This window comes from Paramisgurnus dabryanus, chromosome 12 (genome assembly GCF_030506205.2).
Source record: "Paramisgurnus dabryanus chromosome 12, PD_genome_1.1, whole genome shotgun sequence".
Classification (NCBI taxonomy): Eukaryota; Metazoa; Chordata; class Actinopteri; order Cypriniformes; family Cobitidae; genus Paramisgurnus; species Paramisgurnus dabryanus.
Window position 1 is genome coordinate 12,918,077 of NC_133348.1, and position 72,089 is coordinate 12,990,165.

The 72,089-nt window shown below is 39.9% G+C and overlaps 2 protein-coding genes across 2 annotated transcripts; both read left to right on the plus strand.

The window, feature by feature from the left end:
* The first annotated feature begins 27,358 nt into the window (after nucleotides 1–27,358).
* Nucleotides 27,359–28,378, plus strand: LOC135737944 (trace amine-associated receptor 4-like). Its single transcript, XM_065255794.1, has one exon. The coding sequence runs from the start codon at nucleotides 27,359–27,361 to the stop codon at nucleotides 28,376–28,378; it is 1,020 nt and encodes a 339-aa protein (XP_065111866.1).
* Nucleotides 28,379–62,195: 33,817 nt separating this feature from the next.
* On the plus strand, nucleotides 62,196–63,215 carry LOC135737915 (trace amine-associated receptor 4-like). The gene has a single exon (XM_065255769.1). It carries the CDS (start codon nucleotides 62,196–62,198, stop codon nucleotides 63,213–63,215), a length of 1,020 nt encoding a protein of 339 aa, XP_065111841.1.
* The last annotated feature ends 8,874 nt before the right edge of the window (nucleotides 63,216–72,089 follow it).

Sequence of the window (72,089 nt, forward strand, 5' to 3'; positions counted from 1 at the left end):
GGATCTTTTCATTTGTGTACAGCTTTTCTGTTTTTTTTTCAGGGGTGAGTGCTGTTGGTCTTGAAGCTTTAATATTACAGATGTCTTGTTTTGGTGGCTGTGTTGTGTTTTTAAACAAAGAATGGGGACTAACTAGTGTAATCTTGACATTTATTGTTTCAGGAACTATAATGAGCTCTCTGTATATTATCATATTTAATGTTGTGAGAAAACACGCAAAGGTTTTGTCAGAGAAAGTGTCTGTGACCACCACAGGTGTTAACAGTCAAAGCTCTGCACACAGAGAAAGAAAAGCAGCTAAAACTCTGGCTCTTGTTATGGGCGTTTTCTTTCTCTGCTGGCTGCCTTTAGCTATTGCCACTGCTATCGACCCTTTCCTTAATTTTGTGGTCCCAGCTGATGTTTATGAGGCTTTAGTTTGGTTTGCATATTTTAACTCAGCTTGTGATCCTTTGATATATGGATTTTTCTATCCTTGCTTTCAAAAGGCCTTTAAGACTCTCATATTAACTTATATCTGTGGATTCAATCATTCAGATACTATGATATTTGAATGAATAGTTTCTGTAGATAAATAATAACCAGTGACTGAATAAATGTTGTGAAGCTGGTAGTGTTGATTTCAGAGATATTTAATTCCTTTAACATTGTTTATAATAATGTTTATTATTCTCTTAATGTAGCGTCACATTCTATAGTTTATGTATTATTAAATATTTTTCTTATTTGACGTTATAGAGAACACAGTAAATTTTTGAGTCCTAAAAACTCAAGGCCTGTAATGATCATCATTATACATATGAGACCGGCCATTATAATAAACAGCAGAAGTTAAACAAGACAAACAGACAGTTTTAAATCTGAGATGTATATGGCAGATCTTTTTAACTTGTCTTTTAATGTCCTGACCTCAACAGTCTGTATGTTTTGTTTTATGAGACAAAGATGATGTTTAATACAAAAGTATTCAGAGGAAATGACAACTGTTTAATCATACATGAATAAAATCATGATTTAAATATTATATGTTTCTGAATTATAAACGGAGTGAAGGTAACTTACTGGTAGAAAGTTTTCAAGATATTTTTTTCAAGTATTTCTATTAGTGACTGTTAAAAGGTAAATAACCTAGAATAAGACCAGATGAAAGTTAAGCTATGATTATAGTCTATTCAGTGTACATATCAGGTCATAAATCCCCTCTATGATCCTGTGGTCTGCTGACTGAACCATAAAAAAGGCACTGTAACACCAGTTTACAAGGAAAAAACTGTCAAATGTGCATTTCAAGTGATTAAAGATCCATCCAATGCAAAGTCAGAGGAGTAGTAAACAAGAATTGACTTAATATGAGATATGACAGCAAATTTATGACACCTGGATAAGTGACTGTCAACTGTGAGAGATTAAAGTTGTTAAAAGTAAAAAATTTATAAGACTGTGTGTTTGTCTGATTATTATATCATAACTAAGAATAACTAAGTGTGTTTGTGTGTGTTTGCCTGCGTGTATCTGGTAATTATCATGTTGTGGGGAGGTTATATCCCCTATAAACTAGCTTATAAATCAAACAGAATGATGTTTATTAAGGTAGCTGAAAGTTTTCTGTGATGGTTTGGGTTAGGGGAAGGGAATAAAATATACAGTTTGTACAATATAAAAACCATTAGGTCTATGGAATGTCCCCACAAAACATGGAACCCAGAATGTGTGTGTGTGTGTGTGTGTGTGTGTGTGTGTGTGTGTGAATGTGGGTTGGTCTATGTGGTTTACTAGGACATGAATAGTGTATAATAACATGTTTATTATGCTATAAAGGTGGTTTACGGGGGACACAGAGAGTGTACAGATGATATATGACACAATGATGGGGTGGTTTCCAGGACAGGGTTTAGATTAAGACAGGACCAGGCATTAATTATTTTAAGGGGTGGTTTCACAGACAGAGATTAACTTAAACCAAGATTAGGCCTTAGTTTAATTATGAAATGTAACTAGTTAACAAACATGCATTACTAAAAACATTACTTGTGTGCATTTTGAGGCAAAACACTGATGTATTTTAAGATATGTCATGGAGAGTTGTTTTCAGTTTGGACAGCTCTTACATTTATTTTAGTCTAGGACTAGTCTAATCCCTGCCTGGGAAACTGCCCCCAAGACGTTTTACGTAGTTTTTACAAACATCCTTTACAAATAAACAATACTGGTGTGCATCTTGAGACAAAACAACTCAGCACTGATATATTTTAAGATATGTCAGTTTAAGACAGCTCAAACAAGCATTTTAGTCTTGGACTAAACTTTAGCCCTGTCCGGGAAACCTCCCCTTTATGTTTAACAGTCTGTGTAAAATTGGTTTAATCGGCTGGATCAACTGAGACTAACTTAAAAAAAGGTGAAGAAAAAAATTCTAGTCTAAGGTCATGAGAGATTTTAGAAATGAAAGGGGCTGTGGCATTCTTCTCACGCAGAACTCCCTCCAATCTCCTGAATAATCTGAATAATCTGAATAACCTCCACTCCAATGGGCTTCCAGATGGGTACGGTGCGACACACACTAGTTCCTGAGGGCACAGGTAAGTAACAAAGGTAAGTGAAGGTTTAACTGGGTTCACAGAGAGACGAGTCGTCGTGGGTAGCAGGCGAAGCGCGTCCAGAACGGGTGGCTGCAGCCAGGCCGTATTCGAGGTAAGTAGCCCTTACGACGTGCTAACAGGTAGGTATTAGCCAGGCATCTGGATCTTCACTCTGGGCGTACGATGGCATGTTAGAGGTAAGTAGTGTTCGGCTCGTACAGTCAGGTAAGTATTTAGCAAGGTAACTGGGTCTTCACACTTGCGTATACTGGCGATTTCGGGGTAAGGAACTTTTAGTTTGTGTAAACAGGAAGGTATTTAGCGAGGTGACTAGATCTTGACACTAGGCATACACTGGCGTATTCGAGGCGAATAGCTTTTAGCTCGTGCAAACAGGTAGGTATTCAACGGAAGGCTGAAACTTCACACTGGGCTTACAGGACTTATTCGAGGCAATTAGCTTCTAGCTCGGGCATACAGACTGGAACTTCACACTGGGCTTACAGGGCTTATTCGAGGTAATTAGCTTTTAGCTCGTGCATACTTCGGCTCACCCACTCGTCTCGTCCTCCACGGTGGGGCCGCTAAACACGCTGCTACACACTCCAGCAAAGATTTAGTCATCCATCTCCAGATATAAACAATGAAATGTAAAGCAATCCGATGTACTCACAGTTTTCGTGATACTAATCTTCTCTCCTCTCCGTCTCTCTCCAGCTACTCACAGATACCCGGAAGTGTTGTCGTTATTCCACCCTGGTGTCGTTCTCCCACGGAGCCTTCAAACAACTGCTAAGTATACTTTCTCCCAAAACTTCGTCTGTTCAAACCTGCTCTGGTAGACGGATCTCAATTATCCAGTTCGTTTAGCGAATTCACAAGGTACATCTATCTGCTTCGCCCTGTTCCAGCGCCCAAACACCCGTCTCACTCGTGGCGTTTCTTGAAAAGCAACAACGAACCACTTCCTCAATGCCCTCTTTATACTCCTCTCAGCGTCCGAACGGCCCAATCTGCGATCGCCACGTTATTCGACACACCTGTTGTTGATATCTCTTGATTTAGGATGTCTGGAGTTTCCGGAAGTGAGGGGTTTTTGCACATTTCGGTCCGGGCGGAACTTCTTCTCTCACCTTTGGTTCCGCCCTCGAAGTCACTCCGTGACACTCACACTTACAAAGTGTCGATTTTAACATGGTATTTTGAGCTAAAACTTCACATATGTACTCTGGGGACACCAACGATTTATTTTAGATCTTAAAAAAGTCTTGTGACATGGCCCCTTTAAGGGAATAATTCAGTATTTCAAAATGTATGTGTTCCTTTCCACATATATATTTTGCATAGGTGACGCTATGACAATGACTCGATTTCCTGATTAAAGGAGTCATATGACCCGATTTCATGTTTTCCTTCGGTAACAGATGTCTGTGCCAAGGTTATTTTTGTAAACGAAAACTGAAACTAAGACTAAAACTATTAGCTAAATTTTTTTTCGTTAACTGAAATAAAATTTAAAATTCATAATAAATGAAAAACTATAACTAAACGAAACTAGCAACAGTTATTGCACGAATGCTTTAAACCGGTTCACGGAATGAAAAAAAAAAAAAACTTTTGATGTTTTGCAAGGAACAGAAACAAAATCGAAACTTTCAAAAAATAAATGTTCCAGAACAGAAACGTTTATTTAAAATAATGGTAACCGGTTAATAACATTATTTTTTTCGTTCTTTGACAAGATTTCTATGCAATACTCGATGAAGTTCACTTCCGGTCATCATTGACTCATCAGAGAAATGAGAAGCTTGCCACCAGCAAGTAGCCTACTCAAGCCCAAGTCTCTAATGCTTAATCATAAGAGGTAAATATTGTAGGCTACCAAGTATCTCAAGATGTTTGTTTTAATACTAATTAGTGGTGTAACGGATCACAGTTGATCCAACGTTTCGGCCCACATGCGATTCGCGGATTATTACGCAAATTTAAAAAGTGTGAAAGTTGATCATTTGCACGAGTTTCTAAGGCTCGCAAATGTTAACACTTTAATTGATTTTAAACAATTTAACCACAAAAAGACGCTAAAGTGAGCAATTTTCTGTACGCGCATGTGGTTGAATGTGCCCGGTCCAACCACGCCCTTCAAAGATCAGAACTCTTGATGTGTAAACTTGAGAGAGAGTTGCGCTACTGTGTCTCATACTGTAGTCCATTAAAATACATTTGGTGAATTAAGCACTGAAAAACAACATCATTTTAACTTTATGTGGAGAGACTGTTTATGCTGCATCTTCTTCTCAAAGCGCGGTTTGGAATTCGCTCTCCACCTGTGTGTGTGCATGCGTTTAAGTGCCCTCAGTGGTGCATATACAGAGAGACGCGTTTCAAAAAGTAAGCCAACATAAAATCGTTCTGTTCTTGACAGGGTACGTGCACACAAAATGATTTCACAGTATTCTTTTTCTAATAAAAACATTTGTTTGTCTTAAGTGAATTATTGAGTTGGAAACCAGTCTGTGCTTATTTGTTCTTAAAGAGACCTCAATTAACCTACTGAAGTCTGTGTCATTAATGTTAAACAAACAACCCAAGACAAAGAGAAAATCACTTCTATGGCTAAATTCTAATTTATAAAATTAGATTTTTGTACCTAATGCTAATTTTAGACCTTACTTGGTGTGCAACTTTGTTCTTTTTTTAAAAATGTTTCTAATTTCTTTATTTGTTATTAGATTTTTCCCACCCTTTTTTTTGCTAATCCGAAAAATTATCCGATCCGTGCCTCAAAAACAGTAATGTGATCGGGACTGTGAGTTTTGTGATCCGTCACAGCCCTAGGTTTGGGTTTAAAAACTTCCAAAAAGGTGGGCCAAACAAAAGAAGCGCTCAATGCAAAATATGCAGCCTCAAGATATAAAAGATTCTATCTCAACCACAGCTAATTTTATTAGGCATCTGAAAACGCATCGTGACAGGTCAGTAAACATGTTTAACGTTAGCACAGCATTGACTATCTAACTTTAGCTTGCTTCTTGGTTTAGCTATGAGCTAACGTTACAGGAGGTTAACTCTGACTGTCTTGCTTATGAAATATAAATGAGCGTTTGTTTAACCCTTGTATGGTGTTTTCAAAAAGTGGGGAAAAAGTTTTTTGAAATTTGGAAATTTTAGGTTCTGTACCTTTACTTTGTCCTCATCCTGTCAGGGCCTGCTGTTATTGTGTGTGTGTGTGTGTGTGTGTGTGTGTTCTTGCATATGGTTTATGAGACACAAATGTGTATGACATGGGTACTTGAAACTTGACTTGGACTCTTGCCCAGAGACTTGAGACTTGGCTTGGACTCAAGCTCAAAGACTTGAAACTTGACTTGTCCTAGAGCTCAGAGACTTGTGAGCATCTCTGCCACAATCCAATGGGACATCCTCTGCTTGGTGACAGCTTTCCCTTTCTGGTGACCAGCGTAACAGACAAATAGCTTGTCTGAGGTTTTAAAGCTCGAAATACGATCCACATGAACACATAGTGCACGTACAGGACATGACATAAAGCCATGGCTGGGTCTGCCTCCTCCAAAGGCAGCGCTTGTGAGGTCACCACCTGGTCTCTGAAAGGAGTGGTGGGAACTTTTGGCACGTAGCCGAGCCGGGGTCTCAGTGTTATGCTAGATACAGTGGGCCCGAACTGAAGGCACGAATCGTCGACAGAAAATGCATGAAGATCCCTTATCCCCCTAACAGAAGCCAATGCGAGGAGAGTTAGAGTTTTCATTGTGAGATACTTGATACAGTCTGCAGAGGCTCAAAGGGGGCGTCCTGGAGAGCTTTCAGCACCAAGGACAGATCCCAAGAAGGAATAGAGGGAGGGCGCAAAGGATTAAACCTGCGAGCGCCTCTAAGAAATCTAATGACCAGGTCATGCTGGCCCACTGATCTACTGTTTACGGGTGAGTGGTGGGTGGATATCGCAGTGATATCGACTTTAATAGTAGATGGTGACAGCCTATTCTCCAAACGACACTGGATATATGAAAGCAGGATGCTGATCGGGCATTCTCTTGAAAATTCATGAAATTCATGAAAAGAATAAAAGAGAAATGAAATGAGATTCATGAGGGTTTTCTCGTTGAGGAGAACACCTAACGACGAAGAGGTTCCATTTAAGCATGTAAGCCTGTCTCGTAGACGGCGCCCGCGCTGCAGAAATAGTGTTATATACCTCTTAAGGTAAATCACTTAGAACCTCCACGCCCCATCCAGAGATCATACGTGGAGATCCACAAGTCGGTCGCGGGTGCCATAATGTGCCCCCTTATTGAAAAAGAAGGTCCTTCCTCAGGGGAATCTTCCAGGGAGGGGCTGGAAACCAACTCCTGGTGGTCCAATACGGTGCAACTAAGAGCACGCTCTCCTCGTCCTCTCTGATTTTGCACAGTGTGCGATAAGGCTCACTGGGGGAAATGCATATTTGTGCAGACCACACAGCCAGCTGTGTGCCAGTGCATCCACCCCCAGTGATTTGTTGGCTAGTGAATAAAACAGGTGTCAATGAGTCGTCTCTTGAAAAGCAAACAGGTCTACTTTCGCTTCGCTGAAACATTTCCAAATCAGCTGTACCAACAGGGGATGAAGTTGCCACTTGCCGAGACCTGCAGCTCGAGAGAGCGCATCTGCCGCTGTGTTAAGCGAGCCCCGAATGTGAATGGCACGAAGAGACCTTAAATTCTTCTGACTCCAAAGGTGGAGATGATGGGCGAGATGCGTAAACCCCCTTGGCAATTGATATACGCAACAGTCACAGTGTAACCCCGTAACTCGTTGCTGAAACGGACAAGTGCAAGATATACTGGAGGGACCGGCTCGATCAAGTCCTTCGCCAATAGAACATTGATCTTTGCACAAAGTACTTGCGCATCTGCAGCTTTCACTGTAGTGAAACTAACGCTTTTTGGGGGGGGTGCAGGAAGAAATTAATTGCATAACCGAGACGGATCGTGCGTAAAAGCCAATGCGACAGGCTGGAGAGCTGTTTCCACACCCCCAAATACCGTGCGAGAGAGACTAAAGGCACGACCGGTGTACCCACGGTGAAAAAAGCGTAGGTGATTGCCGACAGCAGTGTTGTGTGTAGTAACACTTAACTGAGTCCGCTGATGGGTGGATGAGTAGGTGGGACTCTGTTGAGGATGTCCCAAGCCGCTCTATGGTGCGTTGGGGAGAGAGGAGGATGATGGGTTACGAGCCTGTACGTGTCTCCAATGCTTCTCTGGAATACTGGATATGGAGGATGGTTTATGAATCCGAGCGTTTCTCTAAAGAGCCGGAGGATGAGAAAGGGTTATGAGCCTTTTTGATGCTCCGGTACTCTTCTGAAGACCTGGGGATGAAGGTGGAATTTGCTGTTTTTGTGTCTGAGTCAGCCGGCAGAACAGAAATGAACTGTAACAAAAGATTCCCCACCCGGCCCTCCTACGGGGGGAGTGGTGCATTCACCGTCTCCTGAAGAGCGATCCTCTCCATCTCTAGGTCGCCTGTCTCAGGGCCGTTTAGACTTACGTTTTCCACCTCTGGTAGCTGGGTGAGCGGGCGGGGCGAGCTGCTGGCAATCGGTTCCTTGCTTCTTTTTAGAAGAGCCCCGGAGAGGAACGGAGGAGGCCGCTACAGGACGCCCTTGGTGAGGGGCAGACTGAGGTGTCGACGTCAATTGGGCAGCAGCGGAGTGCTTCCAACACGGCATGATGTGGGCGATGGCCTGCTTCTGGGCCGCAGAGAACTGCTGGACGAACTCCTCAACTGTCTCGCCGAACAGGCCGGCCTGGAAAACCAGAGCATTCAGGATCTAGGATTTATAGGCGTCCTTCAGGTTGGTAGCTGCACGGAGTTTGGTAAAGTACGCCGAATCATGACCTCCCTCATACAGATCCCTCAGAGCCTTGGCCTGGTGGACCTGCAGCAATGCCATAGCATGCAGGGCTGAAGCTGCCTCCCCCACAAGCCCGGTCAGACTGGATGACTGCTTACAGGTCCGTGAGGGGAGAGTAGGCTGCTCCGCCAGGAGGAAGCAACAACAGCCGGACACAACTGCATCGCAACTGTCCGCTCCATTGACGGGATTCCAGTATACTAGCAGCTTCCCGGAGAAACTACACCCGTCTCAGCAGATCCACCATAGTCATGCTCTCACATATGGGGCACGAGCTATCACGAAACGCCGCCTCTGCATGCTGGAGCCCTAGACACAAAAGACAGCGATCATGGCCATCCCGGGAAGTAGAGCTGCACGATACTGTATAAAATGGGAATCACTATTAATTTGCTTAAAATAAAGATCATGATTCTCTCACGATTCTCAAAAACTTATTTAAAAGACTTACAACCCCTGAATATTAGGTTAACGTTACAGGTGCAAAGAATTCTGCTTCTGAAATATATAAAATATATATATCTATATATCTATATATCTATTTTTCCCTCCTAGGACTTTTTTTACTTCCCCGGCTAAAAAGTCTGGGTTTTTTCTCCTAGGGGGTTTTTCAACCCGGGGAGGCAGCCTTCTTGGGCTTAACTTAGCACCCTCTTCTTTACGTTACATTAGTAATACGCACACTTATAATGTTGATTCATAGCCGCAGCAAATTTAGCTGCTTGTGCTATCGTGTATTATGTAGTGCTTTCTGTCGATTTTCTGTGCTTTTCACTGCTTCCATTAATGTAAAGCTGCTTTGAAACAATCACCAATTGTGAAAAGCGCTATATAAATAAAATTTAATTGAAAGTTTCAGATAAGTGTAGATAAAAGTCAGTTAATGTTAACTGTAGAGTGATTATGTATTCATTTTATTTCAAGAAAAACTTAAAAATGTACATTTTAAGTAGCCTTAATAAAAAAAAAACGTTTTGGTACAAATTGCTGCCACATGGATTGACATTAACTTTATGGTAATGAGCTATGACGTGGTTTGGCGGCAACCAATCGGAAGGCGAAAACGTTCGGCGGCAACCAATCGGAAGGCGGAAACCTCCTCTTGAGAGGATTCCAGATAATGCATTTGAGAGTCAGAGCATCCACTACACTTTGTCTATAGCCGTCGTTGGCAGGGCAACCAGAGCATTTTTTGACGCTCTCCCGGTGGCGTGATTAAATCTACATGCCCGCTTAATCTTCACACACACTAGAACACTTGGGCCAAATACTGGAAAACATCATGTAAGTAGTCAAGTGGTCAAGTAAAAAGACAGCAAGTGTGGTTATTTGGACACAGCCAATGTTTCCCCCTGTGATAAAACCCTTTTGAAAGGGATAAGATCCGGAAAAATATCCTCTTTTTGGTACTTAAACAACGTCAAGATTCTTGTCAGACATACCTGGCATTGTTCTGCCTCAATTATTCTCTTTAGTTTCTGTTTATTTTTGTCTAACTTCTCGGCGAAAGCATCCACTGTACTGGTGGTGGAGCAAACACGAGCGTTACGCCATAATAAATGAGACGTCAAGATATCATCGCGGCCGCTGTAAGTGATTGCGTGTTGCCGTGAAAACTGATTAGACTGCATCTTTCCTCCTTGAAATCCCCTTGGGGGGTTGAATCGAGATCACGATTTTTCAACGATTAATCGTGCAGCTCTACTGGGAAGCAAGAAGACAGCGCATCCAGGAACCGAGCATGGACGGAATGACATCTTTAAAAATACGCAAAATTTTGAAGCAAATAAAGCTGATTTGGTAATGCACCTGCTCTGCATTAAATTCCCTGCGCCTGGGCCGGCGCCAGCAGTTCAAATACCTGCATGCCAAGTTCATTGCCGTTTTGTTAGTTTCTCTAAGTAGATTGGTTTCCGCAAAGCGGTTCCCAATTTGTCTGTCATGACGTGACGTCATAGTGACCGACTGAAAGGGAACTAATAAGTTATATTAAATAGATAGGAGCAGTATAGTAAAAAAGAGAGGATCTAGACTACGAACTAGACGGAGCTCAGAGCTTCGATCATGCAGCAGCGTTAGAGACAAAACAAGGTCACTGATATATTTTAAGAGATGTTAATTCCAGGTGTTTTCAGTTAATACTGCTCAAACAAGCATTTCAGTGTTGGACTAGACTTAAGCCCTCTTTGGGAAACTACCCCTAAATGTTTAGCAGTCTTGCACCTCCTAATATGTAAATAGTTACCATATTATTTATAACCCCTTGATAATACATCCACTGACTTTTAATTCTGGACACACAGTTCAGTTTTTTATTGTAATCTCATGAGTCACAATGTTTGTGTATCAGTTAGTTACGTATACAGCTGGGGAGGTTGAGACCTGACCTGAACTGTATATATGAACACATCTGAGCTATATCACATTCATTTAGGAAGTTAGATTGAATATACATAACTGCATTTATGTTCATGTTTCTTTAGATATTTGTCTTAACCATGTTGTATTTCTAAAATGATTTTGTTTAAACTTTGTGTTATAATTGACTGTCTGTTTATAATTACAGTACAAAGGAAGTCCTCTCAGACGCGATGTCTTTCAATGAGACTGAGAATATTCTCCTGTGTTATCCTTCACATCCAGACTCTTGTCCTAGAGCTCATCGTCTCACTGTTGTTAAAGTGGCAATGTACGCTTTCATTTCAATCATAATCCTCATGACAGTTTTTGGGAATCTGCTGATCATCATCTCCATCTCTCACTTCAAACAGCTTCAGTCTCCAACTCATCTGATCGTTCAGTCATTGGCTGTGTGTGACTGTCTGATGGGTTTACTGGTGATGCCCTACAGTATGGTGCGATTTGTCGAGGGATGCTGGTTTTTGGGAGATGTTATTTGTAAAGTTCATTCTAGTTTGGACTTGACCTTCTGTTTTTCTTCTTTAATACATCTTAGTTTAATTTCTATTGATAGATACTGGGCCATCTGTGACCCTCTGAGGTACAAAATGAGGATCACAAACAAAAATGTGACTGTATTTATAACCTTTACATGGATCTTTTCATTTGTGTACAGCTTTTCAGTTTTTTTTTCAGGGGTGAGTGCTGTTGGTCTGGAAGCTTTAATATTACAGGTGTCTTGTTTTGGTGGCTGTGCTGTGTTTTTAAACAAAGAATGGGGACTAACTTGTGTAATATTGGTATTTATTATTCCAGGAACTATAATGAGCTCTCTGTATATCATCATATTCAATGTTGTGAAAAAGCACACAAAGGTTTTGTCAGAGAAAGTGTCTGTGATCACCACAGGTGTTAACAGTCAAAGCTCTGCACACAGAGAAAGAAAAGCAGCTAAAACTCTGGCTCTTGTTATGGGCGTTTTCTTTATCTGCTGGCTGCCTTTATCAATTGCCACTGCTGTCGACCCTTTCCTTAATTTTGTGATCCCAGCTGATGTTTATGAGGCTTTAATTTGGTTTGCATATTTTAACACTGCTTGTGATCCTTTGATCTATGGATTTTTCTATCCTTGCTTTCAGAAGGCCTTTAAGACTCTCATATTAACTTATATCTGTGGATTCAATCATTCACATACTCTGACATTTGAATGAATAGTTTTTGTAGATAAATAATAACCAATGGCTGAATAAATGTTGTGAAGCTGGTAGAGTTGATTTCAGAGATATTTATTTCCTTTAACATTGTTATTAAATATGTTTATTATTCTCTTAATTTAGCTTCACACACTATAGTGCATGTATTATTAAATCTTAGGCTTATTTGATGTAATTAATAACATACAGTAAATTTTTGAGTAAAATTCTAGGCCTGTAATGATCATCATCATACATCATACATATTAGATCAGTCATTTTAATAAACAGCAGAAGTTAAACAACCCAAACAGACAGTTTTAAATCTGAGATGCATATGGCAAATGTTTTTAAGTTATCTTTTAACGTCCTGACCTCAATACTCAATTTTTTGTGACATGAGACAAAGATGATGTTTGGCAACTGTTTAATCATACATGAATAGGGGTGTCACGATTCTCCAAATCCTCGATTCGATTACATTTTCCATTCTAAGGCCACGGCTTGATTCGATTATCGGTTTTTACTTTTTTTAAAGCACAAAAATGTCTATTTGATGTCTGCGTTTACATCTGCAAGATGTAGTATTTTGATTGTTTGCTTATCTGCAATACGTCTCTGACAAGTTTCCTAAAATATGTCATATAGATATATTGAAGTCGTCTACAAGACGTTTTTGATTTAGAATGTATTTAAAGCAGCTCTTTCTAAGACCTTTATTTTACACACCAGATGTATTCCAGATCTCTAGATCTTTATCAGACATCTTACAGATGTACATGTGCTATCTGGGTGGCACCTTAAAAACTTTTATTACCAACAGACAAGATTGTAACACTATATCCCAGTAAGTCATGTTTAAATGCTGTTTTCATAACTCTTAAGCAACTGAAATAAGTTGTTGTGAAACTTAAACAGATCTCAGTTCAGAGAAACGACCAGTCCTCGCACTGTTGTGCATACGTGCGTGCTCTGTTCTGATTGATTGAGTTCAACTAAAGGCAGGAGGCGCTTGCTGTTTTTTTGTTTCTCATGTCAGGGTTTCCCGCAGAAAATTTGTTAGTCAAGGTGGTAGGGATGGGCGGGTGGGCGTGGCCAAGGGCGTGGCAATCAAAGGGGCGGGCGTATGCGTCATGATGAAAATTAAAATATTTTAATAAAATAAATAAATAAAATATTTATTTTTAAAACACTCAAATAAAACTTAATTTTGAAGAAACTATGACAAAAAATGAACACATACTAGATTATTCATGAATTTTAATGTTTTTAACAAATACCTCTAATGGGAATAGCTGCGTTATAAAATGAAACTAAAGTTACCAGCCAATCAGCATTTCCACTATACAAATTTTTTCCGGTGAAAAATAGAAATTATGATTGCTACTGAATGCATATGATAATTTTATTAACATTGTTGGTATGAAAAACACACATAAAGTGAGGCTTCTTCCAGCAAGGCTCTCTTCAATACGACCTGTATTGGCAATTTTAATTAGTGTTAGGCTCTCTGATGACTTCGGGCACTCTCATGGTCCTTTACTGCCTCAAATTTAAAATGATTTGTTCCCTCAACAAAATTGTTCGTTTCTGTTTTTCTTTCGCGTACATGCATATTTTCAACATTATACAATAATAGCAATGATTATTAACTTATTTTATGACTGCTATATTAAAATAATCTCAGTCATAGTTACTGCTAACTGTTTATGTAGTGTTCTAGAGTTAAACATTAGTAAACTAAATATTAATTTCATATCTGAAAATACAGAACAGTATAACACATGTGCTGATTTTCTTAGCAACAATGCAATCCTATAGACTTGACAAAAGATTTTCCTGAGATTTTTCCTCTAATGTTTGAGACCTGACAGGGTGAGGATGTAATTTGTCTTACCTCCCTTAAACTCATCATCTCTTTCTGCTTTCCTTTCCCTGCTTTGCACATAACATTTCTGACGTCCACAGAAGCAAATATGGATTGAGTCAAAATAAGAATATAATTTAGAAACTTACTTTAGTTTCGTCATGTTTTCATAAGCTAACTCAATCGCTCAATGGACTTTTGAATGCGGTTGTTCATGGATGAACGCAAAGACGCGGACATGGATTTGTGCTTGGATGCGTCAGTGCACCTGCTACGTCGGGTAATTGGGTAACTGCATTGCATATAGATCCGTTTTTGCCGCTATTATCTTTGTAAAGGAATACACTAGTTATCTGCTATAATTTTAACTTGAGATTTACACCGGGGCACAAAAGATTTAGACTGGGGCACGTGCCGCCTTCCTTTGGTGGACGCGCTCGGTTCGTTTCCATGGTTTCTCGCGCTGGTTTTAAAGTGAGCAAGAGCGCTCAACAATTATATCTAATCAACAGACACGTGAAACCTTAGCAGGTTGCTCAAACAACAAAATCACCAGCTAACTTACTTTAAAATTAGAAGAACTATAGACTAATACAATAACAGGCTTAAATAACCCCAAAACATAAGTCCACTTACAGTTCCCACGGACACGTGTTTTATCAACTGGCTATCCTCCAGACATGACGGAGCACGTCTTATCTCATTTCGGCCGTGTGGTGTGCGTGCACGCTCGCGGTGTGAAGCACTTCCACGCTATTCTCCGGGATGTTTTATCAACTGGCTAGTTATCCTCCAGACAGTGACGGTCCGGACCACGTCTTTCTCATTTCGGCCGTGTGGCGCGCATCCCTGCATGTGGTGTGATGCGCGTACGCGCTATTCTCCTAGATGAACTTAATGGCCTTTTGTGCAGCAATTTTTATTTTTTTGACAAGTTAGTTAAGGCGGTAGGGTTTCCAAGCTTAGGCTGGCCGCCTTAACTGAAATATGCTGCGGGAAACCCTGCATGTAAAGAGCAGCTTGCGTGGTGTCTTCTGCATCTGCCATGCTATCTTTTAACTGGCTGTAGCTAGCTAAGTTAGAGGAGGTTGACTCGCAGCACCGGACATGACATGAGGGCGTGGCAGCATTGACGATTCCATTTTTTAATTAGAAGTTCTAGGACAGAGCTAGTCAACTGGCGGCCCGCGGGCCAAGTGCGGTCCGCCAATCATCTTTATTCGGCCCGCCGGTCACCTCTGGCCGTTTTTCAATCGGAAGGCTGCAGCCTCCTGAGTTCACATATGCAGACCGCATACGTCATCAAGATTAAGTTAACTGAGCATTACATTCACAAATCATAAGCATATTACAACAATTCACGATTAACTAAGAATAATAGTCAACTTTATAATTGTTAAAATTCTGAAATAAGACTTAATGCCGTATGCAGCCTGGAAATGCGACCTCCGGAAGCTGCAGCCTTATTGAGAAATGACCATAGTCTGATTTAAATTTAGCGTGGTTACTTTTACCTTTCCACTGTACAAGACAACACAGAAAGGGGCTGTGTGGGGTGCCAACCATCTGCGGGTGCGTAATTATCTGATCCAATTCAAGCTTTGGATGCATTAAAGAAAATAAACTTATGTGACTACACCGCATGTGACACGGCGACCGGAAGTGTTGTATTTCAGTGTGTTCCAATCAAAACTGTGTGCAAAGTTAAAATTATTAATTATTTTTTGTTTTACTTTATCAGTAACACTTGAATACTTTAATTACTGGTAAGTAAATTATTAACTATACACACATTCGTAGATTAAAGGTTCTCTCCCATGACCGATTTACGATTAAACTACATTTTCATTACGACTGCCACTAGGGTGCGAACTCCCGACAGTTATATGTACAATAGAAAGGCTGTTTAGCCTATATATCTATAAAATATTTAAAAAGAAACTATACATTGACTATTATTCTTAGTTAATCGTAAATTGTTGTAATATGCTTATGATTTGTGAATGTAATGCTCAGTTAACTTAAACTTGATGACGTATGCGGTTTGCATATGCGACCTCCGGAGGCTGCAGCCTTCCGATTGAGAAACGCCCAAAGGTGACCGGCGGACTGGATAAAGATGATTGGCCCGTGGGCTGCCAGTTGACTAGCCCTGGGAATCTAGGATGTGACTTAATTTCGATCGCTTTCGATTTAGTTTTAAATTCGCTTTTTGGGTGCACGAGCAAGGCGTGTGGACCAACTCTGCTTCACCTCTGTACTCTGTATAAATCCCAGCAATGATCATATGGTCTGGTGACTGAACCAATATAAAGGCACTGTAACACCAGTTTACAAGAAAATAAAAGTCAAATGTGCATTTCAACAGTCAAATGTGCACATCAAGATATAATCAAGACATTTCGACCCCATCCAATGCAAAGTAAGACGAGAAGTAAATAAGGATTGACTTGATATGATATATGACAGCAAATCTATGACTCCTGGATAAGTGACTGTCAACTATGAGAGGAGATGACATTTGAGAGGTAAATCTTGTTAAAAGTAAAAAATTATAAGAAGACAGTGTTTCCCATAGATCTGAAATTTAGTTGTGGTGGTAGCCGGTGAAAGGGCCATAATTGCCCACCGACAAAAAAATGGTCTTACGTTACTATATGACAAAGAACTAATAATGTGTGACACAACACAATACATTAATTTACATTATAGGTCATTAATCTAACCACCCTAAACTATCTTTGCCATGAACAAAGCTGACACTGTTTGTCAAAGCACCACAAAAATACTGTTTTTGCACTGATATATAAAGCAATTATATGACCCCTTTTATCAAACTCTATTAAATACAATAATATAGTATATTAAATATTAATAATAGACAGTGTAGGTCTATAGATTATAAATGTGACTGCTGTTATAATGGTTATCATTTCTATAAGTGCCTCTCTTTCTATTTCTCTCTTGCCGATTAAAAAAAAAGCTTAATCCACTCATAATTTCAGATTCAAAAGTCTACTTGCTGTCCCAGTGACAGGGGACTTTACATTACAGCTTTGCGTTTTGTAAATCTTGAGTCAGCTTGAGCTTTGCTCGTTCAGTGCAATAGGCATAACATTAGCATTGTCTTTTTGCTCCATCTCTGTGCAAACTTTTTAGATTTTAGAAAAGATATGGTTTATTATTAATAATAGTATAAAAAATGGGAGAAAGAAAATCCAACGCGTGGTCGTGACTTTAAAAACAAGAGCCAGTTTTTATCGCCATAGAAACCGGAGGCACGCTGAAACTGCACATGAGCTTTAGCGCGGTAGCGTCACGGCCATTCTCCGATTGACTCAGATTTTACACACAATATTAATCAGACTTGGGACCCGAAGTAATTTAACTATGACTGACCCGGACCCAACTGAACATTTCAAATATAAACCCGGAACCATACCGCTGGTAGCGAAAATGGTTTGAAAATAGGAAAAAGCAGTTGAGTAACCAATCCGTGAGAATCCCACGGAAAAAGACAGTCCGTTGCAGGGCCACGGAAAAATGCGGAGATCCGTGAGAATGCCATGGAAAAATTAGCAAAAAATTCTGTGACTATCCCACGGAACTTTGTGAGATCAGGTTGGAATGAGAACAGCTTTTTACTGCTAACTTTAGAAAAGAAGTGTGTGTCTTGTAGCTTATTTTTCATTATGTATTTTGTACAATGCAGAATGTCTACACTGGCATGCCCTTTAAGGTCTTGTGGTCCAAATCGCTTTAACCCCGGTAATCGCTGCTTGCAGCTATATTTTTTACTTACATTTTAAATTGCTGTTCAAAACAAAAGTGAAAAACAGCAGTAGAACTTAATCCAAGCTCAAACTTTAAAAATATAGCCTATTCAGCTTTAGCAAAACACAATTGTGCAGTACCATGCACATTTATTGTAACTGCTAGAAAATTGTACTGTTGTTTATTTAAGCAAACGTGGCAGGTCTTTTTTTTTAAGAATAAAATATGCTTAGCTTTTTGCATGGAAAGACGATTGCTCTTCTCATTAACAACATGAGATGCTGCACTAATTAGTCTCTCACTGTTGTTGCTGGTGCTGGGGGCAGTTAATACCTGCGTGCAATTCATGCAAGCAGGGTTATGTGAATGTCTGAGCTGCACACGTGACACATCAACTAAGCAATATGACAGGCATGTGAAAGGGCTGTGTGTCATTGCACACCAAACAACTCCAAATAAAAACACAGACTTAACATTACAATGGGTTCTAATGTTAAAGGATTAGTCCATTTTCTTAAATGAAAAATCCAGATAATTTACTCACCACCATGTCATCCAAAATGTTGATGTCTTTCTTTGTTCAGTCGAGAAGAAATTATGTTTTTTGAGGAAAACATTGCAGGATTTTTCTCATTTTAATAGACTTAAAATTAAACAGAGCCCAACATTTAATACTTAACTCACAACACAAAATTTTTTTTGTTCACGGAGTTTCACAGGGCAATAAACAATCCCAAACGAGGAATAAGGGTCTTATCTAGCAAAACGATTGTCATCTTTGACAATAAAAATAACAAATATACACTTTTATTCCACAACTTCTCGTCATGTAGATCCGGTCGTGATTCGACAGCTGACCCCACGAAATACGTCAAGAGGTCACAGAGGACGAACGCGAAACTCCGGCCCAGTGTTTACAAGTGTTGAGAACGAGGACCGTTCCTATGTTGTTGTATGTCAACTGATACTAATTAATGTCTTTGTGGCAGTTTATTGTTTACAATGGTCCGCAAATGTGCGTTTTATATATGTAACACGTGACCTCCCTACGTCACTACGCATTTACGTTAGGTCGCGCTGGACCGGACTTAGACGAAAAGTTGTGGTTTAAAAGTACATATTTTTTATTTTTCTTGTCAAAAATGACAATCGTATTGCTAGATAAGACCCTTACGCCTCGTTTGGGATCGTTTATAGACCTTTGAAACTCTGTTGAAAAAAACTGTTAAGTGTTGAGTTAAGTATTAAATGTTGGGCTCTATTAAAGTCTATTAAAATGAGAATAATCCTGCAATGTTTTCCTCAAAAAACATAATTTCTTCTGGACTGAACAAAGAAAGACATCAACATTTTGGATGACATGGTGGTGAGTAAATTATCTGGATATTTCTTTTAAGAAAATGGAATATTCCTTTAAGAGAGCGCTTTACTTCCTGCTTTGTACAAAACAATCAAATCCTAATGGACGAAGACGCGCACGGGCTCGGATCGCTAAAGTACAATATGAGTGCGTGCTTCTGGGGGAGTAGGGAGGAGGGAAACCTAAGTGCTTGCTCAAAGATTGGGGGCAACATTCATTTTGGCTTGTGTTTTCGGCTTTTTTTTGACCCGCAAACCCATAATACCACTTTTGGCAGAACATTTTCGGCGGCTGAAATTTCGATGGACTCCTAAAATTAATCCTATTAACATGTAGCAAGGGGGAGCAAGAAAGAACGTCGACAAACATATTTTTGATAATTTATTGTCTGTTATCGTTATCGACAAAATCACAGATATTATCTAATTCTTTTCACTCCGACACACACTACACATTTTTTTATGTAGTTCTTAATATGTAATAGCCACCATATTATCTATAACCCCTCCATTGACCTTTAATTCAGGACACACAGTTCAGTGTTTGTTGTAATCTCATGAGTCACAATGTTTGTGTATCAGTTAGTTACGTATACAGCCGGGGAGGGGTTGAGACCTGACCTGAACTGTATATATGAACACATCTGAGCTATATCACGTTCACTTAGGAAGTTAGATTGAATAGACATGTACTGTATTTCTGTTCATGTTTCTTTAGATATTTCCCTTAACCATGTTGTAATTTCTAAAAATGATTTTGTTAAACTTTGTGTCATAATTGTCTGTCTGTTTACAATTACAGTACAAAGTAAGTCCTCTCAGACGCAATGTCTTTCAATGAGACTGAGAATATTCTCCTCTGTTATCCTTTACATCCAGACTCTTGTCCTAGAACTCACCGTCTCACTGGAGTTAAAGTGGCAATGTACGCTGTAATGTTACTCATGATCCTCATGACAGTTTTTGGGAATCTGCTGATCATCGTCTCCATCTCTCACTTCAAACAGCTTCAGTCTCCAACTCATCTGATCGTTCAGTCATTGGCTGTGTGTGACTGTCTGCTGGGTTTACTGGTGATGCCCTACAGTATGGTGCGATCTGTTGAGGGCTGCTGGTTTTGGGAGATGTTATTTGTAAAGTTCATTCTAGTTTGGACTTGACCTTCTGTTTCTCTTCTTTAATACATCTTAGTTTAATATCTATTGATAGATACTGGGCCACCTTGGACCCTCTGAGATACAAAATGAGGATCACAAACAACACTGTGACTGTATTTATCACCTTTACATGGATCTTTTCATTTGTGTACTGCTTTTCTGTTGTGTTTTCAGGGGTGTTTGCTGTTGGTCTGAAAGCTTATGTATTACAGGTGTCTTGTTTTGGTGGCTGTTCTGTGTTTTTTAACAAGGAATGGGAACTAACTTCTGTCATCTTGTTATTTATTATTCCAGGAACTATAATGAGCTCTCTGTATATCATCATATTCAATGTTGTGAAAAAACACGCAAAGGTTTTGTCAGAGAAAGTGTCTGTGACCACCACAGGTGTTAACAGTCAAAGCTCTGCACACAGAGAAAGAAAAGCAGCTAAAACTCTGGCTCTTGTTATGGGCGTTTTCTTTCTCTGCTGGCTGCCTTTATCTATTGCTGCTACTGTTAATCCTTTCTTTAATTTTGGTGCTCGGTGGAGAACGTAACGTGTAATCTGAAAAATATCAGCACAGGACTATAAATACATCCGTCAGCATTTATGCAAACCAATGTAACATTACAAAACAACTAAGCTGACAACACTATTAAAGCAATACAGCCACTCATGGCCTCAGCTGCTGCTCCTCCCTCTGCCTGCACTTCGCCTCATAGATCATCCTATATATATTAAACTTAACTTCATCTCTCATGGCAGGAGAGAGAGACTGAAGCTGTGGCAACAGGCTACGGAGAAAAAGGTCATCAGGGTCACTTGGGGGAGGTGGAGGGGATGTTCGAGGGGAGTTGTCACTATTTTCTATGGCACTAACCAAACATCTTTCAAAGGTGCTAAGACCAACCACCCTGGACCTCTTGCCTGTCGGCTGCATTGTGGGTTGTCCTGGCTGTCGGCGTCCTGGGCTTGGGGCACGACTTGGACCAGGGTCTTCCCTGCTGTTTACAGGCTGTAAAACTGACTGGCTGGCTGGCTGAATGGCACCTCGGGGTGGCTGGCTGACTTCAGCAGGGGGATGCTGGCTGACTTCAGCAGGGGGATGCTGGCTGACTTCAGCAGGGAGAGGCTGTCTGACTGGGACCTGGGAGGGTGTGACTGACTGGCACCTTGGATGGGTTGACTGACTGGCACCGGGGGGTGGCTGGCTGACTGGCATCATGAGATCTCTAGCCCCCTGGGGCATATTGCCACTGGTAGCCCTGTTCTCCATATAAGGGGCTAGGAAGTTCATGATGCCAGTGTATTTCCATGGCCTTGAACTATCTGCTCCTGCACCACTTCTCTGCCTCTCCTTCACCTTCTGAACTTCCCGCCTGTACGCGTCTCTTAAGTTTTTCCATTTTCTTTTACATTCTTCCACTAGAAATTTAGACAACAAACATGTTAAACAGGTCAAATGCTTACTTGATCACTGAAAATCATACAGTTTAGTCAACTGGAACCAATGACCCATAATTACAATATAATGGTAACACTTTACAATAAGGTTCATTAGTTAACAACATTAGTTAGCATGAACTAATCATAAACTGCACTTATACAGCATTTATTAATATTTATTTAGTGTTAATTGCAGCATTTACTAATACATTATTTAAACCTTGTTAACGTTAGTTGTTCATGTTAGTTAATGTATTAACTAATGTTTAATACAACCCTTATTGTAAAGTGTTACCAAAATAAAAAATAGGTCAACTAGGGGTGTAAAGGTACACATATTTCTACCAAAATTGTATAGGTAACGGATATTAATTTTGATACTGATGAGTAACAATACAGTATTTATCAGTCAGGCATTTTTGCTCATTTTAATTCCCACAAAACATATTAAGTGGTGAACTATAGTTCAGACAATTAACATTTAATTAAATAACATTTGGTACCCTTTTGATATACTATTCCTAACATAATGTTGAGTATTAGCAATATTGTCAGTGAATGTAGGCTAGCAGTGCTTGCAAGCTACGGAATTTTTCACAAAAGACACACACAGTATATACTGTATTTACCTGTCATTTCCATCTCTTCTGAAACTCTCCTCCATGCATCGTTTTTAATGTTAATGTCTCTGTATGAATCTAACGTCAAATTGTAAAGAACTGGGTAGGTGGACACAACTAAAATAAGTTTTTCCTCCATTGTCTCACTGATTTGCGGAACTAAAGTTTGATTTATTTGTTTCTGTGAACGTTTGACACAGTGACGCTTCTGTATCGTTATTGGCTAGTATCCAAATGCGGTATCAAAAGTCACTTTAGAGGTATTGTTAAGTTACAAGAACAATGTTTTTGGGTTTTAAAGTATTTATTTCTCGATAAAAGTAACAAAATATATGAGATAAAATGCCAAACTTATCAGATATATACAAAAATACGCAGTTTCCGCCATCTTGAATTATTTTCTTCGAGTCGAGCCACTTGCCTACGTCACGCTGCTCCTTCACTTCGATTGGCAGTCGCTTTGTCGCATCGCTCAGCATTTGCATAAAATAGCCTGCTTGTCTATTCTGCCCTCCAAAGCCTAAGTGCAGTATCTACGCAAACACTGAAACTGAGAAAAATGGCTTTAAAGTTTTTACACTAGCCAGCCAAACATGTTGTAGGTAGATTAGTGGTAATGCATTCATGTAATGCCTTGTTAGGAAGAAATTTTTTATAGATAAAAATCATGACCACCGATGTGACCTTTGACTCCCAAAATGCAGATACTGCACTCTGCCTTTGAAAGACCTTACACAACTAAAACACTATTGCAAAAGCAAAGTGCAGTATCTACGAACTAAATGTGTTCATTCAACTTTTTCTCATGCTTCTTAATACATTTTGATTGTTTTTAATAACTGTAATAGTTTTATTTATGTTTGTGAATGCTAAAAATGCTCCTTTTACCACAAAGAGAGTATTTAACTCACTTTATTAATTTTTATTTATTAAAAAATTACATTAGACGAGGTTTACTTTAAAACAGTAGTTAAAAATTAACATAATTTAAAAATAGAAGAACATGTTTGTCCCAAAGATATTATTGTTTCAAAATAAAAGTGGTAACTAAAAGTGGTAACTAACAGTATGTACATTTTAGTTAATTTTCATCTCAAAGTAGCACAGTTATGTAAACTTAGATATTTTTAAGATTAGCTTAAGAAGTACTAAACTAAATGTTTTAATATTAAGTAGCCTACAAAATTAGTTCGTGGAGAAAGAGCACTTATTATGGAAGTGTACTTTTTCACATAGTGTGCTTTCTGCTGGCCCGGCTGCGCTCGTCAGTTTGACTGGGCTCCGCTATCTTTGCCTAACAATAAAACTTTACCAGACTCTTATCAAACTTTTGTAACCCCTGTCAATACAATTTGATTAGCTGCCTAAAAAGTGGAGAGATGTTCGAATCAACAAACACCAATGCGCTTGAATCGGATTATATCATTATTGTCGGAGGATATTGCCTTCAATGGACGAGCACAGGTAGGTCAAAACTTGCTAGCAGCTGGCTAGTCAATGTTAACTACTTATAAAGCTGTAATTTGCCTTAGCATGAGTTATTATTTAGCTATCTTCCTTACCAGTATTTGTTTTTTTGCGTTTTAACGCGAGTTCAACCATCATTTGGCCGCGGGATTGTGCCATGGTTTGTTGTTTTTGTGTGTTACGATCGGGGGAAACCGCAGTATCTGGGGTATCAAAGCCGGAAAAACAAAGCCAGAACGCAGTAACATCACTTACTGCGGTTTGCCTTGGTATTAGCATGGATTTTGTAGTTACTGCAATTTGACACCCTCATTTCTCTGAAACGGGACAAAATTGAACCAGGAGACTTTGTCACAAGACAGAACAGATGTCATAAAGCTCATTTCAAGCCTTAACTCAATTTCGACCAAGTGTGTAGTTACTGCGCTTTCGCTTTGGACGGCAGTATTTTGGCCCCACCTTGCTCGCGGCAGCGGCAAGCTCGTCACTTGTCGCAGGCAAATGCCCACTTCCATTGAAAATGAATGGTAGCCTGTCGCTCTGTCTCTGTCGCTTGTAGCTAATGTGACTGGGGGGTCAGAATGATTCTGACTAACTAGCAATTGGTTAGGGCTAATCAGTCGTATTATTTGGATTTAAATTAGACCAGTCTACCTTTCTATGTAACATTCCTGCAGGGCTTTCAGCACCATGCACAGGTCTCAAGGAGGAATAGAGGGAGGGCGCGAAGGGTTCAGCCTTCAAGCTCCTCTTAAAAACCTAATAACTAGGTCGTGCTGGCTGACTGATCTGCCGTTTATTAGAGAGTGATGGGCAGATATCGCGGCAACGTCAACTTTAATGGTGGAGGGTGACAGCCTACTCTCCAACCGGTGCTGAAGGTATGAAAGCACGACATTAATGGGGCATTCTCTGGGGTCTTTGCATTAAGAAGAGTACCAAACGACGAACAGGTTCCATTTAAGCGTGTACGCATGTCTAGTAGACGGCGCTCACGCTGCAGCGATGGTGTTAGATACCGCTTGCGATAAATCACCTAAACCTTCCGCGTGCTCAGCGGGATGTGAATGGCAGGAAGGGACCTCAGATGCTTCTGACTCCAAAGGAGGAGATGACGGGCGAGATGCGACAGGTGACGAGAGCGCAAACTGCCTTGACGGTTGATATACGCAACAGTCGCAATGTTGTTGGTGCGAACTAATGCATCCTTCCCTCACAGCTCGCGGCAGTTATTGGACAAACTGATCAATCCAGGTGTGTCTGATTATTGTTGTTGTGACTACTGAGGTCAGGCACACCTGGATTAATCAGTTTGTCCAATAATGGCAGACAGGAAACAAGGAGCTGGCTGAAGTTCAGGAAGTAGTGCAGCTGGGCATAAAGCCTATTCGAGAAGATATCCGGTGTTCTGTCGAAGTCTGTTCCCTCTATGTGTCTCTTATAGGGTTTTATCACGTTACGTTTATAATTTATTTAGAAAGATTAAAGATTTGAATGAGTTCATAATATCAATGATATTATCATTTATTAAAGTTTTCATATTTTTTTTTTCGTTTTCTATTACTTCTTTTTACCTTCTATCTTAGCCTATGTCTTCTTCCTGTTTGTTCTAAATTATGGTGTTTACTAATAAATATATAAACATAGCACACACACACACACACACACACACACACACACACACACACACACACACACACACACACACACACACACACACACACACACACACACACACACACACACACACACACACACACACACACACACACACACACACACACGAGATGTAAAGTGTTAATAATATATAAACAGGCATATACAAATTAATTTGTATGTAAACCTAAAAGATAACTCAGATCATTAGGATCCGGTCAGTTAGAAATACCAAGGGTTCACTCAAAACAAGGTGCGTCAGCATTTAGTTATTATGCCACCTCTAGCTGGAATCAACTTCCAGAAGAGATCAGATGTGCTTCAACAGCAAACACTTTTAAATCTAGATTAAAAACACATCTGTTTAACTCTGCATTTACTGAATGAGCACAGTGCTGCTTCACACTAACTGCACTTTTAACTCAAGTCACTTTTACTCCTGTTTTATTCTTTTTAATATTTTAAACTGTTTAATTAAAATCACATTTATTTTCTTTAATTGTTATTTTAAATTCTCATGTATCTTTGTCTTTATTGTGATCTTATCGTGTATATCTAATTTTTACATTTTCTTTTTCTTTTTTTATATATTGTTTTCTCATCTCTGTGTAAAGCACTTTGAATGACCTCTGTATATGAAATGTGCTATACAAATAAACTTGCCTTGCCTTGCCTAAACATAATAGTTTTAGAACAAACACGTAGGCTAAAAATATAAGGAAGAAATTGAAAACAGGAAATTATGAAATATTTAATAAACTATATTATACAGAATACATGATAGTATTGCTCTTATAAGTACTTCAGCGATTCATACTGTAAAAATAATTGATTTACCAATAAAGAACAATACATATACATTACATACATGCACTTTATTTAAAAAAATAAACGTAACTTGGTGAAAACGTTATAAGAAACATTACACTAAAGAGAAATATAGGGGAAACAGACTTCTACAGAACACCGGATCCATAAAAATCACAGTTTAACGATAAAACACTTCACAACCCTATTGCGGAGCTGTCACTTTCTGACACCAGTTGGGGTCCGCCCACAAAAAACGTCATCTCTGTTTGCAAACACGCAAAAGGTCTATAGGGCCAAGGCGAAGCTGACGGAGGTTTACAAGAAGTTTTGAAACATCTAGTATTGTGTGACGACTTCTAGTGACTCCTATTTTATTTATCAGTAAATAAAAAATAACATGGGTTGGCAAACAAAACTATTGAAAAATATGTTCCTCTAGCATTCCAAATAAACTGTTATGTATTAAAACAATCATCTGCATTGTATCACGTGTTCTGTGATGCCTCTTTTTTTTTGCAATAATTGCAGCCATTTCAAGCACAAAGTAATTCAATACATGCTTTTTTTCTGCGTTAAGTAATGGCGCAAATACCAGTCATAACACACGCCCAAACATTAGTAAATTGCGTTGCGTGAATCATTTAAATAATCACCTTCCAAAAAAAATTTAATCTGAAAGGAAAACTCCTAAAAATGCATACTAAAGGTCAGTCGCAAACAGAACTAGACCACACAGCGCTAATGATCCACTGCGCATATTTGGTAAATCTTGACAGTTGTTATTTAATGCCAAAATTATGATTTTTCTGGTGCAAGCTGTTCTGGCTTATAGTTTAGTTTAGCTTTTTAATTGTAATCTCATGAGTCACAATGTTTGTGTATTAGTTAGTTACGTATACAGCTGGGGAGGGCTTGAGACCTGATCTGATGTGTATATATGCACACATCCGAGCTATATCATGTTCATTTATGAAAGTAGATTGAATGGGCATGTACTGTATTTATGTTCATGTTTCTTTAGATATTTGTCTTAACCATGTTGTAATTTCTAAAATGATTTTTTGTTTAAACTCTAGTTATTAATTGTCTCTCTGTTTACAATTACAAAGTAAGTCCTCTCAGACGCGATGTCTTTCAATGAGACTGAGAATATTGTCCTGTGTTATCCTTCACATCCAGACTCTTGTCCTAGAGCTCATCGTCTCATTGTAGTTAAAGTGGCAATGTACGCTGTAATGCTACTCATAATCCTCATGACAGTTTTTGGGAATCTGCTCATCATCATCTCCATCTCTCACTTCAAACAGCTTCAGTCTCCAACTCATCTGATCGTTCAGTCATTGGCTGTGTGTGACTGTCTGCTGGGTTTACTGGTGATGCCCTACAGTATGGTGCGATCTGTCGAGGGCTGCTGGTTTTTGGGAGATGTTATTTGTAAAGTTCATTCTAGCTTGGACAATACCTTCTGTATCTCTTCTTTATTACATCTTAGTTTAATATCTATTGATAGATACTTGGCCATCTGTGACCCTCTGAGATACAAAATGAGGATCACAAACAACACTGTGACTGTATTTATCACCCTTACATGGATCTTTTCATTTGTGTACAGCTTTTCTATTGTTTTTTCAGGGGTTACTGCTGTTGGTCTGGAAGCTTATGTATTACAGATTTCTTGTATTGGTGGCTGTGTTTTGCTTTTAAACAAAGAATGGGGACTACCTTATGTAATCTTGTTTTTTATTATTCCAGGAACTATAATGAGTTCTCTGTATATTATCATATTTAATGTTGTGAGAAAACACGCAAAGGTTTTGTCAGAGAAAGTGTCTGTGACCACCACAGGTGTTAACAGTCAAAGTTCTGCACACAGAGAAAGAAAAGCAGCTAAAACTCTGGCTCTTGTTATGGGCGTTTTCTTAATCTGCTGGCTGCCTTTAGCTCTTGCCACTGCTGTCGACCCTTTCCTTAATTTTGTGATCCCAGCTATTGTATATGAGGCTTTAGTTTGGTTTTCATATTTTAACACGGCTTGTGATCCTTTGATCTATGGATTTTTCTATCCTTGCTTTCAGAAGGCCTTTAAGACTCTCATATCCACTTATATTTGTGGATTCAATCATTCACATACTCTGACATTTGAATGAATAAAGTTTCTGTAGATAAATAATAACCTGTGACTGAATAAATGTTGTGAAGCTGGTAGTGTTGATTTCAGAGATATTTCATTCCTTTACCATTGTTTATAATAATGTTTATTATTCTGTTTATTAGTTTCACCTGCTATAGTGTATGTATTATTAAATCTTTTGCTTATTTGACATTATAGAAAACATACAGTACATTTTTGAGTCCTAAAAACTCCAGGCCTGTAATGATATTAATGGAAACATCATACATATTTGATCAGTCATTATAATAAACAGCAGAAGTTAAACAACACAAACAGACAGTTTTAGATCTGAGGTATATGGCTTATCTTGACTAAACTTGTCTTTTAATGTCCTGACCTTAATAATCTGTATGTTTTGTGATATGAGACAAAGATGATGTTTAATACAAAAGTATTCAGAGGAAATGATAACTGTTTAATCATACATTAATAAAATCATGATTTAAATAATAAATGTTTCTGAATTATAACCGTGGTGAAGGTAATTTACTGGTAGAAAGTCTTTCAAGATTTTTCAAGTATTTCTATAAGTGACTGTTAAAGGGTAAATAACCTAGAATAAGACCAGATGAAAGTTAAAGAGCACCTATTATGCTAGTAATTAGCACGTTATTGTAATATCCCATAGTACATACATGTTATTAAAACTTAAACTAATGCATTGTGAGTCTTATAAATTGCTTACATACCTCACCGATTTTTTTCCTGTCTATGAAACGCTCGGATTTTTGTTCCTGTCTCCGCCTCCCAAAATGTCTAGTGTACTCGGATTGGTCAGATGACGTACTCAACGGTTATTGGTCAACTGGGTTCAGCGTGTGTTTGAAAGGTTACGCCCCTGACTACGCGTGGGTTTTCCAGTACTGACTGAGATTCACAGGCATGTACATAGACAAGCAGTTATATTTCTCTATAAACGATGGTGTCTGTACTGCCTTACCACTTCGAGCTCGATCCAGAGAGTTCAGACAGCCGTTACGGTATAAACGATGTCCGTCAATAAACGCGATTGGATTTAACTGTTTTAGGTGTCTTTAGCTCTGCCAGAATGCTAACGAAGACGAAGATGTGTTGCAAAGACATCCAAAAGGTAATTATAACGTACTACATTACTTTGCAAACTATATGGAAACACCAAATGTAGCACATAGAAAGTATTCATTGAAATGATTATAAAACTATTTCACTTGTTATTTCTACATTATTTTACTATAGTAAACTTTATTATAAAAGACTGCTTATATACTATATTACTGTGCAAACTATATGGAAACACCAAATGTAGCACATAGAAAGTATTCATTGAAATTAATGTTAGTTCTACATTATTTCACTATGGTAAACTTTATTATGAAAGACTGGGAAAGCACTCCGTTGGGCAGTCTCCATCTGGAATCAAAACGGTCCATTCCTCAACTCCTATTGCACTTTCAGTGAATATTTCCAAGAAGTTTTCGGCTTTCCTGAAGGTGATAGCTCGGTTAGTGATGAACTGTATAACATCAAACGGGAAAGCTTCAGCCTCAGATTACTCTCTCCGTTTCCGCACGCTAGCGGCCGGTAGCGGTTTGGACAAATGGGCCCTTATAACCACGTATCGCAATGGTCTTAATCCAGATCTTCGTTTACAACTGTCTGCATTTGATGACACCATTGGGCTTGAGCATTTCATACAGAGAGCGATTCTTACGGAAAATCGGATGTTAGCATGCCATCATTCCACTGTTGCCCCATGTCGCCCACCAGAGCTGCCCTCTCCAGGACCAGAACCCATGCAGCTGGACTCAACACGAATCCCACTGTCAGAGCGACAACGACGGCTGACCCAGGGTCTGTGTTTATACTGTGCCAGCCAAGGGCATGTCATCGCTGAATGCCCCATCCGTCCACCCAGAGCTTTGGTGAGTACGGTCCAACCAGAGAAACACATGCTGTATATACCCCCTTGAGTAAAAAGGTTAAATTATCATTTCAAAATTTTGCTATTACAGTGTCTGCCCTCCTCGACTCTGGGTCAGCCGGGAATTTCGGGGAAAGCTCCTCTGCCTAAGGCAGAGAGATGCCACACACCTTTTGAAGAGCCCGTAGGCTCTGTTGATCCGGGCTGCGCGGGAAAGCGCGCGGAGAGAGGACAAGAGCCGCAAGAGGCGAAAGAAAGGCGAGTTGTGGATCCTTTAAAGGAGCACCCCGAAGTGCTTAGCTCTGCAGTGGATATGCTGGAGTGATAGAAAACCCTACGGGTGGAAGAAAGATCGGGTTACGTGACACGTTAGAGGAACAAAGGAAGAAGGAAACGTCTCGGTTACGGATGTAACCCTCGTTCCCTGAAGGAGGGAACGGAGACGTCACGTCGTGACCGACGAATTGGGAACTCGCTAAGAGAGACCAATCTGCTTCGAATACTACTAAAACGCCAATGAACTTGGCATTGAGATATTTGCATAATGCTGGCGCCGCCCCGCCAGGTGCGTATATAAGCAGCAGGTGCAAATAGGGAAATTAGCTTCTTTTTCGCTGAGAAAGCCGGAAAGTGTGACCGGCCGTAACAGCAGGTGGCAGCACCTGTGGCGACGGGACGTGACGTCTCCGTTCCCTCCTTCAGGGAACGAGGGTTACATCCATAACCGAGACGTTCCCTTTCAGTCGGTCACTACGACGTCACGTCGTGACCGACGAATTGGGAATCCCTACCAAAACGCCACTAGGGGCTGACCTCTTCCAGTGTCTGCAGAAAATCCTCCAAAATCCCCTCGGGGAAATTGGAGAAATAAGATAGGGCAGAAAGGCCGGGCACTAGATGTTCCTTTAACCCACAGAAGTGCCAGCGACTGGGAAGCGCCCTACCTGAGCGGGATAGGAACGCTGCGGAAGCCACCGCCCGTCTTAAGGGCTAATGGTGGGCGAAGTCAACCGTAGTTGAGGAATAAGGACAGCCGTGGCTGTGTAAGCAAAGCAGTGCTCTGCTAAGGGAAACGTGGGCTGGTAGGATTAACCCCACGGAAAAATACTCACAAAGGAACCCGGTGGGACACAATGTGGAGCCCGAGCCAGACACGTAGGTTCGCGAGGATACAGCTAGTGAAAGGCTGACAGCCAATGCTCCGCAACAAAGGCTGCCAAGGCAGCGGAGGAAGAACAATTCAAACCGTTACGCATTTTTGTTCTGAAGGCCTTCCATACTGACACAGTTATGAAGCATCAGTTGGAGGCTGCAAGCCGACCTGCGAGACTGCTCTCTGTGCTCCCCCTGGTGAGGAAAGAACACGAGAGGATACAGGCTCAATATGAACACTGTAAAATCTAGTGAACGTATTAGGTGTCGCCCAACCAGCAGCTCTACAGATGTCTGTTAGCGAGGAACCACGAGCTAAAGCCCGAGATGAGGCAACACTCCGTGTGGAGTGCGCTCTCAAATTAAAGGGGCAAGGAATACCCTGAAGATTATAAGCCAGGGCGATAGTATCAACTATCCAATGAGACATCCTCTGCTTAGTGACAGCTTTCCCTTTCTGCTGGCCACCATAACAAACAAAGAGCTGGTCTGAGGTCCTGAGGCTTTGCGTGCGATCCACGTAGAGTCGCAGTGCGCGTACGGGGCACAACAAAGCCATGGTTGCGTCTGCGTCCTCCGGGGGCAGCGCTTGCAAGCTCACCACCTTATCTCTGAAGGGAGTGGTGGGAACTTTGGGCACGTAGCCTGGTCTGGGTCTCAGAGAGACAGCAGGACCAAACTAAAAGCACGAATCGTCAACAGAGAATGCATGTAAATCCCCTACTCTCTTCATGGAGGCCAATGCTATCAGGGTCAGAGTTTTCATTGATAAAAACATCAGACTCGTAGACTGCAAAGGCTCAAAAGGGAGACCTGAAGGCTTCAGCACCATGGACAGGTCTCAGGAGGAAAGAGGGAGGGCGCGAGGGGTTTAGCCTGCGAGCGCCTCTTAAAATGTAATAATTAAATCATGCTGGCCAACTGATCTGCCGTTGATAAGAGAGTGATGAGCAGAAATAGCGGCGATATCAACTTTAATGGCGGAGGGACAGCCTACCATCTAACCTATGTTAAAGATATAAAAGCACAATGTTAATGGGCATTCTCTGGGGTCCTCGCGTTGCGAAGAGCACCGGGTGACGAAAAAGGTTTCTTTAAGCGCGTAAGCCCGTCTTGTGGACGGTGCTCGAACCGCGTCGATGGTGTTAGATACCGGCTGCGATAAATCACCTAAACCTTGCGCGCGCTCAACGACCATACATGGAAATCCCACAGGTCGGGGCGCGGGTGCCATAATGTGCCCCTTCCTTGAGAAAGAAAGTCTTTCCTCAGGGGAAATCGTCAGGGAGGGGCTGTCGCGAGGAGCATTAACTCTGAAACCCAATTCCTGGTAGTCCAGTACGGGGCGACTAATAAAAGGCTCTCCTCGTCCTGCCTGACTTTGCACAGTGTCTGCGCAATAAAGCTCACTGGAAGAAATGCGTATTTACGCACCCCCCACGGCCAGCTGTGTGCCAACGCATCCACGCCGAGGCTGCCCTCGGTTAGTGAATAAAATAGGCGACAGTGGGTATCGTCCGGCGACGCAAACAGATCTATCTACGCACAACCGAACTTCTTCCAAATTAGCTGGACCGTCTGGAGGTGGAGTCGCCATTCGCCGGGGGCGCAGCTCGGGAAGCGCGTCTGCCGCTGTATTGAGCGAACCCGGGATGTAAATGGCACGAAGGGACCTCAGATGCTTCTGACTCCAAAGGAGGAGATGACGAGCGAGATGCGACAGGTGACGAGAGCGCAAAACCGCCTTAACGGTAAATAACGCAACAGTCGCAATGTTATTGGTGTCGGCTAATACATCCTTCCCTCGCATCTCCATAGCGGAGCGTACAAGTCCCAGATATACAGCGCACCGCTCGCGGCAGTTGGGGTGCTATGCACACCCCAGACTGCAAGCCCGTCATACGTGGCTGATCATCCCGTGCTGAGGGCATTGCAATATACAGAATGCCAGGAGACCCCTCAGGGGCATATCTTCTATCGGAAATGCCGGGTCTACCACAGGGAAAAATTTAAATGACACGCAGGTGCAATGTTTACACGGTGTATGTCGGTGTGCCACGCTCTCCTCGAGACTCGATCGTAAGCCAATGCTGAAGCGGTCTCATATGAAGCAGCTCGGGCGGCGTCACAGCCGCAGCATGCTGTCATATGTCCAGGAGCTTCTGAAATTGTTTCAGAGGGACCGCGTACTTCCCTCGAATTAAACCGAGGCAAGTCAGAACTGACTGGTTGCGCGCTCTTGTTAAACACGCCAATTAGTCGATCGAGTCTTATTTCCATACTGAGAAAAAGGATCCTCTGCACGGGGCAAAGTTGCTCTTTCCCAGTCGACCTGAAGACTTAAACGCATTAACTCTCTGTGTTCGCGCACATCTGCCAAGAACGGGCTATTATAAGTCGACGTAGAAAAAAGCAGAATGCGAACAACGCTCTCTCTCTGACATTTTAATGCCGTGACTAGCACATGGAGACACGGAGAGAGAGAGACAGCTCGAATGGTGTACTTAGTATTAATATGCCCACCCCACGACGCAGAGCGAAAAACGGCCTAAAGCGAGGGGAGATGGACACATAAAGTACATGTCTTACAGGTCTAAGGCTGCAAACCGATCTGAATATTGAAATACGAGCCTCGGCGTTATCATCCAAAAAGAACACCTTCGTAGAGCCGGTGCGTAAATCAAATCGATCGTAACCCGCCGCGTATTTTGGGTACTATGAGATAAAGGCTGGAAAAACCCTATCATCATCATCATCTCGGTAAGAGGGACCGGCTCGAACATCCTTCGCCAACAGGATATCGACTTTTGCACGCAGTACATGTGCATCGGACGCTTTCACCACAGTGAAACGAAAGCCCGAATTTGGGGTGTGCCGGATTCGTAACCGAGGCGGATCGTGCGTAAAACCCAACGAAACGGGCTGGGAACTGAAGCCAAGCACCCAGGCACCGTACGAGGAGAAATAACGACACTACCGAAGTACCCGCGGTGGGGCAGCGAAGCGAGACAGGTGGAACTGCCGGTGCGTCTGCTGTGACAGCATAAACATCTACAGTATGTGTGTGTGACACTCGTATTGTTGTATTGTGTGAAACGTATTGTTGTTTTGCAACGTGAACGAAAGCGGACAGCTGTGAGTATTAACTCCTGTGTTAAAGTGAAGTAGAAGACTGATTTGTGATCTTACTATACCTCCAGGAGAAGGAGTGCGGCCCTACCCCTGAACTAGTGCAGTAGGTGAGCCGAAGGGACTTTCATTGAGCAGCCACAGCAGCGGAGTAAATAACCAGACCGTATTATCATCGCCCCAACCCGACCAAAACGAAGTGGAGGACGACGGGCGCCTTTGTGTGTACACCTGTAGTGTGGTGGGTGAGCCCTTGTATTTTTAAACCTTTCACGTTGAAGTGGTGCTGTGTATTGCTGTGGGTTGCTGTGCAAGTGCTGTGTGTCTTGTCAGACGTACCCCCGCATCATCCATTTCGTCGAGAGAAGGACGGAGAGGCTAACGGTCTTAGGGAAACTATCTATCATACGCTGTGTGCGGTTCCAAGTGTGAAGTGACGGCGTGGGACTCTGGAAGCGACCCCCCGCCTGAATATCGGGAGGCTTTGGAGAGGGGCGGCGAAGATCTGGAAGTTGGCAGTGTGTGTGAGCACCAGGAAAAAAAACTGTGGAAAATCATGCTTACCAAGTGCTGTAAACAGCGGAGAGGTTAGAATCATCCAAGTTCAAAATAACCGTGTTTTTGTGTCCCAGCTGCTGCCTGTGGAGAGAAATAGAACAAGAGTAAGCACCAAGAGAATGAACTGTGTGGAAACCCAGCCTGTGAGGAAGAACGAGAGCCTGAAGAGGCCGTTATTTTAAGTTTCCCGTTTTCCCTCCCCTATTTTATTATTTTAAGTAAATTAAATAAAGTTTATTTTAATATTATGCTTACCTTGTGTGTTTGGTCATTGGGGTGGCTTTGGGAACCTCCTCGAGGTGGAAAAAGGGGCGTGACTTTATTAACATCTGGGTCCACCCCTACCTGTGACAAGCGCATTCCACAAAAACTAAAAGTTCAATCTGTCACTGGAAAACCCTTGAACCGCTCATCAATCCAGCATCGCACCAATGAAATCACTCTGACAGTGGGCATCCTGCATCAGAAAAAGATCAAACTGCTGGTCCTGGAGAACTCCACCGCAGACGTGATTCTAGGAAGACCATGGTTAATTGAACATCATCCAGAGCTCTCTTGGGACACTGGAGAGGTAAAACGATGGAGTGATCACTGTTTTCCGCAATGTTTTCCTGAGAGGCCAGAACCTCTTCACCCTCCTCCAAAATTAAAGGTATGCAGCACTACAATAGAAAGTCCCTAGGATAATATCTCTGTTTCTATTCCTCCAGAGTATAAAGAATATCACGACATTTTCTGTCCCAAGAGAGCCTCCAAACTACCACCTCATCGGCCATGGGACTGTGCGATTGACCTCCTCTCAGGTGAACCAGTGCCCAACGGTAAAATTATTCACTTACCATCCCTTTACAGGAAACAATGGAGAAGTACATCTCGGAGGTTTAGAGCAAGGGTACATTGATTTACGCAGTGCTTATAATCTCATAATCTCAAAACACACCCTATTCGTTAAAGCTGAGAAATGTGAATTTCACAAAACCACCAAGTTTCCAGTCACAGAGTGAGTATGGACAAGGGAAAAGTCAAGGCAATCCAGAACTGGCCTAAACACATCTGAGTGAAGGAACTTCAAAGATTTCTGGGGTTTGCAAATTTTTATTGTAGGTTCATCAACAACTTCAGTGTCATCGCATCTCCACTGACTTCAACACTAAAAGGTAAACCCAAAAAGTTAATTTGGAATGATGAAGCAGACACAGCATTTAACACGCTGAAGAAAACTTTCTGCCAGGCACCCGTCCTAATTCATCCAAATCCAAATAAACCTTTTACTGTGGAAGTGGATGCTTCTTCTACAGGTGTCGGAGCTGTCCTATCCCAGCAGCAGGGGAATCTGGCTCGCCTTCATCCTTGTGCATACTAATCCTACAAGTTCAGCCCGGCGGAGAAGAACTACGATATCGGACTCCGAGAGTTGCTAGCAATCAAACTGGCCCTGGAGGAGTGGTGCCATTGGCTCGAGGGGGCGCGTCATCCATTCACAGTACTAACAGACCACAAGAACCTCCAATATCTGCGTGAAGCGCAAAGACTGAATCCCCGACAAGCCAGGTGGGCTCTCTTTTTTACTCGTTTTGATTTCACCATCTCATATCGTCCAGGTAACAAGAATTGTAAGGCAGATGCATTATCAAGATTGTCATCTTCAGAGGAAGACACTGTGCCTCCTGAAACCATCCTACCTGTCTGTCCCATCGAATGGAGTGGAGATGATACCATCCCCGATACCCAGAACGCTCCGCCGGGCTGTCCAGCTGGATTAACGCATGTACCCTTGCATAAGCGAACACCACTCATTACAAAGTCTCACGTTTCTCAAGGCACTGGTCACCCCGGCATCCAACAAACCCTCTCGCTGCTAAAACATCGCTTCTGGTGGCCCAACATGGCAGAGGACATCAGAAGGTTCGTGAGGGGGTGTAAAAAGTGTGCAATGGCCAAGACACAAAAACATCTACCACATGGAAAACGTCCTCTACCTGTTCTTTTTTTGCCGCCTCAAGTTTGTTAGGGAATCTTGACGCTTGCGAGAATCTCGCCGCCGGTGTTGTTCAGTTACCCGACAATTAATGTAATTTAATCAAGTAAATTCTTGTAGACAATTAATCGATAATCAATTAACCGTTTACATCCCTAATCCATTGTCATAAGGTGGCAGAAGCAGTTTTAAGTGCAAAGGTAGTGACACCATCACACAGCATGAGTCAAATGTAAACAAAGTACAACCTAGAGATGAAATTGTATAAAAATTGTACATCACTATGACACTACCACAGATTTTACAGATCCCAGTAACTTGAGTCATTAGCTAACAATTTAAAATTTTAATTTTTTAAAATTATTTTACATGTACTTGCACTTTTGTTCGCATAAACATCAAATAAATAACATTAACATTAATCATGGCACATTTGGGGTCGTGAGATAAATTTTAATCCAGTTCAGATGAAACACAAGTAAATAAATCAGATCTTCATATAAACACAGGAGAAATTAGCAAGTCATCTGTCTGTGTCTATTAGGGTGACCCCCTGCTAATAATGGTGCGTTCCAGGCAGGTTTTTAAACCCGTGAGTTACGACTTCAAAACCACGACTCACGACCTTATGCGTTCCAGGCAGCCCGTAACTCGTGTTTTTACAACCTTCTACCGGTGAAAGTGCACTGGAACGGCAGTCAAACCCGTGACTTCCCACCCGTGAACTCGTACTAGATCGATGTACTCCCAGTTCAGAGTCGTGAGGCGTGGTTTTGAACTCGTGAGTTACGGGTTACGGGTTGCCTGGAACGCAGCATAAGCCCAAGGGGGCGGGGTATGTTTCTGAGGGACAATGTGGGACACTCCCTGGCTTGGCGGTGCCCCCAACACACAGGCAGACTTATTGATAGTGGTTTACCCATGTCTAGCACATACAACCTTACATGGTATATTTATAATGCCCTATTCCCCTAAACATGTGTAATTGCTGATGTATGCTCATGAATTGGCCAACCAATGTGTATTTTTTTTTCTAAATAAAGATTCATAATATTTTGAACATTCAATGAATTGACAGATGCACTTACACCTATGATTTACTTTAGCTATTTTAATGTAATTTATTTTTCATTACAATTTATTCACTTTAAATAAATTTGATAAAATTATAGGATTAACAGGAATTGTAGTTGCTCAACAACACAGGAACAGTAAAAAGTCTTAACTCACAACTCCAGAGGTTCACGGAACGAGAAGGGGGAGGAAGGATGGTGAACTTGCATGTTAGTGCGCAGGAAAAAAACTGTTCAGTGTTCTGGGGACACCTTTAGGACTTTCAGCCACATATATTTATTTTCCCAGTCTTGTACCTGTCATGATCTCGGTCTGATCGACCGCTTTGCTTTGGGTTTTGTCTTGTGTCTGTGTGTTTTGTTTTGACAGCTTTCACGTGCGTGTCTGTCACTAGGGCGCTTCTCCTCCCACTTCATTCCTTTCACCTGCGTCCCACACCTGATGCCAATTTACTCTCCCACGATTTGCTATTAAGTTCTCTTCCTCCCTCTGTTCCTGCGAGTTCGTTATGTTATGTGCTTCACCGTTCAAGTCTTGTCCAGTTTTGTTTTTGTTCTTTTTGTTCCGTGCTGCCTGGTGTTCTCTGTGTGTTTTCTCTGCCCTCAAGATTACTTCACCATGGTCTCTCACTGCTTCAGACATTCTCTCCACCTCTTCAGTACTGTCGCTGTCCAGCGGTGTAAGCTGACCTTCCGCGGCGTGTTACAGAACTCTACAGCCTTCATTGCTGTCTTCATCATCACCCTGTCATTGTACAGCGGAATCATCACCCTGTCATCGTACAGCAGAATCATCACCCTGTCTACGTACAGAGGAGCCTCTCTCAGCCTACACTCAGCGGAGGTCACATCTTGTCATCGCATCGCGGAATCTTGTCCCGAGAGAACCTGCGCTCGTAGGGCAGGGACGTCTAAGCTGTAAAATCTGACAAACATAGACGGCGAAGACCAGCCAGCCACGTTGCAGATATCAAGAATAGATATTCCTGTAAACCAAGCCCATGATGAAGCCAACTTCGCGCAGAGTGGGCTCTAACATCATAGCTCATGAGTAATGCGTGAGCCAGTGCGATGGCTTCGACGATCCTTTTAAATAGCCACTGTTAGTAACCGGCATATTTAGTGAGTGATCTGCGAAGCTCACTAATGGCCGATCTGACTATAATATGCGGCAGAACGGTTCGTAGCATGGGATTATATAGATACCACAATAGTGTGAACCCAGGTGAGCCCTCGAGCGCACCGGGGATGCATATACAGTAGGTAATATTGTAGTGAACAGGTCGGTGAGCTTCCCAAGTGCGCCGTAAATGTGTACTGACAATAAATTGCACAGGCACAGGTGAACACTTGAGTACATCGTGAATACATATAGATGAATCAGAGTGTTATAGTGCACAGGCCGACAAGATTCTCGAGCGCGCCGTCATGTGTCCTGATAATAAATTGTGCGCACACAGGTGAACCCTTCAGTGCACCGTGAATGCGTAAAGATAAATCAGTGCACAGAACGCACCGTGAATGTGTACAGATATGATTGATGAACGTAACGTGGGTACCCAACGCACCGTGAACGTACACAGATGAACAACAACAGTGTGTATCTGAATTCCATAATAAAGGTCTGGTCTGATCCTATTTACTGCGGTACAGCATACACAAAAACACATCATTCTTAATAAAATAAGTAGTTAAGGATATTTTTATAAACATATTTCTTAAATCGCTTTGCGTGAATCTTTTAAATAATCTCCTTCCGAAAAAAGTCTTAAAGGAAAACTCCTAGAAATGCAAACTCAAAAAGGTCAGTTGCAAAAAGAACTACAACACCTTTTCAGCACTAATGATCCACTGTGCATCTTTAGTAAATCCTGACAGTCGTTATTTAATGCCAAAATGATGGTTTCTCTGGCGCAAGCTGTTAGACAATCTGGCCCATAGTTTAGTTCAGTTTTTTTAATTGTAATCTCATGAGTCACAATGTTTGTGTATCAGTTAGTTACGTATACAGCTGGGGAGGGGTTGAGACCTGAACCTGAACTGTATATATGAACACATCTGAGCTATATCACGTTCATTTAGGAAGTTAGATTGAATAAGCCTGTATTGTATTTATATTCATGTTTCTTTAGATATTTCCCTTAACCATGTTGTAATTTCTAAATAGATTTTTTGTTTAAACTTTGGTTATTAATTGTCTCTCTGCTTACAAAGAAAGTCCTCTAAGACATGATGTCTTTCAACAAGACTGAGAATATTCTCCTGTGTTATCCTTTACATCCAGACTCTTGTCCTAGAGCTCATCGTCTCACTGGAGTTAAAGTGGCAATGTACGGTGTAATATTACTCATGATCCTCATGACAGTTTTTGGGAATCTGCTGATCATCATCTCCATCTCTCACTTCAAACAGCTTCAGTCTCCAACTCATCTGCTCGTTCAGTCATTGGCTGTGTGTGACTGTCTGCAGGGTTCTCTGGTGATGCCCTACAGTATGGTGCGATTTGTCGAGGGCTGCTGGTTTCTGGGAGATGTTATTTGTAAAGTTCAGTCTAGTTTGGACTTGACCTTCTGTAACTCTTCTTTAATACATCTTTGTTTAATATCTATTGATAGATACTGGGCCATCTGTGACCCTCTAAGGTACAAAATGAGGATCACAAACAACACTGTGACTGTATTTATCACCCTTACATGGATCTTTTCCTTTGTTTACTGCTTTTCTCTTGTGTTTTCAGGGGTGACTGCTATTGGTATGGAAGCTCTTATATTACAGATGTCTTGTTTTGGTGGCTGTGTTCTGTTTTTAAACAAAGAATGGGGACTTACTTCTATTATCGTGTTTTTTATTATTCCAGGAACTATAATGAGCTCTCTGTAGCTGTGTCCCAATTCAGGGGCTGCGACCTTCTAAGCATGCGATCTTAAATATGAGCACTCGGTCTTTCAAGGTGGCAGCCTCAGAAATCCGCGAAGAGAACTGAAATGAGACGGTCTAACCTTCGGACGACCCATAATTGGCGTCACCTGCTGCGCCTGTCAGCAGGACATAGCGGAAACGTTTCTGACTTATTAAAATAAATATGAAATCAGAAAAATATTAATTTAGTTTAGAAAATATGACACGTTGATGTAGATTAAACTATTCAACAGTATATTAAATTAAATTAATCAACCTTAGAAATATATGCATCATAAAAATAATAATATTAACACAAAACATAACTTATAATACTAAAACAGTGACAAACTTTTTTTGATAAATACACACTTTTATTTAATGAAGGTTTTAATTGTTTATTTTAGAATATCCAGCTGCCGTTGCAGGCGCGCAATGAATCTTGGGATATCCTCGGCTGTTAAGGATCCATTCGTTCTATCCTTAACAGCGCGGAGAAATGAGGACGCATTTTGAGGCTTCATTCTAAGCATCCTTCGAATTGGGACGGCCTTTCCAGCCTGAAGTCGCGCTGCTGTGACGCAATCGGTCTTAAAATACGTCCTTAGAAGGTCGCAGCCCCTGAATTGGGACACAGCTTGTATATTATCATATTCAATGTTGTTAAAAAACATGCAAAGGTTTTGTCAGAGAAAGTGTCTGTGATCACCACAGGTGTAAACAGTCAAAGCTCTGCACACAGAGAAAGAAAAGCAGCTAAAACTCTGGCTCTTGTTATGGGCGTTTTCTTAATCTGCTGGCTGCCTTTAGCTCTTGCCACCGCTGTCAACCGTTTCCTTAATTTTGTGATCCCAGCTGTTGTTTATGAGGCTTTAGTTTGGTTTGCATATTTTAACACCGCTTGTGATCCTTTGATCTATGGATTTTTTTATCCTCGCTTTCAGAAGGCCTTTAAGACTCTCATATTCACTTATATCAGTGGATTCAATCATTCACATACTCTGACATTTGAATGAATACAGTTTCTAGAGATAAATAATAACCAATAACTGAATAAATGTTGCGAAGCTGGTAGTGTTGATTTCAGAGATATTTAATTCTTTTAACATTGTTTATAATAATGTTTAATATTCACTTAATGTAGTTTCACATGCTATAGTTTATGTATTAACAGTACATTTTTGAGTCCTAAAAACTCAATAGGCCTGTAGTAATCATCATAATACATATAAGATCAGTCGCTATAATAAACAGCATAAGTTAAACAAGACAAACAGACGGTTTTAAATCTGAGATGTATATGGCAGATCTTTTTTACTTGTTACTGTTTAAATCAGGATTTAAATACGAATTGTTTCTGAATTATAAACATAATGAGGGTAACTTACTGGAAAGTTTTCAAGATATTTTATTTACAAGTATTTCTAATAGTAACTGTTAAAGGGTAAATAACCTAGAATAAGACTAGATGAAAGTTAAGCTGTGGTTATAGTCTATTCAGTCTACATATCAGGTCATAAATCCCGGCTATGATCATATGGTCTGCTGACTGAACCATAATAAAGGCACTGTAACACCAGTTTACAAGAAATAACCAGTCAAATGTGCATTTCAAGTGATTAAAGATATAATCAAGACATTTCGAAGCCATCCAATGCAAAGTCAGATGAGTAGTAAATAAGAATTGACTTGATATGAGTTAAAATTACAACAAATCTATGACACCTGGATAAGTGACTCTCAACTATAAGAGATTAATGTTGTTAAAATAAAAAAATAATAAGACTCCTGGCTGCAGCTGTGTGTTTGTGTGATAAACACAGACATTATATCATAACTATAAGTGTGTATGTGTGTGTTTGCCTGTGCGCGCATGTGTGTGTGTGTGTGTGCACGTGCCGGTATGTGGGTGACCTTTTTGTAGCACAAAGAATTTATCTAAAAGCAAACTATAATTTATATGTACAGGCCTATGAGCAGATGATATATAAAACCATTATGGGGTGGTTTCCAGGACAGGGTTTAGATTAAGCCAGGAGCAGGTATTAATTATATTAAGGGGTGGTTTCCGGACCGCGATTAACCCTCTGAAGAAGTTTTGACATGCACTGACATTTGTGCTTTTTTCAGTAGCTTAAAAACATATAAATGGCAAAAGTCTCATAACACTGCGTTCCACACAAACTGGGCAACAATATTATATGATCAACGTGTATGTACATGTTTGTATTTTTGAGAGAAAAATGTTTATGCGTGGTTTTTGAAAAAGCTAAATTTTTAAGTCACTGATACAAGTCCACAAAACTCATTCTAAACATGTTTTCCAAAGACTTTTCAAAAAAGGATCTAGTAGTCTAGAGTTTTTTCTTCAAAATGATGTGAAAATCATCCGGCCTGCTTATTCACATAAAACAATATATTGATTTACAATTTCTAAGACACATTTGCTTGGGAAAGGCTGTATGCGTAGAGAATAATCTCCTGAATAATCTGTGATTGACAGCTGAGAAACAAAAGAGTTGCATAATGAGCCACATTACTTGAACTGTTTGACGGACGAACAAAGAAAACACTCGCGTCTGGAGATACTGACACACATACGCAAGTAAATAAAGATTTAGATGTCATGTTTGGTGCACTCGGATGAAACAACAAGGAATGTAGAGACTGGATTGTGGATTGCGTATCCATTGACTGCAGGAGACAAGAGTCATGCATATAGATGTTTATGCTCATTCACTTCAATGGCGCGGGGGTGTGGCGATCTCATCTCATTACAGATAAACAGGTAACAGTATAGAGACGGTCCCTCTCCTCCTTCTCATACAGTTTACACCAAATGACAATATCTGTTTTCGATCTAACTTACATCATTTAAAAGCTGACATTCCAAGCATTATGTACACATGTATCTTTTGTTTCTATGACAAGTATTCGTTAAGTTACAGTTAATTCTTCTGACGCGTTTCTGAAAGGACTTCACTGAGGGAGAGAGAACAAAATGCGCATCATGTTTATTTTCTTAATTTTGCGAAAAGCACAACATTCTGTTTTTTTTGGGAGTGGACAGAAAAAAACTAGACACTTTAATGTTTTAAATTATGTATAAATCCTATATGTATGTCCAAAATCAGCAGAGTAAGTTAAGTCTCTTTGCGGAGTGATTGAAAAATAAAGAGTTTGCGGCGCCCGCGCCGCCGTCGACCCCAGAGTGTTAACTTAAACCAAGACTAGGCCTTAGTTCAATTATGAAATGTAACAAGTTTTAATAAACATGCCTTACTAAAAACATTATTTGTGTGCAGTTTGAGGCAAAACAAAAGGCACTGATGTATTTTAAGATATGTCAGTGCAACTTGTTTTCAGTATGGACAGCTCTTCCATTTATTTTAATCTAGGACTAGTCTAATCCCGGTCCGGGAAACCGCCTCTAAGACATTTACGTAGTTTTAACAAACATACCTTACAAATAAACAACACGGGTGTGCATCTTGAGACAAAACAATGGCACTGATATATTTTAAGATATGTCAGTTTAATCTGCTATCAGTTAAGATGGCTCAAACAAGCATTTTAGTCTTGGACTAAATTTAAGCCCTGTCCGGGAAACAGCCCCTATATGTTTAACAGTCTGCAGTGTTTCCCATACATTGATTTACTCGTGGCGCACCCCCACGGAATTAACACTGGCCGCCACAAAGAGATTTTTCAGGATCCCCATTTACATTTATATTTTACTGTTTAAAAACGTCTTAATTCATTGCAAGCAGCCAGCGCGCCCCCTCCCTTTCTCTAATGTTGCCTGCAGCGCGCACCTCTCTCTCCCACATAACAGTGAAAAGGTGGCGCTGTTTTCAATGTCCGTTCCCTTTCAGTCGGTCACTACGACGTCACGTCGTGACCGACGAATTGGGAACCGCTCCGCGGTGACAAATCTACTTCGAGATCTATTAAAAAGGCCAATGAAATTGGCATGCAGATTATTTTGCATATATGCAGTAATCAAATCAGCTTTTCGCTTCGAAGCCGGCAGCAATCTGCTCTTGAGAAGCAAATCTTTCTGGGACCTCTGTGTGTGTCGAAGTTGGTTGGACAGACAGCACCTCAACGGAGACTCGCATCAGTTCCACCTCTTTAATTTCTATTTTTGAATTTTATTTAAGTGTCGTTGCCTCTCACCTGCGTGCTTCATCAACTCACGCATTACATCTAGAGAGTGGATTTCGCTAAAAGATTAACGCACGATTCATCTCTGCTGATTGTATTCGCCCGGCGCCCTCCCAAATTTGTGGGCATTCGGTTTACTACGGTGAAAAACGCCGACGCGCATGTTCTCCGTGCCGAGATCGCTGTCCTATTGGCGAAGGACGCGATCGAGCCGGTCCCTCCAGCCGAGATGAGATCTGGGTATTACAGCCCTTATTTCATTGCACCCAAGAAAAACGGCGGGTTGCAAACGATCCTGGACCTGCGTTTACTGAATCGAGCGCTTCACAAGTTGCCATTCAAAATGCTGACGCACAAGAGCATTTTTCAATGCATTCGTCCAAACGATTGGTTCACAGCCATCGATCTGAAGGACGCGTACTTTCATGTCTCGATACTTCCTCGACACAGGCCGTTTCTCCGCTTTGCGTTCGAGGGGCGTGAACCGACGTGAACGCCCCGTTTGAACCTTTGCAGTCTGTGAGAATCAAATTTCTCACAATGAAAACTCTAACTCTTCTCGCACTGGCTTCGGTTAAGAGGATAGGGGATCTTCATGCATTCTCGGTCAACGATTCGTGCCTTCAGTTCGGGCCCGCCAATACGAGTGAAACACTGAGACCCAGGCCCGGCTACGTGCCCAAAGTTCCCACCACTCCTTTTAAAGATCAGGTGGTGAACTTGCAAGCGCTGCCGCCGGAGGAGGCAGACCCAGCCATGGCTTTGTTATGCCCTGTGCGCTCATTGCGTGTATATGTGGACCGAACTCAAAGCTTTAGAACCTCAGAGCAGCTCTTTGTCTGTTATGGTGGTCAGCAGAAAGGGAAAGCTGTCACCAAGCAGAGGATGTCTCACTGGGTTGTAGACACACTCGCCCTTGCTTACGAAAAGCAGGGCATTCCATGCCCCTTTAATTTGAGAGCCCACTCTACTAGAAGTGTGGCTTCATCTTGGGCATTTGCTCGTTGTTCCTCACTAACAGACATTTGTAGAGCGGCTGGCTGGACGACACCTAACACGTTCACCAGATTTTACAGTGTTCGTATTGAGCCGGTATCCTCTCGTGTTCTCTCCTCAAACCGGTAGAAACACTCAGAGTCTGCTCCTGTGTCGGCTTGCAGCCTCCGTTTTGGTGTTGCACGACTGCGCCAATATGGAAGGCCATAAGGTCAAAACGTCACAAAATAAGGTTTTTGAATTTCCTCCATCGCCTTTACAGTCGATGTTGCGGAAAATATGTTGCGGAGTATCGGCTGTCAGCCTCTCACTAGCTGTATTCTTGAAAACCTGTGTTTGGCTAGGCCCCCATATAGCGCCCCCGTGAGGTGTCCTATGCGCGTATTTTCCGTGGAGCTAATCTACCACGTTTTCCCTTGCAGAGCCTGCTCTGCTCTCTCTAGTATTTGATACAGCTCTGAGAGTCACGTCATAGATCTACGGGCTATTTTTCGCCACCCTTTCGTACAATCTCCTCTGGATTGGCTCCGCAGCGTCTCTTAGTTCCACCCAGGCTGGATTCGCTTCCCAGTTTGCCTAGTTCACTACCGTGGGTTTAGGAACAAGTAGTGACCGGCCTTCTGCTGTAAGCCCAGGTTCCGCCTCTCGTAAAGTGAAGACGGAAGGTTTTACGCAGGCACTGGAAGGGTCAGCTCCAGTGGCGCTTTGGTAGGGATTCCAAACGTGACGTCGTAGTGACCGACTGAAAGGGAACGTCTCGGTTACGTGTGTAACCCTCGTTCCCTGAAGGAAAAGAACGGAGACGTCACGTCCCATCGCCACAAGTTGCTGTTCCACTGCTGAGTCAGCCGGCCCCTTTATTTTGCCAGCTTCTCAGAAAAAAAAGCTGATTTGATTACTGCGGCAGGTGCAAATAATCTGCATGCCAATTTCATTGGCCTTTTTAATAGCTTCTCGAAGTAGATTTGTCACTGCGGAGCGGTTCCCAATTCGTCGGTCACGACGTGACGTCTCCGTTCCCTTCCTTCAGGGAACGAGGGTTACATATAGGTAACCGAGACGTTCCTCCGTATACTTTGTTTATTGCGTAAACGTCAACAGTCAAAGATTTACTGACAGAGAAGACGGCTGAGTTCATCATGACTTGACGAAAGGTTAGCATTAGTGTTTCCCACACACACACACACCCGTTCTCTCCCTCTCTATGATGCGGTATGTCTGTGCACGTGTTTTGTAGTTACTTTGTGTAACAGTTACTGTGTATTCTCTCATATTTCTGAATTTGCACCCAATTGTCTGCACTATACGCGACAATAAAACTCACATTAAAATAAAAAAGGGCACATAACAAGACATTGATGAGAAGAGCAACAGCAGTAAGACTTCAATGTAAATGTATGGTGATTTATAGACTAGCTGTAAATATACACTTTCCTGTTATTTTGCGGGTTTCTTTCAAATATAAAAGCGCTTAAGCATTTACTTGCGTTCTAGGCGAAAAAACAAGTCAGTGGCAAGTCAGTTCCTGATACCACGAAACAAACTTTAAAAAGTCTAATTCACTTCTCAGAGGCACAGAACTGTTCCTGAAACTGACGTTCTCCCCAAACTGAAATTAAACACAGTGTTTCGAGTTTTTCGTCTATGTCATGTTGATATTAGGAAGCAAGGTAACGTGCACATGACGACGAGAGAGGTGACCTGCTGCGCAATCGAGTTACCCCTCCCACTTCTGAATGTTTTACTGACATTTCTAATCCCATCCGAATTGACCATCAATATTACAGACGTCCTGTGGTAAAATTAAATTACGCCATCTACAACCGTAAAACTAACCCCATCCGAATAGAGCTATAGTCCCTCATTTTATGTCTGACAACAGAACTGATATGTAAAAAAATATAGCAATCAGTTGTGTTAAAATGCAATATAACGTGACAGATCAAAGAGTATAAGTGAAACATATTTCAGGTGCCAACACTCGATCAAACACAAACACGTGATGACATATATCACCGCCACAAGTCTCTCAAAATCCTGTGGGAAACACGGAGTCTGTGTAAATTAAAATTGGTTTAATTTGCTGGATCAACTGAGACTAACTTAAAAAAAAAAGAAAATGAAAAAAAAATTCTAGTCTAAGGTCATGAGAGATTTTAGAAATTAAAGGGGCCGTGGCATAGTGTTGGGCGATATGCCCCATTTTGAGATCGTCCTATCGTCAGCCTGTGAGATCGGCGATACACGATAGTATCGGGGGGCGGGGCAGTAGTTTACTCATTTATTTATTTGTTAATTTATGACAAGACTTGATTGGTGGAAAAAAGAACAAGAGCAACACCGTCATGAATGCATCTTTCTTAAAACTAATGCCATTAATCTGAGTGCGTCATTAAAGCCCAGACGCTCTTTGCATGCCAGAGAGCGAGAACAGGACACGCGCTGGTTTTAACCCTCTGCGCGCTAACAACCTCTCTAGTGCAAGGAAATGTCAGAGATAGGGCTGCTCAATTATGGGAAAAATCATAATCCTGATTTTTAACACGATTACTTAATGACTGTAAAAACATGCACCTGCGCAGACACACGCAGCGCACATAAAAATAATTAAATGCATTTGTTTAGTGCTGTTGCAGAAGGTTACACGTGTCAAGCAGTGGTGATCTCAGAGGTGCCTTTTTAAACACACTGGTCCAGCGGAACACAATCATATTTTAAACACGAGGGATGTATTGCTAAAACTCCTTGAAAAGCATATCATAAACAGGATTACTATCTGACTTCAAGTTCAGACAGAGCTCAGCTCTCTGCACGTACGCGAGAGTGGCACCAATATGCAGCGGGTTATATTTTAAACAAAAGGAATAGTTTGCCTCAGCTCGCATGAAACGCATTAAACCGCACAAATACATAAGGATTACTACTTCAGTTTATGTTTAGACTTCGGACAGATGCGAGAGCGCGTGCATGTGAGACAGAGGGAAGCGTAGCTGCTCATCCACGCGCTGGATTTAGGTGCTAGAACGAGTCCGAGACGCGCGCATTAAGTGCATCTGCGTGCAAGAAGGAACTCTCTCTCTACAAGCTCTCCGCGTAAAGTGAAGCACAAACCCTCATGCGAGGAAAAGCATGCAAAACTATGATGATGATGATAATAACAACCATTCGCCAACTATCGTCATGACTATCGCCATGAAAGCCTGCCATTGGCGATATGTCGGACGATCGTCGATACACGATACTATCGTCTATCGGCACAACACTACCGTGGCATGAAAATCTGACTTTTTCCATGTTTAAGTGCTATAATTGGGTCCCCAGCAGTGATGTCCAGTTCGTGAACGAATGGTTCTTTTGAACTGGTTCTTTTCAGTGAACGACTTGAATCAGTACACCTAATCGGACTGAATCGTTTAAAAAGTTTGTGTCTCGAGACAGCAATGATCCACAAGTTACTTTCAGATGTGCTCGACAGTCATTCCAATTCTAATTAAGAGAGAGTAATCCGTATCTTAACTCGTAGAAGCTCTCCCCAACAGTATCACTTACTGAACCCAGATATGGTGAATTTTGTTGATACTGAGCAAGCACAACAAACATACTGGTATTCCAGAGTCACCGATAAAATGAATACCTGAAACAAAACAGTTTTTATCGGACGCATCCGACTTGATGAGCCGTTAATACTGCGCATATGTTACTGAAAAGCACGATACAGCGAACAACAAATAGTTGGACAACTAAATAATAATAAATCAACCATACACGACTTAACTTGAATTGTTTTATGTATTTTACCCTCCTGGATGATAGAATTAGATGCGAATGACCTCATTACGTAAAGCACGTTAAATAACTGGTGAATCAGATTTTTGAACCAGTTCTTTGAAACAAACTGTCCGAAAGAACTGATTCACAAAAAAGAACCATTCTCTGCAAGCACGTGAAAATTTGGTCATTGAAATTTGGCTCCCCTTGATGTCAGAAGGGGATAATACAGCCCCTTAATCTGCACTATACGACCACGACACTGCCATTTGTGCAGAGAGAGAGAGAGAAAATAATTCACACCACAATTGAGTTTCAATTGCAACAAACCACCATCATTGCGATCAGTGTATGAATTTCATCAGCTCATTTGCATCTTAAAGGACACACCCAAAAACGCCACATTTTTGCCAAGTGTCAATTTGAACTTGTCATAATAAATTATCTATATGGTATTTGGAGCTAAAACTTCACATTTGTACTCTGGGGACACCAAAGATTTTCATTTACATCTTAAAAAGTATCTGTTCCCTTTCTTCAGGGAACGAGGGTTACATACAGTACAGGCCAAAAGTTTGGACACACTCATTCTTTAATTATATATTTTTCCACATAACAGAATAATAATAAACTCATCCAAACTATGGCATAACACAAATGCAACTGTGGGAATTATGTTGGTGACTGAAAGCATCCAAAATAAATCAAAACTCTGTTATATTTTATCATCTGAAGTGCAGTTACCCTTTGCCTATAAATTGCAAAACCATACTCGTGTAATTTTATCTAGAAGCTTCTTGAAACTTCACATTTAATCTGGGCTCTTATTGACAGCTTTTTCTGTAATATTCAGTGCAAGTCATCTATTTCAAAATAATATTTTAAAATAAAATATTAGTTTTCTAATAACAGAAATTAATCTGTTTGGGACAGGTATAGTTTTTTCTACAAACGTAATTTCATGCATTTAACCATACACCTTCAGATTAAAAGATTTTTAAAATCATAGTTAACATTTTAATCAAGTGTGTCCAAACTTTTGGCTTGTACTGTACATAACCGAGACATTCCCTTTCAGTCAGTCACTACGACGCCATGTTGTGACCGGCGAATTGGAAATCCCTACCAAAGCGCCACTGCAGCTGGACTCTTCAAGTGCCTTCAGAAGCCCTCCACCGTTCATGTAGGGGGCAGAATCTAAGGCTAACTGCAGAAGGCCCGTCACTACCTGTTCCTTAACCCACAATAGTTTACCAGCAAAATGGGGAAGCGACCTAGACTGGGCGGAACTAGGAACACTGCAGAAGCTATCCCCTAACGAGGTAAACTGGATGACATATAGAGATGAAACAACCGAGAAGTTGCTCATAGAGAGATCTCTGAACAGTACATAGTGTGACAGAGAGACAAAGGGCGGGACAATACAAACATAGGAACCCCACGTAGGGGACACAATGTGGGCATGCAAGCCGACATACGAGCCGACCTTTGGTGTTTTCACTGGTTTGAAGAGAGAACCCGAGAGGATACTGGCTCGATACAAACACCATAAAACCTGGTGAACATATTAGGTGTCGCCCAGCCTGCAGCTCTACAAATGTCTGTTAGCAAGGAACCCCTAGCCAATCAACAGACATCGCTTTAGCTAAGAGCTACGTCAGCCTGCGTCGGTTGACTCTGCAAAAATTTTATGTCAATATCATGTATGTTTTAATATTCCGTATCACCCACAATTAGCAGCTGTCATAGAGAGAACGGATGCGAAAATTAAACAGAGGATAACCAAAGCTGCGTTAGAAACGGGAAAGAAATGGGTAGATTTGGTACCTGCTTTATTATCCGAAATAAGAATGACTCCATCTTCAACCAAAAAATTATCTTCATTTGAAATACTAATGGGTAGGCCATTCCCCACCCCGTGGGTCAAAGGCCACGCAGGCGTTTCTTCCCCAGGTGACCTGGAGGTGATACAAGAAGACTATGTGGTGTCCATAATTGAGAAATTGAACTCTATCTGTGCTAATTTTCTTTGTCTCTCCCCTCAGAAAAGCCAACTTACATTTTTGCTTCAGGACAGGTTGTTCTCAATAGGAGCCTGAAGCCCACAATGGTATGAGAGCCAAAATACCTCGGCCCAGACAAGGTGATGGCTGTGAAAAAGATGGGAGTTCTGATTGACAACCAGCTACAGTGGATTCATGCCTCACAGTTGAAGCACCACTTTGCCACAGATCAGGACACCGGAGAGGAACCCAACAACGACTGCTAGTCACGGAGAACAACGAGTGAGAGATCTTGATGGAAGCTCCACTGCCAGAAGGATTCGAACCGTGTACAGTGACCAAAGCTTTTGTCATCTTCAGCGAGCACATTTTGGAAACAGAGCAAAGAGTATTGGAAGACAACAAACACGTCACACAATCGACCCTGCAAAAGCGATTCATAAATCATATGCTGTGGTATATGTTTATTTTGAATGATGGTGATCTGAAAGTTTATAGAAAAAATAAATAAATAAAGGTCTTGGTTTCTTGAAAAAAAAAGAGGTTATTTAGGGAATTGCTATTTAATAAACTATTTGTAACAATTTGATTTCTGCAATTAGGAAAAGTATTTTCTTAAAGTATATGAAACCAGTGCTTTCCAGATGTGTACCCATAACCCTGTTATATGCCGTGAGAAATTGAGGGTAACATTAACTGTGTAGAACAAACAATGCATGCCATAAATAATGTATCTGGAGTAAATGGATTAGTGATAACTCGACCATAGAAGGTGAACCCAAACGACCTGTGATGCAAATTGTGATTTTCAAACACGAAGCGAATGCATTTCTATTCTGATATGGGTGTGTGGGATCAGATGTGATCCACTGACGTGTCTCAAAGGGGCCATTGTCAGAATTTAAATGTTGTTCCCCCACACCCCACATTTATATATTTGATATATTTTCATAGAACCTTGTATATTTCTTTATTGTTATACTTGGATGATTAATGAAGCAATGAAACCGTTCATCTGTCTTGTATTTACTAACTTGAGATTGAGTTGAGACATTTTCCTTGGCTATGCACAAAAGCGACCATGGGCTGATCAGTCCAGGTCATGAAGTTCGACCAGACTTCCCTGTTCCAATCCCCCCTTCCTCGTTTGCACCATTCAACTGTCTAAGTGTGATTATTTATGTACCGTATCCAGACGTTCTTGCGAAGGGACCGAGCATGTGATTGTTCTCCAGACATGTTTGCTCAATAGCTGCTCACATGATTCTTCTAGACATTATCTAATGTTTATCAGGTGACTAGTGCTTCCTTTCTGTATCCGATATAATGTGAAGGATGTCTAATAAATGTTGGTCTATGTTTGAATGGCATTTGGTCTCAGTGTCTTTCATGGCCCCTGATATATCAGAACTTTCTGCTGCTCAGCTCAGACCTCCAGACTACGAAACATACCTCTAGATTGAATTAGATTCTAACAGTTTGTTAGTCCCATTGTCCTCGGGAATGAGGACGAGATGGGGAAAGAGAAACAAAATCCTATTAGCGTAGGGGACGTTCACATGTAATGCAAGTGTCAAACAGTATTGTGGTTTATAATATATAATATAATATTGTTATATTGGTAAATATATTACCCAGACGAGTTATGTGAATGTTTTTTTTAGGACACGCTAACTATTGCATAATAAGTATATTTACTAGACAAATTATGTGAATGCTTTGTTAAAGAGAAATATTTTTAGCTTAGACTTAAATTGATCGACTTTGTCTGATTCCCGAATGTTTTTTGGCAAATCATTCCAGAGCTTAGGGGCTAAGTAGGAAGCGGATCGACCACCTTTAGATATTTTTGATACTCTAGGTATAATTAAGTAACTAGAATTTTGCGACCGCACTGTATGTGCTGGATTGTATTCTGATAGCAGTTCTCTAAGATACAAAGGTGCTAGGCCAGTTAAGGCCTTATAGGTGATTAGCAATATTTTAAAATGTATGCAATATTTAACTGGTAACCAGTGTAAAGATGCCAAAATTGGGTTTATGTGGTCATACTTCTTAGATCGAGGAAGCACTCTTGCAGCGACGTTTTGAACCAGCTGAAGCTTATTTTTCCTGATTTGCGTGACATCCCCCGAGTAATGAGTTACAATAGTCTATTCTAGAGGTCATAAAAGCGTGGATAAACTTCTCTGCATTTTATGCAGACAGCATATGGCGTATTTTTGAGATATTTCTAAGACGGAAGAATGCTATGCAGCAGAAATTGGAGATATGACAATCAAAGGATAGATTGCTGTTGAACATCACACCTAAGTTCTTAACCGTGGAAGATGGTACCACAGTGCAGCCATCTATGGGAAACTTGTAATCTGACATATTATGTTTGTAGCGATTTGGTTCAATAATAAGTATCTCTGCCTTATTGGACTTTAGAATAAGGAAATGATTTGCCATCCAGTCACTAATATTGCTAATACAGTCTGTTAGCTTAGAAAACTGGTGGGTTTTGCTAGAATGTGAGGAGATGTAAAGCTGGGTATCATCTGCATAGCAATGAAAACTTATGTTTCCTGATAATGTCTCCTAGAGATAACATGTATAACGAGAACAGGATAGGACCTAGAACTGATCCCTGTGGTATGCCGTATTTAACCGGGGAGTGATATGACTCTTCCTCATTTACATAAACAAAGTGATAGAGGTTGGTTAGATACGATCTAAACCATGCTAACGACTGACCACTGATGCAAACATAGTTTTCTAGTTTATTGAGTAAGATTGTGTCATCTATTGTGTCAAAGGTTGCACTAAGGTCTAGTAAAATAAGAATTGATATTTCACCACGATCAGATGTTAAAAAGAGGTCATTTGTGACTCTTAAGCAGTGCTGTCTCTGCGCTATGGTGAGGCCTGAATCCTGATTGGAACTTTTATACATATTATTGTCAGGATCCTGCCTAGGAGACTTGTTTTGTATTTAGATCTAGTTATGATGGCATGGTTCTGACAGTCCCATGCTTTATGTGGAGGTTCATGGCTTTGATTATTGGGTCATGCGCCTCCGGTGTCTTGTCTCTTGTCCCCGCCCCCTCGTTCTCCTGCTTATAAGTAATCATTGGTTTTCTCCCATCACCTGTTTCCCCTCGTTATCTTGTTTAGTTTTTCTACATAATGTTATTGTGTCCTTAGTTCTGTGCAGGTTCATTTGTTTTGTTCCCGTGTTTCATGTGGTTATTCAGCCAAGTATTTTGTCAAGTTTAGTGTATCTGATCTGTGTTCCATTGTACCCCCTCGTGGGTTTTGTTTTATGTTCTTAAATAAAGTGTTTTTCTGTTCTCCCCGACATCGTTTGCGTTTGGGTTCATCCGTTCCCCAGTTCCTGAAAATTATTATTTACTAAGAATGCACATAGCTGGGTTGGCAGTACTTTTTATAAAATTTTTGAAAGAAAAGAGAGATTTGAGATTGGTCTAAAATTATTAAGCCCTTCTTGTTCTAGGTGCGTTTTTTAATGAGTGGTCTAATAACTGCCAGTTTGAAAGCTGTTGGAACGTATCCTAGTTCTAGCGATGAGCTTAAGATATTTGGTACTGGGTCCGACACTAGAGGGAATACCCCTTTTAGTAATTTAGTGGGAACAGGGTCTAATATATACCACAATGATTTGAATGATTTTATTAGTTTTGAGAGCTCTTTTATTGTAGTAGCTTTCATTGACTCAGTATTAGAGGTGGCAGGGTTCATGAAAAAAATCTGAAACATTCGGTTCGCTTGTCTCGGTTCGGAGCGTGTTGGCGTCGCATGGTTCGACAGTTCATGGCATGCGCATGCGCAATGTAGCCTTGTGCCCTGTATGAGACCTCAGATAGCGTGTTTCCCTTTTGCGCGAAAGAAGAGGTGACTGATGTTTAGTGTGAGTGCTGCAGGGCATTTTACGTGCAGAAATGGCAAGTGGGAGAGAAAAGGAAGTCTGCCCAGAGTTGGATGCGCCAGTGTAATGTAAGTCTGGTGTGTGGAAACATTTTTTATTTCATGTTACCTATGATGACAGCGGAAATAAAACAATAGATAGAACTTCTGGCACGATCGAACAGTTGTACAGTGCTATTTTTAGCCTTTCATTGATAAAACTAAAGCGGCTGATTTCTGCGTAGTTTCATTTTGCTAGCGTGTGAAAGTTGATGATCTTATGTCATCAATTGCGCTGAAATATCAGAGAAGGCTCTAAGATATTCATGTACAAAACACTCTGCAACATGTTTACTTTCAACACAAGCACCGGATTCCGACATAATATTACTTCACCATATTATCCATATAAACTAATCATTACTCCTGCTCGCATTTAAATGACAACAGACAGACTCGCCCACAGACCCCCCCCAAAGTAATCAGGACAGAAGCGGTCAAAAGTGGACAAAAGAGACAGATTTAAATACCAGGTGTAAACATTATGTGTCTCCATGTCGTCTACTTGCGCTCCGATCGATGAAAACACATGAATTACTCTCTGCAGTATTTAAGCAGCCTCTCAGTGATACATCTAAGAGCTTCACTGAGGTTGGCAGTTTGATAAATGCAAGTTATCTTTGTCTGCTAAAAAGGCACATAAGTTTATGTATGGCAATACACAATGGCCCTCATTTATCATTCTTGCGTAGAAACAGCCGTATATGTTGGCGTAAGATTATGCTTACACTCCTCTCAGCGCCTGATTTATGAAACTGTGCGTTCCTTTGAAACTCAGGTGTAAGCAATACCTGCCCTTCATAAATTCCGCGGCTGAAAACGATCGTCATTAGAATAACACGCCCATATAAATTCAAGTGTCCGCTTCCCCCACTGTACTGTACAATTTAAACCTGGATCAAAATGACAGTGTAACCCTGATTATTTTTTAAACAGATTAAAAGTTTGGTTAAAGTTTGGTGCAACAGAATTATTAAATATAAGCCTTGATTTAAACCAGATTTAGGCCTAATCCTTGTTGGTGCAACCCACCCTTAATGTTTCACATGCAACAGGTCAGCCAGTGCACAATTATTTTTTATGTATTTTAATTTTTTGTGGATAATTTATTTTGTTTAACTACATAAATGCCATTATCTGTATCCCAACTGTTACAATAAAAAATCAATTGAGCAATATAACATGCACTTTTATTCAGTGTATATAAGCAACATTTTGCTTTTTATGTTAAAGACACTACTGATACAGTGAGAAATATACATTCTCAGGAAAATAGCCGCTTATCATTTAATCATAAATCGATCAATAAGGTCAATCAACTAACGATTAATGAATTAATCGATCATTTTCATCCCTAATCAAAATCTCACCTGGCTTTCCTCAGAGATGGTACCAATAATGTGCTTAAAGTCCAATTCAGTTTGTGCATGGTTACATGATATAACTTTTTTAATAATGTATCCTAAATTGTGGATAATTAAGCTATATATCATGTGCTGAAGTACATTTCTGGAGTGTTTTCGATGTTTCCCTAATAACCATAATTTTGTTAGTGAAGTTCATGAAGTCGCAACAATTATGTTGGAGTTTAATATCGGTTTCTGTTTGTTCTTTGTTTCTAGTCAATTTCGCAACTAAAGAGGAAAGAGGGTTATTATGATTTTCTTCAATAAGCTTGCTGAGATATGTAGATCTGGCAGTTTTTATGGTCTGTAGTGTTGAACACTCTCTTTCCATGCTGCACGCCATACCTCTAACTTTGTGCTTCTCCAATATTGTTCCATTTTTTTTTCTAGTTACCTTCTTAAGGGCTGCAGTATGATGGTCATACCATGGTGCTGGCGTTTTTCTTTGATTCTCTTTGATCTAATGGGAGCAACAGCTTCCAGTGTGCTAGAACAAACAATGTTCAGAGTTTCTATTACAATATCCAAAACTTCACGGTTATCTGCTGTATGTTTCATTTGGGCAGGTCTGGGGGAGTTCTAATAAAGCTATCTTTAATAGTGGAAATTATTGTTCTGCCTAAACGGTAGCGTGTTGTTGACCTTGCGATCCTATCTAAAAGTATGGTGTATGAGACAAGGCAATGGTCTGGAACAGCATCACTCGGAGGTGATATTTCTATGTCATTAATATTAAGCCCAATTGACAGAATTAAGTCTTATGTATGTTTACGGGTATGTGTGGGTCTGGTCACGTTTCGTCTTATATAGAGAGAATTTAGAACATCCATAAATGCTAGTCCTAATGCATCTTTTGGGTTATCAATGTGGATATTAAAGTCACCAACAATAAGAGCTTTATCTAGGGATGCACAATCTTGATTTTTCCTGGCCGGTTTTTATACCGAATTTCTTAACAAGCAAATTGGCCGATTCCAATCCGATTTCCTATTTTTTTATTCTTATCAAGCAACAAACAAGAAAGAATGAAGGTATACATAAACAATATGCTTATTTGGTATTTAACAGGCTAAACTTGGTTTGGCTATTGAAAACAATAACTGTAACGATCTCAAATTAACAGCAGTAACTGTGCAGTAGGCTACGTTCAATACAAACATAAGTGGTTAAAAAAGACCATGACATGGATGGTTGAGTGAGGGTTGAAGGTCTTGCCTGTTTTGCATTATCAACAGACTTTTGATACCTATTGTGTTCTATCGGGTGATGAACTTAAATGTCTGACCAAGTTTGTTGTGGTGAATAGAGGGCTCTCATGTTTTATTTAAATGTTTGGAGTGAGATAACATCTGTTAGGGGAGAGGCCCCTCTGCCCCACCAAATTCTCAAGTTTTTGCTAGCAGTTCAATGTTACCTGTTATTCATAACTGACCAGCACAAATATAAATTATAACAATTGGTAAGTCTGATAAAAGACTTATATATTAAATAAATTGCTCTACATATTAAAAAATATAAATGTATCAAAATTAAAATGAAATCTGTATTATATACAGTAGGATTGCAGCACTTGCCATCAGCGTGTATTTTAAACTGTGTTTAAGAGAGAGATAAGGTTACATGTTCAGTACTACATGGCAATAATAATGAAATACATCTCTGGTCCTTTAATTAATTTCAGGAAGCCTCTACGTTAGTTTCAGGTAAGCTAAAGCTTCTTATTGCAAAGCATTTGGGGAGTTTTTTTAATAAATCAAGCATAATTAAACACGTATTTGGCTATATTCAAGAAACCTGCGTTATTTACAGCATTTATCAGATTTTGCTCTTGTAACTTTCACTCTATAGGTGCATGCGCCGCGCATCCACGTGATTGACAGCGCGAGAAAAACTCGAGACAGCTAAACTCGACAGATAACTTCCCTGCGCCTCGTCCATTAATTGTATATCGCAGGAAAAGTTATCAGTCTCTTAGAAATACAAGGTGTGAGTGTGTAAACTGACTGAAATGCGTGTATCTCCAGGGTGGATCTGCAACGGATCCAGACCGGAGCTTCATATTTAACAGCATTATTTCAAATGACAAAAAAATTTAGTTTAGATTTATTGTTTACTTTAAATACTTTATTGTAGACTGTAGCTACACCACCCCCTCTCCCCGTTAAGCAAGGTTCGTGCTTATAATAATAGTCTTGTGGGGTGGATTTATTTAAAATAATGTAATCATCTGTTATAGCCTTTAAACAAATGCTAACGTTAGCTGGCACTGTTTGGTAATGCTAGCAGGCTATATGCTAAGGCTGGGTGTTACTATAGATTGTTTCGCTTAGTAATAGTATTCAATTACTTCAAGGTAAAGTATTCCTGAGATGAACTAATAAGTTATCTTCGCTGTCGGGCGGAAACCTCGTATGTCCAAATTTTGTCAATTTAATATTTTTTCACAAATCTATGCTATTGGTCAGTCCCCACGTGGGTCTGTTAGTTTTACAATTTATTAACCAATCTAAAGTCCTGAAAAAGCTTGAGCGCAAACCTCTTAACTCCATTGGACATTTCAACTGTCTGTGAAACCTCGTAACTCCACCTCCTCTTCACTCCGCGGGTGAGCTTCGCTGCATATTTCTCTTCAAGAATGAGAATCGCAACAAAATCCTCGTCGAGTAACACGTCCACTGAGGTAAATGTCCTGAAAACACTGGTTATTTATGTTTCAGTTATATGAATTATATAATAACAGTTTTTATATTATATATAACAGTTTTATCTCGAAGTAATGGTAGTGCTAAAGTCTAATGTATCGTTTCTGAGGCTGCTAGATTTTTCTTTACGCTATTCACGTTTCTGAAGTGAATTTAAAGCACAAAATGCCTGCCGTTGACTTAGTTAGCTACTATGCATTTGTTTTGTCATCATGTTTGGTGAGATATCTAACGTGATTTTCGTGGGGCTTAAAGAAAAAAAATCTTGACCCCGTTAGTTCTGCCATTGCAGTCATGAATCATTATGCAAGCTAACGTTTTTTTTTTGCCTCGTTATTATACGTAAACATGCCTTATATAACGTAGGGAAATGATCGTTTGTCCTTTATTAATTTATTTTTATCTGTGTCCTTAAAGGAACTCTGTCAACAATGGACCGATGAACTTGAAAATCAACCATTCTGATGACTGGCGTCCACATCGAGTCACCAACTCTGAAACTCCACCTCAGACAACAACAGTCACAAACTCAAAAACACAAATACACTCAGTAATGGGCTTAATAAAGAAAGACTTAACTATGATTTTATCTGTGTTAACCTATGATATCAGTTATTGATGTATTTTAAATATTTATGTATTACTAGGCTTATCATACTTGTGGACTGAAGTTTTAAAATGTATCTAATATAATACTTGAATTAAATTGAATGTTTTGGATACCACCATTAAATTATTTTGTGCATGTAAAACACAAGTAGCAATGTTTTTATTGAATTCAATTTTGAATTAAATTGAATGTTTTGGATACCACCATTAAATTATTTTGTGCATGTAGAACACAAGTAAAAGTTTTTATTTATTGGAGAAAAAAGGCTGTTTAATTAATATAATAATTCTGTTTGTTAGACGCTAACAAGTGAAAATAGTTAGTTTTGAGCATTTTTATTAAAACTCGATAGCTTTAATGCTTCTGTGCAGAAGGAAGCCCGTGAGCCACGAAGGTAAGTTTGCGAGCAGATTAGATTCATTTCCAGTTATTAGACAGCATAGTCCGCTCATCGTGTTTTGTATTGCATCACTTATAGATCGTAAACCTTTAAAATAGAGTTTAGTAAGATGTATGTAAGTACAGTCAGCTTTGGTTAACTATTGAAGCTTCGTCTCTTGTCAAAAGGCTCAATGTGACCTGCAATATTTGTTGAACACTGCTGGCAGCAGCGACGTCTGTGTCCATACCATTCTTATCAATGAGAGCATAATCTCTTATCTCCCTGCTCCCAAGTCATAAAGCTTGTATCTCCGATAAAACATGACTTTGGGAAAATGTTGTGTTAATGTTGGTACACATCAGTATATGATAGCAATATAAGGCATAATAACAACTTTAACGATACAATATTTAATAACTTAAAAAATACAGCGTTTTTTTATTTCCTGAAAAATAATGGTTTTGGAGATACAACGATTCCGCCCGACAGCGACATTATATTAAATAGATAGGAACAGGATAGTAAGAAAGAGAGGATTTAGAAGATAAACTTGATGGAGCTCAGATCTTCCATCATGCAGCAGTATTAGAGACAAAACATTGTCACTGATATATTTTAAGAGATGTCAATGCCAGGTGTTTTCAGTTAAGACAGCTCAAACAAGCATTTCAGTTTTGGACTACACTTAAGCCCTGTTTGGGAAACCACCCCTATATGTTAAGCAGTCTTGCACCTCCTAATATGTAAATAGCCACCATATTATTTATAACCACTTCATTATATCTCCATTGACTTTTAATTCAGGACACACAGTTCAGTTTTTTTTGTAATCTCATGAGTCACAATGTTTGTGTATCAGTTTGTTACGTATACAGCTGGGGAGGTTGAGACCTGACCTGAACTGTATATATGAACACATCCAAGCTTTATCACGTTCATTTAGGAGATAGATTGAATATACATATATTGTATTTATGTTCATGTTTCTTTAGATATTTGTCTTAACCATGTTGTATTTCTAAAATGATTTTGTTTAAACTTTGTGTTATAATTGACTGTCTGTTTATAATTACTGTACAAAGGAAGTCCTCTCAGACACAATGTCGTTCAATGAGACTGAGAATATTCTCCTGTGTTATCCTTTACATTCAGACTCTTGTCCTAGAGTTCATCGTCTCACTGGAGTTAAAGTGGCAATGTACGCTGTAATGTTGCTCATGATCCTCATGACAGTTTTTGGGAATCTGCTGATCATCATCTCCATCTCTCACTTCAAACAGCTTCAGTCTCCAACTCATCTGATCGTTCAGTCATTGGCTGTGTGTGACTGTCTGATGGGTTCACTGGTGATGCCCTACAGTATGATGCGATCTGTTGAAGGCTGCTGGTTTTTGGGAGATGTTATATGTAAAGTTCATTCTAGCTTGGACATGACCTTCTGTTTTTCTTCTTTAATACATCTTTGTTTAATATCTATTGATAGATACTGGGCCATCTGTGACCCTCTGAGATACAAAATGAGGATCACAAACAAAACTGTGACTGTATGTATCAGCCTTACATGGATATTTTCATTGGTGTACAGCTTTTCTGTTGTTTTTTCAGGAGTGAGTGCTGTTGGTATGGAAGCTTTAATATTACAGATGTCTTGTTTTGGTGGCTGTGCTGTGTTTTTAAACAAAGAATGGGGACTAACTTGTGTAATCTTGGTATTTATTATTCCAGGAACTATAATGAGCTCTCTGTATATCATCATATTCAATGTTGTGAAAAAACATGCAAAGGTTTTGTCAGAGAAAGTGTCTGTGGCCACCACAGGTGTTAAGAGTCAAAGTTCTGCACACAGAGAAAGAAAAGCAGCTAAAACTCTGGCTCTTGTTATGGGCGTTTTCTTTATCTGCTGGCTGCCTTTATCTATTTCCACTGCGGTCGACCCTTTCCTTCATTTTGTGATCCCAGCTGATGTTTATGAGGCTTTAGTTTGGTTTGCATATTTTAACACCGCTTGTGATCCTTTGATCTATGGATTTTTTTATCCTTGCTTTCAGAAGGCCTTTAAGACTCTCATATTCACTTATATCTGTGGATTCAATCATTCACATACTCTGACATTTGAATGAATACAGTTTCTATAAATAAATAATAACCAGTGCCTAAATAAATGTTATGAAGCTGGTAGTGTTGATTTCAGAGATATTTAATTCCTTTATCATTCTTTATAAAAGTTTCTCTTCATGTAGTTTCACATGCTATAGTTTATGTATTTTTAAATCTTTTGCTTATTTGACGTTATCAAAAACATACAGTAAAATTTTGAGTCCTAAAAACTCCAGGCCTGTAATGATCTCAATGGGAACATCAGACATATAAGATCAGTCACAATGTCCTGACCTCAAAAATCTGTATGTTTAGTGATAAAAAACAAAGATGATGTATTATTCAAAAGAATTCAGAGGAAATGGCAACTGTTTAATCATACATGAATAAACCATGATTAAAATATATGTTTCTGAATTATAACCATAGTAAAGGTGACTTACTGGAAAGTTTTCAAGATATTTTATTTATAAGTATTTCTGTTAACAGTAAGTAACTGTTAAAGGGTAAATAACCTAGAATAAGACCTGATGAAAGTTAAGCTGTAATTGTAGTCTTTTCTGTGTACATATCAGGTCATAAATTCCGGCTATGATCCTGTGGTCTGGTGACTGAACCATAGTAAAGGCACTGTAACACCAGTTTACAAGCAACAAACAGTCAAATGTGCATTGACTAAAGATATAATCAAGACATTTTGAAGCCACCCAATGCTAAGAAAGATAAGTACTAAATAAGAATTGACTTGATATGAGATATGACCAAAATCTATGACACCTGGATGTTACTGTGAGCTATGACAGGTGATGACCTTTAAGAGGTAAATGTTGTTAAAAGTAAAAAATTATAATAAGACTCCTGGGTGCTGCTATGTGTTTGTGTTTGTGTGTGTGTGTGCACGTGTGTGTATGTGAGTGAAATTTTTATAGCAAAGATGATTCACTGTGTTTTATATTAAGGGCAGCAACTAATGATTATTTTCATAATCGATTAATCGGGTGATCATTTTTTCAGATTAATCGACTAATTGGATAAAATAAAAATATTTACTTAATTAAACGTTTTCACATATTATAGCTAAATAAGGCACTAAATTAGGGTATTCACATGTAGAAGTGTACTTTTAAAAGTGCAAAAGCCACACACTACTACAGAGTTTTACTCATATTATATTTTTGATTAAGATATTTTAAGCCTTAAATAAAAAAGTTTATACAGCTTTTAAATAGTAAAATATTGTTAAATGTCAAAATATCAATTAACAAAATGAATTAAGTCTTCAGGGATTTGCTGAGAATTTTGCCACAGATTAATAAACTCATTTTAATCTTCAGCTTTAGACCTTGATGAATATTAAGATTATTTGTTATTAACAAAATAAATAAGCCATTATGATATGATGTGATTTTTATTAAAACCTTTAAAACCTGTTTTTTTGTCATGGAAGTAAAAATATCAGACTTTTAATTGCTTTAAATGTATGGCTATTCAATATCATCAAAAAAATAATTTACAAGTATGTAAGAAAAGGTTTGTACTCTTAAAATACTTTATTTGTAACAAACAGGAGATAAAGAATTTAAAAACGGCTCTCCACACGTTTCAGCACTTGGACAGCGTCATGAGTTTTTTTTAACCATTACTTAAAAATATTTTTCATCTTACCATATCCACAGGTACAGAGTCATCATATACAATAAATCCGAGAGGTAGTATTTAAAATTTTTTTTTTTAAAACAGATGCATTTGTTTAAAGCAAAGCATTACCAGGCTGCAGGTGAAGCAGCTCTTTCAACCTTCTAACGTCTCATAATCAGTCCTCATTTATGTCCGAGACACTCAATAATAATCTTTTACATTCAATCCTTTAATCTTTCATATTTAAAAGCGTTTTTGTGGTGCTGGGCATTCATGTATGTGATAAGCAAACCCGCGTTGTTGTCCTGTTTATAGGCGCATATTACTAATGCGCTCTTTAAATAACAAAAATATATTGCGCCATAATTTAAGACTTTAGAACAGGTTTTTCTTGATCAATGGCGTAGTCTTTTTTAGTTGCCTCAAAATAGCAACACGCCAACAATGCGCCTGAACACACCTCGTATTCAGACCAGAACGCCCATGGGTGCAAAAGGGGGCGCAAATGCATTTACTATTTAAACAACATGGCGCTAAAGGTGAAAATGATAATTGCGCAGGGTGGAAACTAGCAAAAGACACTTGCGTCGCACATTGAGCTGCATTGTGCCGGGTGTAAGATAGAGCTTTTGAGAGAATCAGTCGATTCATTGTATTTAAAGCATGGCTAGGATAGATAAATAAAGAAGTATGTGTTAAAGATGCAGACATACTGATCTGATTTGCATGGATTTAAGGTTCCATTCCAAGGAAATGAGATATTCAGCAATAATGTCAGGTAACAAAACATCTGGTGATGCCAAAGCATGTGTCTGAGAATGAAAAGAATTTGTGTGATGTCTGTTGCCCAGTGTAAGACCTATTCACACCAGATTAGTAGAGTTGGGTCCGAGTCCACCTTTGTCGAGTACGAGTCAAGACCAAGTCCTTAAACATCAAGTCCGAGTCCAAGTCCGAGTCCAAAAGGGTCCGAGTTGGACTCAAGTCCGAGTTCTTAAAGGCCGAGTCCAAGTCAGATCCGCCCGAGTCCAGAAAGTAATTAAATTGAAAAAAGATACAAAATTTGTATTGTAAATGGTTACTTTCTATTAATACTTTAACCTTTCAACCCATTTAACCAATGGCAATATAAAAATGTAATAAAAATACCTCTATTGCATCTTGTCATTGCCATTGAACATTTTTATTCTATGTCAACTAGTTTCCTATCAAAACTGATTTCAAAGAAAAGAAAGGGATATAGAGGTATCTTCTTTTTACCAGATGTCTTGGAAATAAATTCTCTATGATTTTCGTAAGCAAAACAAATTATTGCTGACTTTGAGGACATCGTGCTAGCCACGCATTGATGTGTGTGATGTGTTTGTCTGCAAGTATGACGCGAGACTGGCTGCTGCCTGCCAGTGTGTTGCAGTAAAATAACAGTAGGGGAGACACTGGTCCCGTACACACTGCATATTAATTCGGTTGTCACTTCACCTTTTAATGCTTAATCCTGTTCTGTACACACACACTTCAGTAATTTACGCTATTTACGTACAAAAAAGCAGAGGACCTGGCAACACTGCAAGACCGCGCGCTGTGAAGCAGCTTCACAAAGGAAGCGTACAATACACAACGCCCGGATGGAGGTTCATTGCAAAACACAATGTTGTTAGATTATTTTGGTCAAAGCTGTGAGTGATAAGCACGCGAGACGGCAGAACGTTGCTATGGTTATCTCTGTGTCAATCATCACATTTTCGGAAGTGAGCCTTGTTCCATACAGACATGAAACAAACATTTAGGGGATTCACTCCCGCATTTAAATGCGGTTGTCACTCTCGAAAGTTTGCAGTGTGTACGAGACGAGACATTAATTAATTTCTCATCTCAAGTTCATGCTGTTTTTAATTTTACACATGACGTGGACTCGACTGTACTCGGGATATTTTCCGAGTCCAAAATGTCCAAGTCCGTGTCAAGTCCGAGTACAAATTCACCCGAGTGCGTGACAAGTCCGAGTTCATTCAAAATTGGACTCGAGTCCGGACTTGAGTCCGAGTCCAAGTTCGAGTACCCCAACTCTACAGATTAGTATTACTGTACTTGGTGACCTTTAGTCATTTGTAATAATTGCGGCGGTTGTCTGTCATCTTTATCTCGTGCAAATAGGGCTTTACGATGTTGCACTAAAAGTATGCACTCTTTGTCATGGGTAAATACAAACATTTGAGTGCATGGCAAAAAAAGTGGACACACAAGCAAATGTTGTCACCTTGATACACATTGTAATTGTTAACAGTCACACAATTACTTGCATTTCACCTTTTCTATACTCTTAATTTTTTATGTTATTTTAATAAATAATACAATTTTAATTAGGGTAGCATCAGGCTCTGTTTATACCTGGCATTAACATGCAACATGTGTCCGCATACACATTGAAAAGACAAGTGTAAACCCAGAGGTAGTCGATGGCTCCTTCTGATCGGATCTCAGTGTAATGTAAACGCAATCCAGCCATCATAACTGCATTTACAAGTAAACATCACACAAAACTCCACCCACTATAATTACCCCTCTTCTGACTCACTGACAGCTGTCAAAAATAAAGGCTGTTAGGTCATAAAGTGCAGGTGAGATGCACAAATTCATATTTTTGGAGCGATGCTCACAAGAAATCTGAAACAAATCTTTCTAAGGCATTTTAAAACTGCTGACTTTATTTAACTTATTCAGGCATATGTTTAATATGTATGGCAGAATTTAATTGATTGTGCTTTTTTGACACATTTTAAGTTATTGCAAACAAGAAAAAAACATACAAACATATTAACCTATTGGATTTATTCATTGTTGTTTTCGTTTTCATGCCAAGTACTCATAAATGTGTTATATTATTACTTCGCTTCTTACGGTGCGTAAGAAGACATGAATAGAAAAATTTGGAATTTGTATTTATTTAAAGCCTTATAAAATGACTAGCTGTAAGGGTTGTGTTTTGTTGAAGTCTTTCATTATGAAGTTTTGTATTTTATGTTCATATCTTTTATTTTGAAATGTTCATTGTCTTGGTTGTGTCATGCTTCCCCATTCCCTGATGTGTCGTGTTCTGATTGGATCCCTGTCTGTATTAAAGCCTTCTTGTGTTGCATTGTCTTTGTAGGTTCCTGTTTTCATGCCATGCCATGTTTATGTTTGTTCTCGTTACATTGTTTTGTGTGATGCAAAGTCAGATTCATTTCTGCGAATTGGCTCTTTTCAGACAGTTCGGCTTATTGAACCGGTTCAAAAATTCAATTCACCAGTTCCTGACGACATCAAGAAATGACATCACTTTCGAACTACTTGTATCAATGAAACATTCAAATAAAGTTGTTTGTGTCAACACATTAAAACATTCAAATAAAAAGTCGTTTTTGTGAAGGCATAGCTGATCAGACCTGAGAGAATTGACCTATGGCTAAGCCACGCCCCCTCCGCTCATATGGACAAGCAATAAACATTTAGTGACAGGCGAAGCTGTCGAAAAGCTGTCACAGTAGGAGACATTTTACAGGAGGTAATTGATGATTTTTGGAGACAGAAAGACTATATATCATCTCCAAGTCACCAAAAGGGCTTTAACTATGCATTGAATAGTTATATTAATCATTTTATTGTTGAGAAGGTCAATGAAAAGCTTCAGCTCCAGGCATAAATTTACATAAATTTATCTTGGTTGAGATGTGGCTTGGGAAAGGGTAAAAAATAATGGCCAAGATGATCCTGTTCGGACTCCTAAGTATTTTTTGGGAGGGTAGGAAGGGACGAGGCAGAGAGCAATGGTCACAGTTTTCCTGAGATTAACTAATAATTTATATTAAATAGATAGGAAAAATGAGGATAAACTCGATAGAGCTCAGAGCTTAGATCATGCAACAGCATTAGAGACAAAACATTGTCACTGCTATATTTTAAGAGATGTCAATGCCAGGTGTTTTCTGATTAGACAGCTCAAACAAGCATTTCACTTAAAGGGATACTTCACCGATTTAGCATTCTTTGTATCTGTAGAAACCCGGCAGTATTACTGAATGACCATGTTTCCCTCCCTCATTTCCCCCTGAGAGGAGAGATATCTGCATTTTGGTTCTGCAAAAAAGTCCTCCGATGATGTAATATGACGATTTTTGCATCATCGGAGGACTTTTTTGCAGAACCAAAATGCAGATATCTCTCCTCTCAGGGGGAAATGATGGAGGGAAACATGGTCATTCAGTAATACTGCCGGGTTTCTACAGATACAAAGCTGAATGCTAAATCGGTGAAGTATCCCTTTAAGACTACACTTAAACCCTGTATGCTATATGCTTAGCAGTCTTGCACCTCCTAATATGTAAATAGCCACCATTATATCTCCATTGACTTTTAATTCAGGACACACAGTTCAGTTTTTTTAGGAATCTCTCGAGTCACAATGTTTGTGTATCAGTTAGTTACGTATACAGCTGGGGAGGTTGAGACCTGACCTGAACTGTATAAATGAACACATCTGAGCTATATCACGTTCATTTAGGAAGTAAGATCGAATATACATATATTGTATTTATGTTCATGTTTCTTTAGATATTTGTCTTAACCATGTTGTATTTCTAAAATGATTTTGTTTAAACTTTGTGTTATAATTGACTGTCTGTTTATAATTACTGTACAATGGAAGTCCTCTCAGACGCGATGTCTTTCAATGAGACTGAGAATATTCTCCTGTGTTATCCTTTACATTCAGACTCTTGTCCTAGAACTCATCGTCTCACTGGAGTTAAAGTGGCAATGTACGCTTTCATTTCACTCATGATCCTCATGACAGTTTTTGGGAATCTGCTGATCATCATCTCCATCTCTCACTTCAAACAGCTTCAGTCTCCAACTCATCTGATCGTTCAGTCATTGGCTGTGTGTGACTGTCTGCTGGGTTCACTGGTGATGCCCTACAGTTTGGTGCGATTTGTCGAGGGCTGCTGGTTTTTGGGAGACGTTATTTGTAAAATTCACTCTAGCTTGGACACAACCCTCTGTTTTTCCTCTTTAATACATCTTAGTTTAATATCTGTTGATAGATACTGGGCCATCTGTGACCCTCTGAGATACAAAATGAGGATCACAAACAACACTGTGACTGTATCTATCACCTTTACATGGATCTTTTCAGTTGTGTACAGCTTTTCTGTTGTGTTTTCAGGGGTGTTTGCTGTTGGTCTGGAGGTTCTTATATTACAGGTGTCTTGTTTTGGTGGCTGTTCTGTGTTTTTAAACAAAGAATGGGCAGTAACTGGTGTAATCTTGTTATTTATTATTCCAGGAACTATAATGAGCTCTCTGTATATCATCATATTCAATGTTGTGAAAAAACACGCAAAGGTTTTGTCAGAGAAAGTGTCTGTGACCACCACAGGTGTTAACAGTCAAAGCTCTGCACACAGAGAAAGAAAAGCAGCTAAAACTCTGGCTCTTGTTATGGGCGTTTTCTTTCTCTGCTGGCTGCCTTTATCTATTGCCATTGCTGTCGACCCTTTCCTTAATTTTGTGATCCCAGCTGATGTTTATGAGGCTTTAGGTTGGTTTGCATATTTTAATTCTGCTTGTAATCCTTTGATCTATGGATTTTTCTATCCTTGCTTTCAGAAGGCCTTTAAGACTCTCATATCCTCTTATATCTGTGGATTCAATCATTCAGATACTCTGACATTTGAATAAATACAGTTCCTGTAGATAACTAATAACCTGTGACTAAAACATGTTGTGAAGCTGTTAGTGTTGATTTCAGAGATATTTATTTTTTCTTTATCATTCCATATAATAATGTTTATCATTCTCTTAATGTAGTTATATATGCAATAATTTATGTATTATTAAATCTTTTTCTTATTTGACATTATCAAAAACATACAGTCAAATAATGTTAACATCATAAATATTAGATCAGTCATTATAGTAAACAGCACAAGTTAAACAACACAAACAGACAGTTTAAATCCTGGGATGTATATGACTAATCTTTTTAACTTGTCTTTTAACCTCCTAACCTCAATAGTCTGTATGTTTTGTGATATTAGACAAGGAAATGGCAAATGTTTAATCATACATGAATAAAGTCATGATTTAAATAATAAATTTTTCTGAATTATAACCGTAGTGAAGGTAACTTACTGGAAGAAAATTTTTCAAGATATAGTAATTGTTTTGTATTTCTAATAGTGACTGTTAAAGGGAAAACAACGTAGAATAAGAGCAGATGAAAATTAAGCTGTGATTATAGTCTATTCAGTGTCATAAATCCCAGATATGATCCTATGGCCTGGTTTATAATTAATTTATAATTAGATACTGTCTGTTATAAAGTGTGTCTGTAAATCCATTTGTCTGGAGAGAGGTTGAAATGAATGAAAGGCTTCAATATCAAACAGCAAACTATCATTTATATTAGGTTTACTAAAAGCATTACATTATGTGTGTATTTGAGGCTAAACAAAGGGCAATGATGTATTTGATGTATGTATAAATTGTTTTCAGTTTGGACAGATTTTACATTTATTTTAGTCTAGGACTAGTCTAATCCCTGTCCAGGAAACCACCCCTTAGACATTTACGTAGTTTTTACAAACATACCTACCAAATTTACAATACTGGTGTGCATCTTGAGTCAAAACAATGGCATTGATATATTTTAAGATATGTCAGTTTAATCTGCTATCATTTAAAGGGACACTTCACCCATTTGCATAAAGCTTTGTATAGTTAGAACCCCAGTTTTGTTTTTGAATGGTCATGCATCATTTTCTCAGTTGCCGCTGAGAAATACAGATTTCAGTGTTGCACTTCCTTCTTTCAATGATGTAAAAATCATCATTTTGCATCATTGAAAGAAGGAAGTCCAATATTTTTGTTTAGGGAGTGAGACTACAAACACAACTTTTCTCGCTCAAATAGGCACCAAATTCTAAATGTATGAGTAGTAAATATGGGGGACATACTGTCAAAATGATTGATGGTGACCTTTGACCTTAGGGGTGGGGCTAACCTTTTGACCTGCGAGGGAGGGGCTAACCTTTTGACCTGCGAGGGAGGGGCTAACCTTTTGACCTGCTAGGGAGGGGCTAACCTTTTGACCTGCGAGGGAGGGGCTAACCTTTTGACCTGCGAGGGAGGGGCTAACCTTTTGACCTGCGAGGGAGGGGCTAACCTTTGACCTCTGGGGGAGGGATGACCTTTGACCGGACCACCCACGTCGTGAACTT

Excerpts from the sequence above, each read along its gene's own strand:
- LOC135737944 (XM_065255794.1), top strand. The coding sequence starts at position 27,359 with ATGTCTTTCAATGAGACTGAGAATATTGTCCTGTGTTATCCTTCACAT.
- LOC135737915 (XM_065255769.1), top strand. The coding sequence starts at position 62,196 with ATGTCGTTCAATGAGACTGAGAATATTCTCCTGTGTTATCCTTTACAT.